Below are 72,089 nucleotides of genomic sequence, written 5' to 3'. Positions count from 1 at the left end.
AGGTAAGGAAAGTAGAGGGTAGAATAATTTCACAGAGGATAATTATGTCTGCTTTCATGGAGAGCGGGGGGGGGGGGGGGGGGCGGGGGGGGGGCGGGGGGGGCGGGGGGGGTGAGAAGAGGATAAACTAAGAGGAGTCTGCCATCTATCTACTTAATGATTCTTTGTGTCTGAGTAGCAGTAGGTGACAATGGTTGCCAGCTACATTGTTCAAATGTGGTAATTATCACAATTATAAACACCAGGGAGTAATATTTGCCTGTCAGACGACTGAATGAGTAATAGGTGTCTCCTAAACCCGTAACTGAATAAAAGCAACTGCAATTCCTGGAGAATCATCTTTGATTACTAAACTTGTGAGCTTTATTATTTACTTCTAGTTTCCAAGTTGTGGTTTAAAAATAATAAGATAATATCTTCATGATTCACCTGAGAGAAGATTCATCTAGAAGTCAAATTTTCCTCTGAGCCTCTATAGTCTTCAGTAAGAAAGAAGGAGATTGTGAGTTATGAAATCCAATTTAACGAATCCTTTTTTTGTGTGTGCCAGTACCAGGGCAGTGAACTCAGGGACTCATGCTCTTTATTGGCTCTTTTGTTTTTTCCTCAAAGCCGCCTTTTGGTGGTTAATTGGAGATAAGAGTTCCTGGGAACTGGCATCAAACCAAGATCCTCAGATCTCAGCCTCCTGAGTAGCTAGGATTACAGGCGTGAGCCATCAGCACCCAGCAATTTAAGGAATCTTTGAAAGAAACCTATCCAAAAAAGACCTCCCCCAAACCTGGCCATGATCTGAAATTACATCATTATAGATCTTACAACTGTATCCCATTCCCTATTGAGAAATGCATGAAACACATGAAAATCTGGAAGCTTTGGGTTGAATGTGATTTGCCTGTCTTTAAGTGGAGGACAGGTCCTGACACAGGCAAGGTGGGGGACAAAATACCCAACACCCTGCCTGGTCTCAAGAGAAATCCCTTTGTCTCAAGACTGGTTCCTCTGCTCCTTGCAGGGGCCTGCAGCCTGTGGCAAGCCAGCCCGGGGAGCCAGCAGGCAGCCCACCCTGGGACGTGCAGAGCAGCAGGCCTGACCGTCCCCTGGAGGGGTGGCACATGGGCAGGCAGCTGACCATGCTCAGATCTTAGTGGCAGCGGATGCAGTTATGTAAGATCTTACAAAACGGGCAGGATGGGCCCTGGAGCTGTGAAGAGACTCATACCCATGTGGGATATGGCTAAGACCATGCTCACAAGGGCTCTGGCATAGCTTGGCACAGACTGGGTGAGGGATGCTGTGCTAGCCCTGCCCTAGGGTTTGCCTTGTGCTGCAGGTCTCCAGTGTCCATGGGGCCTGCTCTGGCAGAATTTCTGGCTAAGCTTGAATGGAGGGGGTTAAATAAATGAGCTCTTCCATGTGAAATAAAGGTCACATAGGTCTTATTTTAGTATCTTACAAGTCCTCATCTTCAATGCCTGAGTTCCTCCATTCTCTCAAAGCTCTAAGCTCTGATGGGAGATTTCACGAGAACAAGGCACTTAGGTCACAAGACCATCACTTGGACACAATGCTTTGTGTCCATGTGACACGTGTCTTTTGGTCATCAACACATAGACATGGCACTTTGGTCACGACTGCCATGTAGACACAACATTTTGGTCATGTGACCATCATGTGGACACAGCGCTTTTATAACATGATTATCCCCTGGATATGGCACTTTTGTCACATTTTCATCACATGATCACCACCTATATATGGCACTTTGGCCATGTAATGTAGACACAGCATTTCGTCATGTGATGATCACATGGACATAGCATTTCAGTACATGGCCATGTAGTGTGGGCTTGACATTTGGTCATGGGACAGTCATGTGGACATGGCATTTCATCATGTGACCATCATGGGAGTGGCTTTTTGGTCACATGATCACCACATGGACATAGTACTTTTGTCACAAAGCTACCATGTAGACATGGCATGTTTGTCATGTGCTCGCTGCATAGGCATGGTAGTTTGGTCATGTGATCATCACAAAGACATGGTACTTTTGTCATGTAGCCATCATGTAGACATAGAACTTTTGTCATATGACCATCACATGGACATAGCATTTTGCTCACGTGATTACCACATGGACATGGTATTTTGGTCATGTGATCAACATGTGCACACAACAGCTTGGCTATATGATATAGACATGGCAAATGGTCACATGACATCCCTGTAGACACAGCAAATTGGGCATGTAATCATCACTTGAATGTGGTGTTTGGTTATGATATGGACATGATATTTTGGTAATATGACCATCATGTGGACATGTCTTTTTGTCGCATGATCTTCACATTTGCTGGGGAGGTAGCTCAGTGGTAGAGCACTTGCCTTGCATGCATGAGGCCTTGGGTTCGATTCCTCAGCACCACATAAGCAAAAAGAAAAAACCCAGAAGTGGTGTTGTGGCTCAAGTGGTAGAGTGCTAGCCTTGAGCTGAAGAGCTGAGGGACAGTGCCCAGGCCCAGAGTTCAGGCCTCACGACTGGACCCAAGAAAGAAAAAACAAAAAGAGATTGCTTATGCAATCATTACATGGATAGGATACAGAACTTTAGTGACATGGTCACCAAATAGACACAACACTTTGGTCATGTGTTCTGAACAAGGGATTTTAGTCACGTGATCACTAAGTGTGTTTAGCATTTTGTCGCATGACCACCATGTAGGTACAGCATTTAGTCACATGATCACCACATGGGCATGGTACTTTGGTCATACAATTACCACATGGACACAACACTTTGGTCATGTGATATGGACATGGCACCTGGTCATGTGATAGTCATGTGGACACAACATTTTGGTCACATGACCATCACATGAACATGGTACTTCAGTCCCATGAATGCCACATGGATATCATGTTTCATCATGTGACCATCACTTGGAGACAACTGTTTGGTCATGAGACCATCACATAGACACAACACTTTGGTCACATGATCACCATGTGGACACAACACTTTGCTAATATGACCATTGTTAGTGAGCTATTGCCACTCCTACAAGACTCCCCTGGGTAGGGCACTATTTGTTGGCTGCACCCATGAACTTTGGCCCATCACTCAGACAGCTCTGGAAACTCTGGTTTCCAGAATGGAAACCATGTGACAACTGCAAAAAAGAAAAATGTCATGGTAAACATCTCTATTTTCTGAGACTGGCTAGAAAACTTGGCCCTAGAGATAAACTTTTTATAATTTATTCATGAGAAAATAGCACCCATTTTACAAACTATATTTATATTGTAGACTTGATTAAAGAGGAGCTTGTGTAAGTCAACATGAAAGACTGAGTATGTGTTTATTGTTTCCCGTCCAGATCCCCACTGTAATAACAGTAAAGAAATAAAAAGACCACAATAAACTCATAAGGTCAAACAGAAGGGAGAAATAAACACAAGTAAAGAGTTCAATACAGTTTATGAGGAGTGAGTGATGAGCCCTTCAAGAGAGGCTCAACCCTCAGGGAGTTATAGGGAAGGTGCTGCAGGTACAAGGGGTACATCTGCCCAAGCTGACCACAGGAAAGGATCAGGATCAGAAGGCACTATATTTCTGATAGTACTGGTGCATTCTTTGTTCCTCAGTGTGTATGTGTCTGTGTGTCTGTGTATCTGTCTGTCCATCTGTCTGTCTTTCCTGGGGCTTAGATTCAGGACCTAGGTGGTATCTCTGAGCTTCTTTTGCTCCAGGCTAGCATTTTACTATGAGAACACAGCTCTACCACTGACTTTGTTTTTGTTTTTGCAGTTTTTTGGAGATAAGAGTCTCATAGAGTTACCTGTCTAGGCTAGTTCTGAACTGCGAACTTCAGAGCTTAGCCCTCTGAGTTAGGATTACCAGGCATGAGCCACCAGTGCCTGACTCTGTTTCTTTCTTTTTCCCTTTTCCAGAACAAGTTTGAAGACTACAGTCTAAGTGTTCACATAGAGCAATGCATTTGAGTCAATTCTGTGTTGCGATGGCAGCCATTTTTCCTTTTAATTGCTGGCTAGTGTTCTGATGTTCAGTCAATGTATTGGACTGTTTCCAAGTTTTAGCTATTACAAAGATACATAATAAAAATTGTGTACTAGTTTTTCTGTAAACATATTTATTATTTGCACTTGATTTTGAACTTATTAGGCAAGAGCTCTACCACTGGAGTTACTTTTGGGGGGGGGGGCGGGGGGGGTGGTCATGGGCTTGAACTCAGGACCTGGGCACTGTCCCTGAGCTCTTTCACTCAAGGCTAGTGCTCTACTACTTTGAGCCACTTCTGGCCTTTTCTGTTTATGTAGTACTGAGGAACTGAACCCAGGGCTTTGTGCGTGCTACCACTAAGCCACATTCCCAGCCCGTCTAATCCTTTTGCTTTAGTTATTTTTCAGGTAGTCTTATATTTCCACTTGGGCAGGCCAGGACTGCAGTCCTGTTTGTCCTCCTCCACAGCTGGGATGACAGGTATGCAACCCTAGGCCCAGGGTATTTGTTGAGATGGGGAAATCTCACTCATTAACTTTATACCCAGGATGGGTAGAGTGCTATCCTTGAGCAGAAAGAGCCTCAGGGACAACACCCAGGCCCTGAGTTCAAGCCCCAGGGCCAGCAAAAATAAATAAATAGCTTTATGCCCAGGATGGCCTTAAACTATGATCTTCTAGATCTCCAAATGCCAAGTACCTGGGAATATAGACATGAGCCACTGTGCTGAGATAACCATAGATTTTTATTTCACTTAAGTATTAGGACTGATATTCCTAGGTCATGTGACAAGTATGTTTTCTATAGCCATAGAAAACTTCCAAACTAGAGTGCTAGCCTTGAGCTGAAGAGCTGAGGGACAGCGCCCAGGCCCAGAGTTCAGGCCCCACGACTGGATCCAAAAAATAAATAAATAAATAAATAATAAAATAAATCCTTTTAAAAAAAAAAAGGAAAACTTCCAAACTGATTTTCTGAGTGATTGTACAATCTTGCACAAGGCCTCTCATTCTTGCTTGGCATTTTTGCTCAAGGCTAATGTTCTACCACTTAAACCATACCTCCACTTCCAGCTTTTTGCTGATTAATTGGAGATAAGAGATCCAGGGATATATATGCCCATAGCTGGCTTCAAACCAGGATCCTAGCCGGGTGCCGGTGGCTCATACCTGTAATCCAAACTACTCAGGAGGCTGAGACCTGAGGATCACAGTTCAAAGCCAGCCCGGGGAAGGAAAGTCCAAGAGACTCTTATCTCCAATAAACCACTCAAAAACCTGAAGCTCAAGCGGTAGAGCCCTTGCCTTGAGCTGAAGAGCGCAGGGACAGAGCCCAAGCCCAGAGTTCAAGCCCCATGACTGACAAAAAGTTAAAAAAATAAAAACCAGGATTCTCAAATCTCAGCCTCCTGAGTAGCTAGAATTACAGGCTTGCGCCACCAGCACCCAGCAATTTAAGGAATCTTTGAAAGAAATCTATCCAAAAAAGACCTCCCCCAAACCTGACCCATGATCTGAAATTTCATCATTATAGATCCTACAGCTGTATCCCATTCCCTACTGAAAAATGCATGAGACACATGAAAATCTGGAAGCTTTGGGTTGAATGTGATTTGCCTGTCTTTAAGCGGAGGACAGGTCCTGACACAGGCAAGGTAGGGGACAAAATACCCAACACCCTGCCTGGTCTCAAGAGAAATCCCTTTGTCTCAAGACTGGTTCCTCTGCTTCTTGCAGGGGCCTGCAGTCTGTGGCAAGCCAGCTCGGGGAGCCAGCAGGCAGCCCACCCTGGGACGTGCAGAGCAGCAGGCCTGACCGTCCCCTGGAGGGGTGGCACATGGGCAGGCAGCTGACCATGCTCAGATCTCAGTGGCAGCGGATGCAGTTATGTAAGATCTTACAAAACGGGCAGGATGGGCCCTGGAGCTGTGAAGGGACTCATACCCATGTGGGATATGGCTAAGACCATGCTCACAAGGGCTCTGGCATAGCTTGGCACAGACTGGGTGAGGGATGCTGTGCTAGCCCTGCCCTAGGGTTTGCCTTGTGCTGCAGGTCTCCAGTGTCCATGGGGCCTGCTCTGGTAAGGTTTCCAACTGTGTTAGACTGGAAGGGGTTAAATGAATGGCATGTTCTATGCAAAGTAGAAGGTCACAGGATCATATTTCTAGTATCTAATCAGGTCCTTATCATCAATGCTTAAATTCCTGCCTTTCCCTCACAGTGCTGAGGGAATGGACAGCAATGGACACTGGCTCTGCCCCCTGCAGGTAAGAGGAGAAACTGAGACCCGTACTGCTAGACCATGACTGAAGGAGGACTTCAGGATTTCAATGCAGCAAATATTCCATGTGACTTGAGCTACTGGGACTACTGATGTTTAGATATATTAATTTCAAAGAGCATAACAGTTGACAAAAGACTTGATCTAGCCTCCACATCCTCTGCTGGGTTCCGTGGGTTTACTTTTTATTACTGATGATAAATATTTGCACAAATGCAATTCAATGTTGTAAAACAGATGTTCACAGGCCAAGCATGTAATTGATGGATATCAGTCAGGGGTGATTGGTGCCAGTGCCATCACCATGAAGTCACTGGGATTTACATCATTCTGCCCTGCCTGTGTTGCTCAGTGACCCATGAGACATCACCAGGGGTCATTCATTATCTGGGTCATTCCCACCACCCTTCCTGTGCCCCAAGGCAGATCTCTTTGGGAATTCCAATGTGATGATTTCGAAAATGAATGAATCTTGCAGAAACAACTTTAGAACAATTCCACTAGCATAATGGTTAAGGGCATGGCCCTGAGTTAGACTCCTTACCACAATCTATTAACTTATAGTCAGATTATTTACTCTCTCTATGCCTCAGTTTCTTCATCTGCTGCATGATGATGATAATATGCAGAATAATGATTGTAGAGTCTCTATATGATTTTTGTTGTTTTAAATTACATAGTATAAGCACTTGCAGCACCTATTCGCTCTAAACTCAAGACATCTGGGTGTGTGTTCAGGCTTTCACCTTGGTGGCTTGGAGGTTCAGGATGAATTGTTATCCTATGCCTAATGTTTCTCACTTATAAAAGTATCCCTTCCAGGGTAGGCATAGTGGCTTACACCTGTAATCATAACCATTCTGAGATGAAGAACAGGAGGATCAATGTTTAAGACTGGCCTAAGCAAAAAGTTAGTGGAACCCCAGCTCAACCAATAGCTGAGTTTGGTGGTATGTGCCTGTCATCCCAGTCATATAAGAGGCATAAATAAGAAGATTGGGGTCCATGTTTGGTTTAGGTAATAATGTGAGGCTCTATCAAAAAGAGAAGGAAAGAAAGAAAGGAAGGAAAGAAAGAAAGAGGGAGAGGGGGAGGGAGGGAGAGATGGAGGAAAAGAGAGAAGGAAGGAAGGAAGGAAGGAAGGAAGGAAGGAAGGAAGGAAGGAAGGAAGGAAGGAAAGGAAGGAAGGAAGAAAAGAAATACAGAAAGCTACAGCAAAAAGGGCTGAGAAATGGTTCAAGTAGTAGAGGATGATCCCAGCAAATGTGAGGCTCTGAGTTCAAATTTCAGCATTACTGAAAATGAAGGAAAAATACACACACACACACACACACACACATACACACACATCTTTAGACATGGTCTTTTAAACTTTAGTCCTTACTACTTTTTTTTTTACCATTTTGTTTTGTTTTATTTTGTTTTATTTTTTTTGGGGGGGGGGTCCAGTCGTGGGGACTGAACTCTGGGCCTGGGCGCTCAGCTCTTCAGCTCAAGGCTAGCTCTCTACCACTTGAGCCACAGCGCCACTTCCGGCTTTTTTCTTTTTGCTTATGTGGTACTTGAGGAATCGAACCCAGGGCCTCATGCATGCAAGGCAAGTGCTCTACCACTGAGCCACTTTTTATTGTGAACATACTGTACAGAGAGGTTACAATTACATGGGCAAGATAATGAGTACATTTCCTATCAAGCATTGTAGCCTCCTCCTTTGTTTACCCTTCACATCCCTTCCCAGGCTCCCCCCCCCCCCCCCGCCCCGCCGCTCCAATTCCCCCCCCCCCCCCCCCCCCCAGTCCTTACTACTTTAACCATCCTGTTGTGTGGAAGATTCTGAGTTTCAGACTTGAAGATGATTGTTCTTCATTGTTTTGTTTATTTAACATTCATCTCTAGTACAATCTTATGTGATCCTGCCACTGCCTTGGGAGATAGGTATTCTTATTCCCAGTTTATAGGTGAAGAAAACAAAGCTGAGTGGTTTAATAACCTTCCAAATGTCAGCAGCAAGGAAACCACACACATACACACAGACACAGACACAGACACACAGACACAGACACACACACACAGCTCCTCTCTCCAAGAAGCCAGCATCTAAGGTGCCACAGGTATATTGAGCCTCATTCCTTTCCCCACCACCACCACAGACCCACTTCCCCTTTCAAAATGCTCCTTCACTGTAGTGAAATCATTGACTTTCATCCACTTCTTCCTGGACACACTGCAAGCTCTTTGAAGCTCAAGGCCGTGTGCAACTTATCTTCTCTAGTTCTACCACTTTTCTTTCTTTAAAGAGAGAGCTGGTTCCCAGTGGCTCATCTCCTAAAATCCTAGCTACTCAGGAGACTGAGAGCTGAGGATTGTACTTTGAAGCCAGCAGGAAAGCCCATGAGACTCTTATCTCCAATTAACTACCAAAAAAAAGCCAGAAGTGAGACTGTGGTTCAATGGGTAGAGCACCAACCTTGAGAGGAAAAAAAAGCTGAAGGACAATACTTGGGCCTTGAGTTCAAACCCCAGGACCAACACAAATAAATAAATAAAAGAATGCAAATAAATAAATAAAAGCTGTGGTTGTGGCTCAAATGGTAGTGCATCTGCCTAGCAAGCTAGAAGCCTTTAGTGTAATCCAAGTACCACCATAAATAATGAGTAAATAATGCATGATTCCATTTTGAATAATTCTATTAATAGAAAATGTCTAAAATCAATAAACCCATCTTATCACATCAAAAGTACATTGGAGCTGGGAGCAGGTGACTCACACCTATAATACTAGTTACTCAGGAGGCTGAGGACTGATGATCATGGTTCAAAGCCAGCCCAGACAGGTAAGTCTGTGAGATTTTTATTTCCAATTAACCACCAGAAAACTAGAAGTAGAGGTAGAGTACTATCCTTGAGCAAAAAGGAGCCCAGAGACAGAGCCCAGGCTCTGAGTTCAAGCCCCATGAGTGACAAAAACAACAACAACAAAGATGCTTGGGTTTACCGACATCCCCCAGCAAGTAAGGAAAGAAGCAGGACTGAGACTTGAACCTAGGTTTGCCTAACACTGAGAGAAAAGATGTTCATCTCTGTCCTATTCTGCCTTTCAAGAGGGCCAGAACCACTGAAAAAGTGGCAGCCAGCTCAGGGGAGGTCCCTGATGTGGAGAAATGGAAGGGCTAAATGTGTGCGTGCTTCCAACATGAACCATTTCATTCTTTCTTTTTATCCTCCACCCCAGTGGCTGGGATTTGTATCAGAGTCATCTTTGGCTCACTCCTCAGCAGTGCCTGGCATTCCTGGCACTGACTCAAGCCCCAAGTGTTCTCTGCCCTAATCGCTGGCACCAAAAGAAGGGGGAATATCCAGTGTCAGCGAAGCCTCTCATGAGACCACCCGACAGTCTGGCCCTTGGCTTCCCAGAAAGCTGCACCCACGCCTCCAGTGAGTGCTTTGGATAGTGGTCAGCCAGGCCACATCATCACCTCACAAATGCTCCAGTCACAAGGAGCAGCTGCTCTCTGCATGCTTCTGCCCCCAAAGGACAAATGTTTCCACTTGGTTCGCGTGCTCCTAATGTCCCCATTCCTTTACCCATGTCCCAGTTTGTCCCTTCTCCTAGAGCCTTCTGGAGCCCATCCTCTTATCACGGGTTGACACCGCCAATTTGCTTCTGGAGTGGGATCTCCAAATATTCCACAGCCTCAGTAATTTCAGCAGTAACTGTTCAGGTTGTTCTGGACCATTCAATTTATTTGTTTGCTTGGCTATTTGTTTCTTAAGAGCTGTTTAGAATCTCAGACTCATTTTTTTCTATTAGAATTGGTTCTAAATAATCATCAGGCCTCATAGCAGATCCTAAAAACCACTAGTCATGCACTGGACAGTTGCAGAAGACAGTGAAGCGCCAAGGCTCAATGCCAAAGCAGTGCTTGAGAACATCACAACTGACAAAGGCCAAGGAAAGAGGGACTCAGAAGTATTATGATTTTCTTTGGAAGTATTATGATTTGGACTGAGGGCCTCATGCTTGCTAGGCAGATACTCTGCTACTTGAGCCATATCCCCAGTCCCCTTTGTGCTTGTTATTTTGGGAACAGGGTCTTACGTTCTCACCAAGCCAGCCCGGACTACCACCTTCCTATTTGTGCTTTCTGCATAGCTGGGATGACCACACTCAGCTATTGCTTGAAATGAGATCTTTGTGCTAAGCTGGCCTCCAAACACAACACCCCCAATCTCTTCCCCTTAAGTAGGTAGGATTATAAGCATGAGTCATGGTGCCTGGCTCAGGACAACTTCTGAGGCCAAAGAACATGATGCTTATCAACTATCAGTTGCAGAGAAACCATAGGGAATGTTCATTAACATGTAGTTTCTAAGCCAAGCACTAGAAGCTCATGCCTGTAATACTAGCCTCTTGGGAGACTGAGAATGAGAGAATCATGGTTGAAGGACAGCCTGAGCAGAAAGGTGAGTGAGATTCCTTATCAACCTATAGCTGTGTTCAGTGGTGTGTGCCTGTTATCCCAAACTACAATCTCGAATAGATTGTGAGGACTGTAGTACCAGATCAGCCTAGGCAGAAAAGTCGACAAGATTCTGCATCCACAGAAGGGAAGCTGTACACATATCACACTCCTGTGACCCTAGGGATATATGGTAGGTGAATGGCAGCTCAGACACCGGCCAGGGAACAAGGGGGGAGTCCCATTACATCAGCAAAGCAAGGCCAAGGTGGAGTTCATACTCGTACTGCCAAAACGTGCATTCAAGGACTCTCCCAGAGGGATTCTGATTCCTTGGGTCTGAGGTTGACTCAAAACCTACGAGAAGAAATGAACCCCTTCCAAAGCAAGAGATTCACAGATAACACTCAGAGAAAGGTCGTTCAAAAAGTCCAGATGAGAGACCCAGAGAATGAGAATGAGGAGGGGAAAAGCAAGAAGGAGAAAAGGCATATAGGAGGGAAGGCAAGAAAGAGGAAAGGAAAACTCCTACAAAATGAGCAAAAGATCCCCAAAACTTCCTGCCCAGAATCCTACCTCCAGAACACATTAATAAGTTAAGCTTTATAAACAACACATAAACCTCACTTCCTCTTATAGTTTGTAGGGTGGGCAATACAACCGTAGGTCATCCTCCTTTTCATTCTCCTCATTAGAATTATATTTATTGACTGAATTATATTTCAGTCAATTATATTAATTGACTGAAAACATACCTCTCGTTATTTTTATCTGATCCCTGCAGAATAAACAAGTTTTGAAAACTAATAAATGCTCATTAATGTGTGGCTGACTTGTAGCCTATAATCTTCCTCAAGATAACATGTCTTAACTTTATAGAGGTATAATTGATATAATAAAATTCCCACATTTGAAGTGTACAATTTGGTAAGTTTTCATATATGGATGTGAAAACCAGATAATAAATATGTTTCTTTTTAATAATATTTTTTCTTGGGTCCGGTCGTGGGGCCTGAACTCTGGGCCTGGGTGCTGTCCCTCAACTTTTCAGCTCAAGGTTAGCGCTGTACCACTTGAGCCACAGCACCACTTCCAGCTTTTTTCTTATGTGGTGCTGAGGAATCGAACCCAGGGCCTCGAGCATGCAAGGCACACGCTCTACCACTGAGCCACCTTCCCAGCCCAATAAACATGTTTCTTATACCCAAGAGTTTTCTCATGCCCTTTTATAATCCCTCCCCTTTTCATCCCGCTGGCCACCCGTGATCCCGTTAGAATAGATTACTTTGCATTTTGTAAACTTTTATATAAACAGGAACTTAGAATATGTACTCTTTTTGTCTGGCTTTTCCCACTCTGCAGTGCTGTGTATCAAACCCACGGCCTTGTACATACTAGGCAAGCAGCTACCGCCTTAGTCTCTCCTTCCTTGTTAGACAAGGTCTCACTATGTAACTAGGCTGGCCTCAAACTTGGCAATCCCTCCAAAGTACATGGATTACAGGTGTGTGTACCACCACACCTGGCATTGTGTTTATCCATCCACCTGTTGACACATTCGCAGGTTTTCAGGTTTTGTGGGGCTTTTTTGTTTATTTGTTTGTGTTTGGTTTTGTGATTATCAATAAAGTTTATATCGGAATTCATCTGAATTATTCATATGGATAAATATTAGAAGTATGTTTAAGTTTTTAGAAAATTACCCAGTAGTTTTTTTTTTTTTTTGGGGGGGGGGTCCGGTCCTGGGGCCTGAACTCTAGGCCTGGGCGCTGTCCCTCAGCTCTTCAGCTCAAGGCTACCACTTGAGCCACAGTGCCACTTCTGGCTTTTTTCTTTTTGCTTATGTGGTGCTGAGGAATCGAACCCAGGGCCTCAGGCATGCAAGGCAAGCACTCTACCACTGAGCCACCTTCCCAGCCCCTTGCCCAGTAGTTTTTTAAAGTGACCGTACCATTTTACTCCAAATGATGTCTGAAAATTCTAGTTGTTCTAGACTTGCTAGCACTTGCTGTGGTTAGAATTCTTAATTTTAGTAAATCTCATGGGTAACCAGCAACATATCCTTAAAATTTTTGTTTATTTATTAGCTTTGCTTTGTTTTGTGCAGGCCTGGGATTTGAACTCAGGGCCTGAGTGCTGCTCATGAGCTTTGTTACTCAGGGCTAACACTCTACCACTTGAGACACTCAAGACAAGCACTGTACCACTTGGTGGTTAATTAGAACTAGAAGTCTCAAGGGCTTTCCTGTCCAGACTGGCTTCAAACCTTGATCCTCAGATCTCATCTTCCTGAGTAGCTGACAGGCACAAGCCTGTGCACACCACCTTATAGTTTTAATTTGTATTCCCTTACAGTGAGTGATGTTGAGCTTCTTTTCATGTACTTATTTTCCATCCATAGCATATCTTTGATGAAGTGGTTCCTCACATCTTTGGCCTATTTGGGGGAGGCAATGGTTGTCTTATCAAAATTGACTTTTCCCACTTTTAAATCAAGAGCAGTGATGCCCTTCACCCCATTGATAAAGAAAATACACATAAATAAAACTCAAAAGTTTCCATGAAGTAGCATTACATGTGTGTAAAGTGATAAAACAGCGCAATGTGGTCTAAAATTACAAATGTTTGGACTTAAAAGATTGCTGCTTATGGGCTGGGAAGGTGGCTCAGTGGTAGAGTGCTTGCCTTGCATGCCTGAGGCCCTGGGTTCGATTCCTCAGCACCACATAAGCAAAAAGAAAAATCCGGAAGTGGTGCTGTGGCTCAAGGGGTAGAGTGCTAGCCTTGAGCTGAAGAGCTGAGGGACAGCGCCTAGGCCTAGAGTTCAGGCCCCACGACTGGACCAAAAAAAAAAAAAAATAGATTGCTGCTTTTCTCCTTGTGTCACATAGGACAGAAAATCCCAAATCCTGAAGCCCCTTCCCACTTCAGGCCTCAACTGTGGCTACTCTGTGATTCCAACTGATGAAACTTTTTATTTCTAAAATAGAAAACAATCTTTCATAAAAGTCTCAAGAATAATACAGAGAACAAGAGTACAGTGAACACTTAATACTTAGTCTTATTTGTTTAACCCCTCTCTGGCTAGACAGTTAAATGTAGATGTGTACTTGCATTCACATTCTTGTTCTTGATAAACAATTTGACAAACAGGAGCCAACATAAAACCCCTAATAACCTTTACAAACTGCCTTGTACAAATACTGTCTAACATATTCAGAAAAGTTGAGCACTGAACACAAACCATATAATCTACACTGAAATTTTGACAAGGGAGTTTATAACAACTTGCTTTCAATCCATAATACAATCTAGAATGAAATGTGTTCATTTAAGATGGAAACTTAAAGCCAGGTGCCAGTGGCTCACGCCTGTAATCCTAGCTACTCAGGAGGCTGAGATCTGAGGATCACGGTTCGCTTTGAGCTGAAGAGCACAGGGACAGCACCCAAGCTCAGAGTTCAAGCCCCACAACCGACCAAAAAAAAAAAAGATAGAAACTTAAGCATTTGAATCTTAAATGGCCAAATTCCAGGCAGTATAATGAGATGTCAGTCTGCTGAGATTCTACCTCCAGTTTCTACTTGTGTCCTCTCTCTCTCCCCCCCCCCCCCTCTCCATCTTCCTCTCCAATGTCCCTGATATTCTGGAGGCTTCCATGTGGAAAGGAAGAACATCTGTGTGGTCATTACCCTTGGGACCCTCTTTGTGGTCACTGCAGACAGGGTGTTTCTCCTTTTCCTTTGGCTCTTTGATGAATGTGAAGTAGAAATGCTCTGAAGTATTTGGTGGAGCCCAAAGGCTAATAGAAATGAAAGGAGGAGATTTCAAATAAATAGACAAACTCAGAAGTGAAAAATCAATGAGACAAAGTTCTCTTGCTGGAAACCAAATGAGGTGTAAAGTGGTCAACCATGAAATAAAAAAGCAATAAACACCATTTAGGACTGCTATGCCAGAAACCTCCTCTCTACTCCAGACTTTCCCATCTGTTTGCACCCCTCCTCCCTCCCTGTCATTGCATGTGCATGTTTTGGTCTTCTCAAAAAACCCAGTACCAACTGCTGATTCGTGAGATTGTGTGTATGTGTGTGTGCTCACACACGCCAGTCCTGGGTTTGAACTCAGAGCCTGGGTATGGACCCTGAGCTTTCTTCTCAAGAAGCCACAGCTCCACTTCTGGCTTTTTTTTTAAAGTTAATTGGAGATAAGAGTCTCACAGGCTTTCCTGCCCAGGATGGCTTGGGACTACAATCCTCAGATCCCAACCTTCTAAATAGTAGGATTAAGGGGTGAGCCATCAGCCCTCGATGATTCCGGATATTTGGCATCGATCTGCAGCAATTCTCCCTCCCTGATTACTTTAGCCAGAAGGGCTCCCTTTCTATGACTCCACAGCCTTCTATTAGTGCCACTGGCATGCCACTTACCTGGGCCTGCCTAGGCTTTGAAGTCTGTATCTGAACCTTCTGAGCCACTTCCAGACTGCTCTAGACTGCAAAACTTTTGGCTGTGCAATAAGTGCCTCAAATCAGATCTGGCTTCAAATCCCAACTAATATGTTGCCTTGGGCTAGTTCCTAAGCCTTCCTGGATCTCAGTTTCTGCATAAATTGGAAACATAATATCCCATGAATTTATGGTGAAAATGAAATGAAAAAAAATATGCAAAAAAAAAACCAGCCCTGTGATCCTCAGACCTCAGCCTCCTGAGTAGCTAGAATTACAGGCATGAGCCACTGGGGCCTAGAGCCCCAGAGGAATTTTTTTTAATAATAATTTTTTATTGTGAAAAAAACGTACAGGGGTTACAATTACATGAACAAGGTAATGAGTACATTTCTTATCAAGCATTGTAGCCTGCTCCTTTGTTTCCCCTTCCCATCCCTGCCCTCCCATCTCACCCCCCCTTTCCCCCCAGAGGAATTTTATGTAAATGTCTCACTCAGTTTGATTTTCTATTTGAACATTTAGATCATTTGCAATTTTTCTGCTGTTTGTAGGCAATGACTGTGATGAGCAAGATTATAAATCTTCATTCTTATTCTTAAATTCCTGGGAGTGGAATTAATTACTAAGATAGAGAATGTGAAAATGTTAACACTGATCATACACATTGCTGACTTGTTCTCCAGAAAGATAGTGTTATTTTATTTTCCTAGCCAGAGTATATAGTCATTGCTTTCTTGCCTCTGCTGTGAAAAACTATATTTGTTGTTTTATCTTATTTTATTTCATATTTTGTTTTGTTTTGTTTTTGAGTCAGAGCCTTCACTGTGCAGCCCAGCCTGGCCTCGATTTTACAACCCTCCTGCCTCAGTATCCTGAGTGCTGGGAATTGCAGATATGAGCCATCATTTATGGCAATATTCTTTATCTTCATTTCCATTTTTTAAAATGTCACTTGCATACCCAACACCAGAAGCTACCAGCAGTAATCATAGCTACTTAGGAGGCTGAGACCTGGAGGATCAAGTTTCAAAGCCAGCCCAGGAAGGAAAGCCTTTCAGACTCATCTCACCAGCAAATGCCAGACTGAAGCTGTGGCTCAAGTAGCTCAGCCTCTGAGTAGAAAAAAGTGAAAGCAAAATAAAGAAAGAGAAAAAAAAGAAAAGAAAAAGTAAGAGCAAAAGGTCCTGAGTTCAAGCTCCAGCATTGGTCCACCTACCCCCAAAAAATGTCACTTGCATTTAGTAAATGTCACGCTGTACAAAGGCACCTCTATGTCCATCTGGACCCTCTAAGTTAATCCATGTACACAATTGCAAATTTGACCTGAGCATAGTTTGCTTGAAGCTGACTGACTCTTCCTGGCCATGGGAAAGAAGTGAATAGAGGAACAAAGATATCTCCAGTGGCAAACTGGAGGAGTTGGGGTATCCAGGAGTGGCAGGAATGGAAGTAAGTTTATAGGATCAGGTTTGGAACTGAGAGTGGCTAGGAAGAGATAAATTTAGTGACCATTCTGAAGGTATTCAGAGCTCTGCCAGGGAGAATATGTAATCATTCATCTTCATTTGCAATTGTCCAAATGAAAATAATAGTTAAAAAGGAGTATTTATTGAGCACTTTCCACATGCCAGGTGTTATACTCTATGTGCATTTCCCCATCTTACAGGAAAGGTAACTGAGGCTCAAATATATGTAGCAGTCTGCTTAAGGCCAGGTAGAAATTGAGGAAGCAAAGATAACAGCTAAGATATGGAACCAACCCAGATGCCCCTCAGTAGATGAATGGATCAAGAAAATGTGGTGTGTGTGTGTGTGTGTACATATATATAATGGAATTCTATGCCTCCACCAGAAAGAATGACTCTGCCCCATTTGTTAGATAATAGAAAGAGTTGGAAAAAAATATACTAAGTGAAGTAAGGCATAGCCAAAGAAACATAGGTTCCATGGTTTCCCTTATTTGCAATAACTAGTATTAATCTAGGATAATCTTACCAGACAAGCAGAAAAGGTCAAATGTATAGTATCTTTTCAATAAAAAATATATATTAAAAAAAAGCTGGACTGGGAAGGTGGCTCAGTGGTAGAGCGCTTGCCTTGCATGCATGAGGCCTTGGGTTCTATTTCTCAGCACCACATAAACAGAAAAAGCCAGAAGTGGCGCTGTGGCTCAAGTGGTAAAGCACTAGCCTTGAGCTGAAGAGCTGAGGGACAGTGCCCAGGCCCAGAGTTCAGGCCCCACAACTGACCAAAAAAGAGAGAGAGAAAAAAAAAAAGCTATGCACATATGACCATATAAGATGATGCTAATCGAAATGAACCCCAAGATACAAATACAAGAGGTTTTATTTTTGTCACTGTTGTTTTTAATGCACTATGTGATTACTTGTTTCTTTTGTATGTTCTTCCCCCATGGTATAACCCCTGTTTTCACTGTATTTGATTCCAGTGCCCTGCATCTTGTTTATACATTTTTCTAATTTGGGGTGGGGAAGGGAAATAACAAAATGCTGACACAAGGATACAGGTTGACCCATTGTAACAATGAGATGTACAAGACACTATGGTGAAAAAGAACTTTACAATGTGGGGGGGAGGAGTGGGGAGGGAAGGGATGGTAGGGGAAAAACAAAGGAGGGGGGTAACAAAGCTTGATAGGAAACATACTCATGTAACTGTAACCCCTCTGTACAGTACCTTTACAATAAAAAAAAATTTTTTTTTGAGCCAAGAGCTGGTGGTTCATGCCCATAATCTTAGCTACTCAGGAGGCTGAGACCCGAGGATCACGATTCAAAGCCAGCCAGGGCAAGAAAGTTTGTGAGACTCTGATCTCCAATCATGAGCCAGAAAAATGGAAGTGAGGCTGTGGCTCAATGTGGCAGAATGCTAGTCTTGAGCAAAAAAGCTCAGGGATAGTACCCATGCCCAGAGTTCAAACCCCATGACCAGCACACACACACACACACACACACACACACACACACACACACACACACACACACACACAATCTGTGGGGGAGAGGGGGTTTCTGATTCACACATCCTGGTTGCTTACCCTCGTATGGAGTCCAATCTAGAATGGATAGAGGTAGCAGGTGCTTGCCTAGCACAAGATCCTGGGTTCAATTCTCAGCATGAGAAAAAATTAAACTATCAAATAAATAAAATAGGAACCAGAAATGCACCCTGCTCTGGCCACACTTGCATGTGGCTCACATGTGTGTTTATGAGGGCTCCTCCAGCACAGACCACAGATGGTCCACATCTCTCAGAGAACTGGTACAAAATCTGGCCTTTAGGTAACTGCAGAAGATTATTCACGTGACAGTTCCTGGTGGTTAGCCCAAGTCAGTCCATGGCACGCTCCATTCTCATGCTGTAACATTTGGAGGCAAAGGCTATTACTGAGTTTCCAGGGTTTGGGCTCATTTTTGCACTGTTGTTGTTTGTTTATTTGTTTTGGGGGGTATTGTTTTTGAGGGAGTTGCACTCATGTGCTCTGGTACTGAAGCTTAAACTCAGGGCCTGAGCCCTGTCCCTTAGCTTTTTCACTCAAGGCTGATGCTCTACCCTTTTCCGTTTTTACTGGTTAATTGGAGGTAAGAGTCTTGCCAACTTTTTTGCCTGGGCTGGCTTCAACTTCAATCTTCAGATCTCAGCCTCCTGAGTAGATAGGATTACAGGTGTGCGCCACTGCCCCTGTTAGGACTTTGGTTCCTATAAAGTTCAAAGGTTGGACTCAAACTGAAAGACTTGTATCCTCTCCAGCCAATTATAACCAGACCATGGAAAGAACTATGGACAGTCTCTGTTCCTGCTACATACAGTATTTCCTCATGACAGCATCTTCCTGGAAAAGGCTAGCCTTTCATTCCGGCTCTTGCAACACAAACTGCTTCCAGGCAGCTGGTAGATGGGGAGGGGAAGTTGTTTTACTCTTTCCCGGCTGAGGTTCACTTCTTTCATGAGACTTTTCTTTCCAGACTACTTCTACCAACAAGTGCTTAACCTACATCCCTTCTGTATCCTGCAGCTTATCTGGCCTTCTAGAACGTTGCTCATCAAATTCATAATGCTTCATTCGTTCCATCAACAACTGCCATGAGAATTCTGCCTTGTTTCCTTAACCAAATTGGACATTTCTGGAGGGCTGAGATCTTTTTGTATTTTTCCTTTTCAGCACCCAGCTCTATGTGTCTTCCTTGATGAACATGGTGTTATATGCTTTCCTTGGTCACCATATTTAAAACTCAAACAAAGACAAGCACTTATGGCTCACTCCTGTAATTCTAGCTACTCAGGAGGCTGAAATCTGAGGCTTGTATTTCAAAGCCGTCCCAGGCAGGAAAATCCATGAGACTCTTATCTCCAATTAACTACCAAAAAAAGCCAGAAGTAGAGGTATGGCTCAAGTGGTAAAATGCTAACCTCAAGCACAAAAGCTTCAAGGACAGTACCCAGGCTCTGAGTTCAAGCCCCAGTACTGGCACAAAAATAAATTAATAAAATTCATACAAATCATCTCCTTCTCTCTATCCTGAAGTATAATTTACTTTGTTTAATACATCACCCCCATTAAATTGGCTTCAGGACACAGATTTCTGTCTATTTTGTTCACACTGATTTTTTCCCCAATATTTAGAACAGTGCTTGACATACAGTACTTGCTCATTTAGTACATGTTGAATTAATGGATGAATTAAATAAGAATTAGGAAGTGTAAACTGGAGACTGGTGGCTCATGCCTGTAATCCTAGCTATGTAGGAGGAGTTAAGATCGGAAGATCATGGTTCAAAACCAGCCCGGGCAGGAAAAGTCATGAGACTCATCTCTAATTAACCATCAGAAAACCAGAAGTGTTTTTGAGCTATGGCTCAAAATGATCAAGTACTAGCTATGAGCAAAAAAAATCTCAGAGACAGCACCCATTCCCTGAGTTCAAACCCCATAATCAGAAAAAAATTAAAAGAATTAGGAAGTATAGCACCAGTTTATGAGACTGACCATTTTCTATTTCATCTCGTCAATGTATATTTTATATACTTCTCTTTGTGAATTTCAGAATTTATTTGGCCAAATCAATTTTATATTTTACTTTATCTATCTCTGTTTATTTGGCAATATTGGGGTTCAGAGCCTCAAACTCACTTAGCTTGCTTGCTTGCTTGGTGCTCTAGCACCAGCACTTGAGCCATGTTTCTGGTCCCTTTTTTTTATTTTTTTTTTTGTGCTTTATTTCTAACTCAGAAAATCCAGAGATAAAGAGTAATGGTGAGGAATAATTAAATTATTACTCTATACCAATGACTACATCTATTATGATTTAATCAACATGTTCCTCTTCTTAGGTTGATATTATGAACATCACTGTTGTTGTTTTTTCTGATACAGACCTGAATCTTCTAGAAAGCAAATAACTGGCTTAGTCTCATAGCTTGTGAGTGGTGGAACTGGAACTCAAACCCAGGCCATTTCAGTTTATCAACAATCTGTTTTGCTTTCCTGACCAAACAAAACCTAAGTTTCCAGGACCCCTCTTGCGCTTCCTTCTCCTGGGAGATAATCAGGAAAGGTTGCAAGTTGGCTATTTACAGATTACCTAACAGAGGGGTCGCAAGTGGCAGAAAAAGAAACAAACAACAGCTCCTAAACCGGAAGTGTTTTCAATATGTACTGATGGGCAATTTTAGTGGCACCATAAACATGAACTGGATGGCGATGACTACAGAGAGAGTAGGTATCAGGGCAAAATGGGGTCATATGTTTTAGTTATCTTGATTAGAGAGATTAGTTCAGTTCTCAAAAGCAGACCTGGATACACAAGCCTGAAGTCCAAGCAAAAGGACAAGAGATCAATTTGGGAGTTGACATCATGACAGAACTTTGTCTACAGCAGATGCCTTGTGGCTGCCAAATTTTCTTTTTAGGTATCAGAACCTCAGTCCCAAAGACTATCGGATGTCCGAGGCTGATTAGTGAGGGCCGTGTAAATATTTCAGAGTCCCCTGAATGTTTGCAGCTGCTGCAGAAGGAAGCTTGAGTTTCCCTTCTCACCTGAGTTATATTGGGAAATCATGAGTGAACCTCGTCTATTGTAATTTTTCGATGGTTGGCATGATTAACCCCAAAGATTGATTTTAAGCTTCCAGCCCACCTCTGACGCTTCCCTACCGAGCTTACATGGCTGAATAAAGCATTTGTAAATGAATGTATGCTGTTTAGCTATGTTGAAACCACAGTTCAGGCCTGAGATCTAACTTGTTTCCTTCCAGTGGCTTCCTCTGATCTACCTTTGTGATAACATTCTTGGATCTGAATCAGGTGATGCTGATCTTCTTTCTTTTTCTATTCTGGGCACAGAATGTACCACACTACTCAGGCAATGTTCAGCTCCTCCTTTCCCCAAGCCATGGTGGAGATTTCAGAAAATGGGGGCCCTGAGGAGATTGGAGGCTAAAGGAGCATGCCCAGAGGTCCCAACAGTTGAGGGGGTGGTGGGAGTATCTGAAAATGACTGCCTGTGGGAGGAATGAAAAGATCTTTTAGCAGCATTGAAAATCCAGCTGAGGGCAGAAATCATAAGTGTGTTCTAGAACCATCCAGCCTGGCTACAGAATTTTCTCCCTAAGACATTAAAAAATGGTAGGGAGGACATGATGTTAGGAAAAAGCCTGACATCAGTGCATCAGGAGAGCAAGATACAAGTCACTGATGACAATCTAAGGGAAACAACTGCCAACAGGTCCCAGGCTGGACAAAAAACGAAGGGAAAGCCAATAAACTACTCCACAGTGGCCCGTCCCAGCTGGGCTGTGTGTGAACCAGCCAGGACCTTGAGAGCATGGGGGAAATCCCAGAAAGCCAAGACCAGGACAAAGGAGTTTAACGCAGGTCATACCCCAAGGCCAGGTTGAGTTCAATCCCCTAAACACCCCCATCTTCAACCACAAGCCAGGTAGCAAGAGACCTACACAATCTCCACTGAACTATGCTAACAACCCCACTCACCAGATTCCCGGGTATCAGGATGTAATGAGGCCTGAATTTTCCAGGAATAATTCAGTGCCACTAGCTAAGTCTCTACAATTCCTTTCTTTCTTTCTCTCTTCCTTTTTGTGTCAATACTGGGGCTTGAACTCAGGGCCTTCTCCTCTCTAGAGCTCTGGCTGGCACTCTACCACTGGAGCCACACCCCCACATCCAATGTTTTAGTTGATTAGCTGAAGATAAGACAGTGTTTTTTCTGTCCAGGCTGGCTTTGGGTCTTGATTCTGAGATCTCAACCTCCTTAGTAGCTAGGATTACAGGCTCTACTGCCAGGATACAGTTCACATTTTCTTTTCTTTTTTTTTTTTTTTGGGTCCGGTCATGGGGCCTGAACTCTGGTCCTGGGCGCTGTCCCTCAGCTTTTCAGCTCAAGGCTAGTGCTCTACCACTTGAGCCACAGCGCCACTTCCGGCTTTTTTCTTTTTGCTTATGTGGTGCTGGGGAATCGAACCCAGGGCCTCATGCATTGCAAGGCAAGCGCTCTACCACTGAGCCACCTTCCCAGCCCCACATTTTCTTTTCTTTCTCTTCTTTTTCCTCTTTTTCCTCTTTCTCTTCATCCTTGGTGTCTTCTCATCTTCCTTCACCTCTTGCTCCTCCTTCTCTTCTTGCCCTTCCTTCCTCCTCCTCCTTTTTTTTTTAAATTTGAAATAAATACATCACATAGCTCAGGCTGACTTCCGCCTCAGTTGCAAATAATGGTGGAGACAATAATACTCTTTTCACGGGGTTATGTGAAGAATAAATGTTTTGTTTTGTTTTGTTTTGCACTCGTCCTGGAGATTAAATTCAGAACCTATGCACTGTCCCTGAGCTTTTGTGCTCAAGGGACAGTTCCATTTGTAGTTTTTTGTTGGTTTATTGGATCTAAGAGTCTCATGGACGTTCCTGCCTGGGCTAGCTTGAACCAAGATCCTCAGATCTGAACCTCCTAAGTAGCTAAGAATATAGGCATAAGCCACCAGTGTCTGGCCAGATAAATAATTTAATACATCAAAAGCACTCCGAAGACTACTTTCCTTGCCCCTGAGTATGAAGAAAGAGCCTGGACATCACAGCTGTTAAAAAGCTAGTTAACTACCAAGATTAAAGTAGTAAAGTAATAACCTCCTGAATAATGTCCCTTTCAAGGTATCAGACCCCATTTGAGTTCACTGATGTCCGAAGATGAGGAAGAGCAGGAGCTGTGAAACTACTCAGGTAGATATATTATTTTGTTAAGAGTGTAAGAATCTGTTCCAAAATGTGGGATTAACTCTCTGGTCCCTAGTCTACCATTGCTCCCCTCATTCTCAGCAGAACACATCCATGTCCAGAGAAAGGCTAGTCTCCTTGCTCTTCTCCATATCCTCACATTCAGATCTGCCTGCTAAAAACCCCAGCTACAGGGCTGGGAAGGTGGCTCAGTGGTAGAGCGCTTGCCTTGCATGCTCGAGGCCCTGGGTTCGATTCCTCAGCACCACATAAGCAAAAAGAAAAAAGCCGGAAGTGGCGCTGTGGCTCAAGTGGTAGAGCGCTAGCCTTGAGCTGAAGAACTGAGGGACAGCGCCCAGGCCCAGAGTTCAGGCCCCACGACCGGACCCAAAAAAAAAAAAAAAAAACCCAGCTACATTGTCTTTTCTCCAGCTCAGTGAATGAGAGAAGTCCTTTCTTATTTAAGAATAAAGCAAGCTCGGGCACCAGTGGCTCACACCTGTAATCCTAGCTACTCAGGAGGCTGAGATCTGAGGATTGTGATTTGAAGCCAGCCTGGGCAGGAAAGTTCATGAGACTCTGAGCCCCAATTAACCACCACCCCCAAAAAAGAGCTAGATTTGAAACTGTATCTCGAATGATAAAATAGCTAGCCTTGAGCACAAAAGCTCAGAGAAAGCTCCCAGACCCCCCGAGTTCAAGTTCTAGGACTGGTATCAAAAAAAAAAAAAAAAAGAAAGAAAAAAAAGAAAAGAAAAAGAAGAATGCAGACTGTTTCTTTCTTCTGTCTTCAGCCTGAAACCTGGGACTAGCCTTCACTATATTATTACTCTCTGCTTCCTTTTACTAACCTATATCTTTGCAGCCAGAGCAACTTTGCACATCAATGTGTTCCCCTCTCAAAATGCTCTCCAACCCAATCTTACCCACCCCAAAGAGAGGGGACTGTAAGAGAAAACTAGCTCACCACTCTGTGCCTCTGTCCCTTCATCTGTCACATGGAAATAATATTCACAACCCACAGGATCACTTTGTGGATAAATTTAGAACTGGCCACCTGATTGCCCAACATCTAAGGCTATTTGAGGGAATGGCCTCTGGAAGAGAGTTGCAAAGAAGAGCTAATTTGGGGTGAGAGACACTGATCCTCTGGCCTGTATTGTATCTTGGCTGTGCCAAGTTTTTAAGCCTGAGCTGATTTCCTATGATACCTAGCTTACTTCTAGCTACCTAGCTACTGCCCTTAACTGATGCCGATTAGGATGGGCTCAAGAAATAAAACAAAACTTAATGCTATTCCAAGCAGAATATAGCTTGAGAAGATAAATCTCAAATGAGGACTAAACCTTGGCTGTGGAGAGATAGGTGTTTTCCCTATTCTGCAAAGGAAAATGCAAAGTGGCATGTGAACAAATCTATTGAAATTACAAGGCAGTTATCTTTGGGTCTTGCAAATTTGCTTTTGAGAATTTGCCTCAGGGATATACCTTATCCCTAAAAGATGATGCCGTACAAATTAGTTTTAAGTCAGCCCAGATTACAACAAGAAAAAATTAGAACTCCAGAATCCATTAAGGAGACTAGTTAAATATTATATGATACTTCCTTACAACACCTTAAAACAGAACAAGGAAGTTTTCTATGTAGATAATATGGAAAGGTCTCCTTGATATAACAATTGAATAAGAAATACCCTAAACCAACACTGGTGGCTCATGTGTGTAATCCTAGCTATTCAGGAATCTGAGATCTGAGGATAGAGATTTGAAGTCAGCCTGGGCTGGCTGTGAGACTCTTATCTCCAATTAACCACCAAAAAAAAAAAAGAAGAAGAAGAAGTAGAGCTGTGGCCCAGGTTTACAGCACTAACCTTAAGTAAAAAAATATATATATATTAGGGTCTCAGGTCCTGAATTCAAACCCCATGACAGACAACAACAATAACAAAAAACAAAAACAACAACAAAAGAAAAGCTGCAAGTGAGCTAGAGCCAGGCACTGGTAACTCACACTTACAATCCTAACTACTCAGGAGGCTGAGATCTAAGGATGGTTGTTTCCCAGACAGGATAATCTGTGAGACTCTTTTCTCCCATTAACCACCAAGAAACTAAAATGGAGCTGTGACTCAAGTGGTAGAGCACTAGACTTGAGCAAAAGAGCTCAGGGATAGCAACCAGGTCCTAAATTCAAGCCCCATGACTGACAAAAAAAAAAAAATGAAAAAGCTGCAGGTGGAGCTCAAGTGGTAGAACTCCAGCCCAGAGCAAAAAAAGCTAAGAGACAGTGCCCAGGCCATGAGTTCATGCCCCATACCAACATACACACATATACATACACGTGCACACATCCATAAACACATACACACATATACATACACATAAAACTCTGAAATAGAAATGCATTTTAACTCTTGTTTGTTCAATGTATTTCTGTGTATATTATTTTTTATTTTTAAGTGATGTGAATATTTTAACTTTGTAAAAACTACATTGATTAGAAAGAAAATCTCCCCAGACTGCATTTCAGAAAGGCTGGTTGACAAAGAATATATATGACTTGATGCTGGCTGGGCTCCTAGATACCCTGTATTTCCTCAGCTGGAAGGTAGGAGGATGCTTCTGTCTACTTTCAGTTCCTTCCAACCCTCTATAAATAAGATTCTTTCCTGGATCATGCCCTGTTTTATATCATTGCTACCCTTTGTGACATTTCATCTGTGCAAGGGTAAACTGACTGAGCAAGTTTGGCACCAGTTTCCAGAGAATTCCCAGCATTTTACACTCCATATTTTGTTACTTCTTACTCTTAGATTATATTTGTCAATTGTCTGTGTTTGTGTGCTTTTCTTTTAGGCTTAATGTAGAAGCTTTTACTTTTGCACTTTAACTTGCATTAATCTTTTAGAATGCAATTTGATTATACAAAGTGTGTTTTATAAGAATTTAGTAGAGCATCCTGTTTCTTGAGGCATTATCCATACATGGCATGTTCTCGTTCTAGTTTGTTCATTCATTTGGGCTTCTTTCAGTTAAGGGTTGTGAGGATGAGGAGTGGGGGTAAAAGAAATTCATGGGTTTAAGATGGAAGTGAACCAGATTACCCTATTACTTATTGGGGGAAGAAAGACAATGTCTGAAGCTGGTCACTGGTAACTCATGCCTGCAATCCTAGCTACTCAGGAGGCTAAGATCTGAGAATGAAAGTTCAAAGCCCTACAGTCAGGAAAATCCATGAGACTTTCACCTCCAATTAACTAGCTAAAAGCTGAAAGTATAGCTGTGGCTCAAGTGGTAAAGTTGCCCTTGAGTTAAAAAAAAAAAAAAAAAAAAGCCAAGCAAGATCACAAGGTTCTGACTTCAAACCCCAGTTTCTCTCTGTTTCTGTCTCTCTTATGTGAGTTCAGACATTTAAATTTTTTACTGAAAATTGTTCCTTAGTCCAACAATTGTACTCCTTGGTATTCACCCAAAGGAGATGAAAATTTATATCTTCACAAAGCCCTGCATATAAATATGTATAACATTATTTGTGATTACTAAAACTTAGATATTTACGAAAACCAAAAATATTTACCAAAACCAAGATATTTCAGGAGGTGAGTGGATATATAAAATGTGGCAAATCCAGGCAACAATATAAAAGAAACATAACAAAGCCACCAAAAGACATGAAGAAGGCACCAGCACATATTATTACGTAATAGAAGCCAGTCTGAAAAGGCTACGGACTATTATAAATAGAAAGACAAAATATGGAGGAAATAAAAAGATCAGTGGTTGCCAGATCTAGTTTGGAAGGAGGGATAATGGGGAAAGCCCAGAAGACTTTTAATACTGTGAAACTGTTCTACAAAACTCTATACTGGTGGATATATTTTATTATATATTTATCCATACCCATACCATGGCCATCACCAAATGTGAACCTGACATAAACTAGATTTGGGGTGATGATGCTATAAGTCAGTGTATGTTTATCAACTGTCAATATCATAATGAATAATGGATGCTGGTGACAGGGGAAAGTAGGTGTTGGGGAACGGAGGGTATAAGAGATTTCTCTCTTCCTTCTCAATTTTGCTGGAAACCTGAAACTCCTCTAAAAATAATCTTTTTTTAAAAGAAATTCATAATTACCCTTACTCAAACACAGCTTTTTTTCTTTTGTTCATATTTATGTCTGGGCTCTGATCATAAGAACTTGCTTTCTGAGAAACCAGAATTTCAATCATTGTGAAGGTTTATTTCCACTGTTTTTACCTAGAATTGCTTTATGTAAGCCAGTGAACTCAAAGTCTTTGTAATGATTATTTTACTGACTTAATGATATCTTATTGCATAGATACACTGCAATTTAGTTAACTTTTTCCTGATATGCTGAAGTTCCTGTACATTTTTTTGAAATTTTTTCTTTAAAATAAATGTTTAGGTAAAAGATATAAATATGTTAGATGTTCTTATCACCTTCTTACTTTTTTCCTTTCTCAACTTTATCCTATCTCCTTCTATGAAATTTATTAATAAAATTAGACAAATTATCTGTTGTGTTTATTGACCACTGAGGTCAAGATTTTACTTCCTTGTATACTTGAATAAGCTTTTTGAAACCCAAATTTAAATTACTATAACTATTATTTTATTTTAAAAATGATGCTATCAATCTGTTGCATAGAATCTATTCTAAAATTCTTTTTTGAAATATGTTATTGTTATCTATCAATTCTTTTATCATTTTTCTGCGTCCTCACTTCAAATAGAAATAATCTCAATCTTTGCTAAGTTTTCTATAACTTGATTTAAATAGTCATAAGTTTATAGACTTGGAGTATACTTTGGTGTGTGGAAGAAGCAGGAATCAGTCTTGATTGACTGTATTTTCTTCTAACATATACAATCCCTCTCCTAGGAAGTTAGTTGGGCAACATCAAGTAACCAGTAGAGTATTCAGCAGTTAACCAGTGAAATTTCACATTGCTCTGGAAGATTTGGCTTCATTTTATCCAGCATGTGTCTTGACTTTTTGTCAGGTAAAGAGAAATGTGGAAGGTAGTACCAGCTTGAACTCACAACTCTGACTCCCACTTGCCTTTCTTAGCATTTTTCTGGTTAACTGGAAATAAAGTCTCTCAGTCATTTCTGCTTTCTAGAATGAGGTCTTCAGCAATCTGAACTCTGGATTCTTCATTTTTTTAAGAAAGAACCTAAAACTAGTGCTTGCCATGGCGGAAACTCAGAGACCACAGCAGAGTCCTTGTCCCTGCAAATTTACTCATTGACAGTAATGATCATCACCTTCCTCGCTTCCATTGTCCTCTTAGAGTTTCTAAGATCTATGTGAGAGGATGGAAGGTATTACAGCTAGGAGAAGGCATGGACATTAAGAAAGGACATGTAAAAGTTTTGGAAAAGCCATTTACACACATACATGCACACACATAAACCTACATGACAGTTCCAGGCTCTGCTATTTTTGATGAGGATTTTTATCACACATAGACATAGATCATGGCCAAGTCAACTAAATTTTGTTTGGATGAGTCTACCAGAGTTGTCTGTTTAATTGTCAATATCTGACCATCTAAACTTCCCAAGTTAGCACTCATAGCCATCCCATTTCAAAGAATTTTTATGTGAAATAATGTATTTATGACCTTGCTAGCGCAGCCAAAGCCTGGAAACTCATCAGTTTTCTATCACTAGGGCACTGCTTAAATAAACTAGGACACAACCACACAAAGGAACATTCTGTGGCTATAAAATAAGAATGAGGAACTATCCTGTGCACTGATAAGGGACAATTTCCTAGATTTATGAGTAAGTAAAAGCAGGTGCAGCAGATTATAAAACATGCTGCCCTTTCTACAAGACCCACAAAAGTATCAACTCCCCACCCCTAAGCTAAAAAAAAAAAACACTTAGATGGGGTTCATCCTAGGAAACAAGGCAGGGTCTGCATCAGTGTATAAACAGCTGAGGGTGAAAAGTGACACCATCATTTTAATAATTTAAATTCACTATCCCTCGTGATTCTCTTAAAAGGAAAATATAAAACCTTGCTTTGTTAGAGAAAACACTAAGATATCCCTTTAATACTAGATACCTATGAGGAACCAAGAGAGAATATGAGAAACAACAGTGGACTACAAAGGCATTGCTATAAAATTAGAGAGAGTTTTATCTTTCTGGGACATTCTAGGTATCAGGTGAAAATAAGAAAAGGAGGAGTCATCTACCAGGCGCTGGTGGCTCATATCTGTGACCCCAGCTACTTAGGAAGCTGAGATCTGAGGATCATGGTTTGAAGCCAGCCCAGGCAGGAAAGTCTGTGAGACTTTTATCTCCAATGAACTACTCAGAAAACACTGTAAGTGGCATTGTGGCTCAAGTGGTAGAGCACTAGACTTGAGCAAAAAAAGCTCAGGGACAGTGCCCAGACCCTGAATTCAAGCCCCAGGATTGATGAAAGAAAGAAAAAGAGAGAAAGGAAGGAAGGAAGGAAGGAAGGAAAATATTATTTATTATGTTGAAATGGTGAAATGTTAACCAATACAAGTCTAGCTAATATAACAAATATCAGGCAACAGAATCCTATGAAGCTATCAAACATGATGATACAGAACTAAATTTATTTTTATAGAAAATTGCCTAAGAGACAGTAGCAACTGGAAGAAGCAGGTTACAAAATGGTTTCATAGTATGATTTAATTTAAAATATATGTTCATAAAGGACTGGGCATGGTGGTAAAAAAAAAAAAATCTGTAATCCTAGCAATGCAGGAGATACAGGCAGGGAATATCATGCTCTTAGACTGGCCCTGATCAAAGAGCATGAGACCCTATTGTTAAAATAACTAACACAAAAAAAGAAATAGGGGTGTGGCTCAAGAGTTTGAGTGCCTGCCTGTCTAGCAAGCATGAAACACTGAGTTTAAACCCCAGTACCGTAAATAAATAAATAATAAATGTCTATATTTTATGTTGACTATATAATATAGAGAAAGACCTGAAAGGAAATTCACCAAAACATATTTAAAATTATATCTCTGAATTATGAGGTTATTCTCTATACCTTTTAGTATTTCCTGAATGCTTTAATACAGCATATTTATCTAATAAATGTTATTTATAATAACATTAGTTGAACCGGGTGCCAATGGCTCACACCTGTAATCCTAGCTACTCAGGATGCTGAGATCTGAGGATCGAGGTTCAAAGCCAGCCCTGGCAGGAAGGTCCGTGAAACTCTTATCTCCAATAAACCACCAGAAAACCAGAAGTGGCGCTGTGGCTCAAGTGGTAGAGGGCTCTCCTTGAGCTGAAGAGCACAGGGACAGCGCCCAGGCCCAGAGTTCAAGCGCCACGACCGACCAAAAAAACTAAAAATAAATAAAAATAAATAAATAAGTAAATAGCATTAGATGTTCGAAAAGGATTTCATTGTGACATTTTCACACATGTATACAATGTATCTTGATCAACTTCACCCCCTCTATCACTCTCCTTTACTCTTTCTTCCTAAAACAGTTTCAGCAGGTTTCACTGTTCTATTTTCACACATGCAAATAAACTATGTGGTTTATTAGCCCTCCTCCCTCCTGCCGGTACCCTCCCCCTTCTCCAACAGAACCTGTACTACTTCCCTGTCATTCTTTTTTTAGTGTATATGTTCATTACACCAAGGCGTTCACTAGGGTGTTTCAGCTATGCATAGATTAAGCATATTTATATAATAGTCTTAAACAATAAAATTCTTTTACATGCTTCTGAAACATTAGATTGATCTGATTTTCCTGGTCACTGTCCCTCAACCTCTTCAAAAGGAAACCACAGATCATTGGCTTCTGAATCAGCCTAGCCTAGGCTCAATGCCCCAGGCAACCCCAGGCCTGGTGTTAGTATGAACTCAGAGTTCTAGCCTTCTCCTAGCCATTTGCATAAAGCTCCCAGCCTTCTTGAGATTGTTCTTCATACCTTGCCTAAAGTAGATAGGCCCTGGCTTGTCTCTACCAAAAGCTTTTGACTCCCCAGTGAGTACGTTTGGAAGTCACTTTAACCGTCACAAGCCTCAGAAGACCAGGCTTTTCAGTCCCATTCCTGAGCTGAAGGTAGTGGACAGAGCATACCAAGTCTAAGTACTTCCTCCCATGCTACTTTAAAACCTTAACTGTCTCTCATCTGTGCCTCTTCATTTGACCCCCAGCTTATAACCTCAGACACTGGTCCATTTTGCTACCTTATTCCTCTAGACCAGGTTTCATGAACTCTGGGACTTTGAAAAATATTAGCGTAGTCATTTCTTATCTAGAACAAGCTCATCAATCACCCCTTTCCATGATTTAGTTATGATCTAGGATGCAGCATACCAGTACAAATGCCTTCAAATAAGGGTTGCTTCAAGCCTGGTACACTTTACACTCATTTCTATCTGCCCTCATTATTCCATCTCTAATTCTAAAGCATTTGAGCAAACCAGAAAAAGGCAGCAGCTACAAGGCAGGCAACAAAAGTGACTGCCTGGCTTATACTTGTCATGCTAGCTACTCAGGAGGTTGAGATCTGAAGATCACAGTTCAAAGCCAGCCTGGGTACACTGTGAGACTCTGTAATTTACCTCCAAAAACTTGAAGTGGAGCTATGGCTCCAGTGGCAATGCACTAACCTTGAGCAAAAAAGCTAAGGGACAGCACCCAAGCCCTGAGTTCAAGCCCCAGTACTGGACCACACACACACACACACACACACACACACACACACACACACACACACACACACACACACACACACACACACACGCAATAGACTGCAATGATTGGGAAAATATGAAACCTCTGAGAAAGGAATCAAATAGCCATATGCCTAGGATATATCTCACAGTGTGGTAACTCATAATAGGGGCCGGAGTTCATACATGCACATGCATGGGTCACCTTCAGCATGCTTGCTGAGGACACCTGGATTTTCCAAACAACTCCCAGAGCTCTCAGGACTGCCTACTATGCTCAAAGTTGACTGGGCTCCTCTTTGGAATGCCTCCCCCCAGAAGATTTGCACAATCACCTCAACAGACAACAGGGCTCTGTAGGGCAGTGCTCAGTGATCTGAATGTGTTTCTATTTGGGGCATATTTTTATATTGATATATTTAAAGCACACGTAGTGTTTGCTGCATAGGTACTTATTCCTAGACCTGGATAATGGAAAGGAAAGAAAAATGGACCAAGTAACTGTAATGGTCTAAGTTTTCTGATTAACATCACCTTCCTCTTCTGTAAAATAGTTCTAATAATACCTACATGAAGCAATAAAAAGATTGCTATAAAGATCTAGTGGGACAGTGAATGTAATACTTCTAAAGCAGACATAAAGAATGTGTTTTACTATAGTAATTCCCTTTATCTAGATTAGATCATGGATTTAAAATTATAGGAGGAAAGAAAACTACAAATGTCTATGACTCAAATAGGAAGCAATTGTCAGCCCAGGTGCCAGTGGCTCATGCCTATAATCCTAGCTATTCAGGAGGCTGAGATCTGAGGATCACAATCAGCCTGGGCAAGAAAGTCTGTGAGACTCTTAACTCCAACAAACTATTCAGAAAAAGCCAGAAGTGGCTCAAGTAGTAGAGCATTATCCTTGAGCAAAACGAAGCTCAGGGATAGTGCCTAGGCCCTGAGTTCAAGCAGAAGGAAGGAAGGAAGGAAGGAAAGAAGGAAGGAAGGAAGGAAGGAAGGAAGGAAGGAAGGAAGGAAGGAAGGAAGGAAGGAAGGAAGGAAGGAAGGAAGGAAGGAAGGAAGGGAAAGGAGGGAGGAAGGAAGGGAAATGAGGGAGGGAGAAAAGGAGGGAGGGAGGGAGGAAAGGAGGGAACAATTTGTCTTGCATTTCTCAGGGAGGACTTCCTACCAGCACTGCATTAGCAATAGGCCATTGTTGGATGAAATGCGACACCTACTGCATATAACTTGGAACTGCAGTTGGGACTGTCGTCCTGGAAGCCAGAAGCCTTCATACTTTGACCATGATGGTTATGCAAGTGTAGTCAGGCACAAAATCCTTACTTTACCATTGTTAACTTATTTTTTAAAATTTCCAGTTAGTATCTTCTCTGGAAAAATCACAATATTCTTTTTTTAAAATATCATTTTTCATACTCTAATGTAATATATTATCAAATTTAAAGAAAAATTAAAGATCCTTCAATAGCACTACTGTCTATTATAACTAAGTGTTTTTAGTTAAAAACTGCTACAACCACAATTAGCATCTTTTTCTTCATTCTTCCATCCCTTTCTCTCCTCCCCCTCCTTCTCTCTCTCTCTCTCTCCCTCCCTCCTTCTCTCTCTCTCTTTGCACATTTTAAAAAGGAAAAACTAACTCAGGAGTGAAATCCCTCACCTGGGTTAAGTACTTCTAACAGTTTTATTTGTGTTAACTCCCATTACTCTGTGATACTACAAATGAGTGTCATCACAAACAATAAGGAAAGCAAATTGCTTGCCATAGTTTCTAGGAACATACCTGTAGTCAAGCAAGCTGGGTTAATTACTCTGTGTTGAAGGAGAATGGAAGTCATAGGGAATCTTAGGCCATTTAAATAAGAGTATTAAGCTCAGAGAACTTGGGCTTGTGCTAGGCAGTTTGACAGGAAGGAGAGTTATTCTGTGGTTGGGTATATGAGAAGATCTCATTTAGAAGGAGGGAAGACTTGTGGGCAGAGAAAAGAAAATAAACTGTATTGTTCCTATTAGCCAGAAGACATGGATGAATGCTTGGTCATTTTGTGGTTTCAACAATGTTCTTATTTGTACTGTGTCTGAATTCAGAAATAGTTGTGAAATGGTCTCATTTTCATCTTGATCTGTCATTGGCACTGAATGTCCTATCTGGTATTAATGTCGGTCGTGGGGGCTGAACTCTGGGCCTGGGTGCTGTCCCTCAGCTCTTCAGCTCAAGGCTAGCTCCTTAACCACTTGAGCCACAGCACCACTTCCAGCTTTTTTCTGCTTATGTGGTGCTGAGGAATAGAACCCAGGGCCTCATGCATGTGAGGCAAGCACTCTACTACTGAGCCAATTTCCCAGCCCTTTTTATTCTTTAAAGGAGAAAAGGACCCATAAGACCCCTAAACGCTATCAATTTCCTTGGACATAGTCATTGGTTCAATGTGGTCATGTGATCTGAGTGGGACCAGAGTCCCTCCCTGAGGTTCTTGCTTTGGAACTAAAGAAGTAGCTTTGATTCTTGGATGTACAGAAAATTAGGGCAGCTATCTTCCCTTGCAGCCTTGATTCCAGTGGTGGAAACCTTAGTTTCTGAAGCCATTCCTGCAACCCTGAGCACTAACTGCTCCTTATCTTCTCTACTTAGTGATTCATTAATTCTACTTAGTGATGTCACATACCTGTTATCCAAGCACTCGGGAAGTTGAGGCAGGAAGAACACTAGTCAAAATTCAGCTGGGCTATGTAAGACCCCAATCTTAAAAAGAAAAAAAGAGGGGGTGCTTTCTAATTCAGCATCTTTTTTCTGTCAGGACGTGGATGAGGAGGGTACTGAGGTTTGAACTTCAGCAGCCTCAGTTTCTGGGTGACTACCCACAATATACGTATGAGTAAAAATAAACATGTTGCCTTAATTTCTAGGACTTTGGGGTTGTTTTTACCACAACAAAAACCAGTTCTACCCAGAATAGAAATAAATACCCAGAGTAATGTTATTTAGCAAAGTTCTTACTGATAGCTTTATCATAAACCTGTGGAGGCAGCTGCTATGCTACCTTATTTGTACACTGAGTCTCTGTAAGTTCACATTGCCCTTTTTGATGAGGAAGTGTGAGTAGGCATTACAAGACAATCACAATCTATATTGAGCTAAATGCTATGATGGAACCACAGGTACACTGCATAAATCCAATCAGTTTGAGAGGTAAAGTTTTTTTTTTCAGTCTGGCAAGACATTAATTTTGTGTACATGTAGGGGGAAAAACTATTTTATGGGAGAATGGCTCTTGCAAAAATTGGAGGGAAGTGCTCTTCATTTTGGGTACCTAGTGTTCAATCAGCTTAGTTTTTCTTTTGTTATTATTTTGTTTGCTTATTTTTGTTTTTGTAGAAGCAAAGTTGTTCTGTGCAGCCCAGGCTGGCCTGGAAATTGAGATGTTCATATCTGAGCTCTGAAGTACTGAGATTACAGGCATGCACCACCACATCTGGTTTATAGGCAGGTTCTCAATTTACATCCTCTTCTCAGATAATTTTAGAAAAACATTAGTATAATTGGCAGGACTTTTTTCCTCCCCACAAACTCATGGTTGCAGATAGATTTTATTTCTATCAATGAAATCAATCAGGTTCCCAAACTCCCATACACATAAGAAATAAGATACTTTATCTCAATCATCTTAGAGGTAGTCATCTCTCTACCTAGATTTGCACAGAGCCAGGCTTTTATTGCTTTGGAGCAGCTCATCATCCACAAAAAGAAAGGGTTTCTGTTCTTACAAGTGAGTTCCTTTATCCATACCAAAGCATGGGAACACCGCCCCCTGCCCCCCCCCCCCCAACACTCCTGCAGGACATAACTGTCTACAGCATGCAAACATTCCCATTCCACCAGAAGTCTGTCACTACTGGAGAAGCTGCATGGAGTCCAGTCCACGTAGCTCAAAGAAAAAAGCACCCATCATCCCCTCTCAACATATATGTCTTGAGAGGGCCGAGAAAGAATGCCAAGTTTTCTGGAGTATGTAGAGGAGAGTTCAGATGGATCCATGTGAGATTATTCCAAGCCCATGCTCACAGACAAATTTTCATTGTAAAATATCTCTGCCTCAGCATCCCTGGAACAGACTAGCTCACTAAGGCTCCTCAACCTCTAAACTTCAAGGCATCTCTGATAGTGTTAAATGTACAGAGAGAGATGGAAAAGTCTGTCATCAAGGAAGAAGTTTTATACTCACAGATCCCCCAGAACAGAAGGCATGGCGTGCCATGAAGTGAACCACATGAGGAAGCATCTGGGTTGATCAAGAGAGCCAGGGAGATCAGAAAAATATCAGCTAGGGTCTTCATTGTGGTTTCCAAGGGAAGAACAGGTGAGGCAAGGTAAGCAGACATAGGATTGGTTCATTTGAATAATTCCAGCAAGCTGTCTCTATTCACCAGTACCTGGCCTTGAAGTGATTAGAGCAAAGGAATGTTGTCCCAGAGGTAAGCATCAGGAGAGATCTCAAGGAAGGAGACATTGGTATAGCTTTGGATTAGCTGGGTTCATATCAAGGCTTACTCTCAGGTAAATTCTTTACTATCTCTGGGAATTGACTGCCTCTTAACTTGTCTTTTCAAAGTCAGCAAGGCTCCAGAGTAAAAGCATCAGAAATACAAAAAAAAATAAAGAGGAGCAAGGAATACACCTGGGGTAGATCTAAAATCTGGAAGGAATTTTTTCCCCTAATCTGTTCAACTCAACAGACTTGCTGGAACCTGGAAGAGAAATGTGGGTCCTTTGATCCAGCATCAGTTGCCAACTCCTCCAGCCTTCAACATGCCTCCTCCAACTTGCACGTGTTGAAAGCCTTTAGCTTACAGTTCAGCATAGCCATGTCTGGAGATCAGTGCCAGCTGGGACACAGATAAGACGTACCATACTTACCAGGGATGGGTCTATAATTCATCTACAGCCCTGGTGTACCTTGGGGAAATTCCAGTCCCATGAGTTGGCAGTCTTTGAAATCAAGAGTTTATGACTTACACTGATTTCTCCATAGAGCCTAGAGCAGCCCTAGGAGCTTGACCTCTTTATCTCTTCCAACTACTTTTGCCCCAAGCTAACATGCCAAAGGACTTAGATCATTCTCTCCACTGCTTTCCCTCTCCAATCACAATCAAAACCTAGTAATTCACAACAATTCAGGTGGACATTTCTGAACCACAGCTGATAGCTACTGTCCCTACACTTACCATGTCACTGGGACACAAGAATGGTTTCTCTTGATTATCAACTTAAATAGAAAGACATCTAGGAGATCAGTAAAACACAACTCTGGGTCAGTCTGTGATAATATTTCTAGGCACAATTAGATCATGTGGGCTTTGACTTAAATAGTTTAATCCATTGATGGATTAAAATTGAATAGACTATTAGGCAGTGGTAGAGCTATGGAAGGGGTACTGAAGGAAATTCTATAAGAGTGCCTTTGAAGGGTGTATCTTGGCTCCAGGCTCATCCTGTAACTTTGTTTCTTGGTTCCCATGAGATGAGCCACTTTCCCTTCTCTGCCCTTCCTTCAAGATGTTTCTGCCTTGTCCCAGGCTTAAAAGCAATGGAGCCAGTCAACTGTGAACTGAAACCAGCCATGAGTTTAAAGACTCATGGTTTCTCCTTCACCTTGCTTCTCTCAGTATTTGGTAACAGAGATGAAAAAAATTAACACAGAGGTCTATACCTGGGAGACTCAGAATACTGCACAAAGATTTCTTTTTTGTTGCTTTTTGTAAGGTCTGCTCCTGGATGGCAAGCAGACTCCACCCTCCTCACAGCAAAATCTCCACCCAGTACCTGCCTTACCTAGGCAACTGGCACACCTGGAAGAGGTCACATCTGCATCCACTGAGGTCACATCTGAATTTGATGTGGCCACACTTTTCTCCGTCCGTACCCTAGATAAGGCCTAGCCTAGGCCCAGATGCTCTCTTTCTCAGCTCTCTCTTCCCCAGCTCTCTCTCTTTCCCAGCTCTCTCTCTTTCCCAGCTCTCCCAGCTCTCTTTCCCAGGCCTTTCCCTACTACATGGAGGGCCAAGATGGCCTGGTGCCAGCCAGAACGATGAATAAACCTATCCCTTACCTGAAAACCACGTGCTTGGTGCTGTTCTTACTCGGCTATCTGTTTTTAAAAACCTAACACTTTTATTGCTAGTTTTCTCTTCACTGGGGAAAAACGATCTTTAAAAATCATTTTAGGTGCAAAGCGCCAGTGACTAACGCCTGTAATCTTAGCTACTCAGGAGGCTGAGATCTGACGATCACGGTTCAAAGCCAGCCCTGGCAGGAAAGTCTGTGAGACTCTTATCTCCAATTAACCACTAGAAAACTGGAAGTAGCGCTGTGGCTCAAGCAGTAGAGCGTTCGCCTTGAGCTGAAGAGCACAGGGACAGCGCCCAAGCCCAGAGTTCAAGTCCCACGACCGACAAAAAAAAAAAAAAAAATCATTTTAGGCCTGGGAAAGTGGCTCAGTGGTAGAGTGCTTGCCTCTCATGCATGAGGCCCTAGGTTAGATTCCTCAGCACCACATAAACAGAAAAAGCCAGAAGTGGCACTGTGGCTCAGGTGGTAGAGTGCTAGCCTTGAGCTGAAGAGCTGAGGGACATTACCCAGGCCCAGAGTTCAAGCCCCACAATTGACAAGAAAAAAAAATCATTTCAAAGACCAACTTTGCCTCTGTCACTATTAAAAAGGTCAGATTTTATCCACCATACGCATAAGAAAAGATTTATGCTTTACTAACCAAGAATCATGACCGATTCTGGCAGGACAGAAAACCTAGGTAGGTCCTGGTCCAGCAGGTATTGAAAGGTATTCTTTCCTTTCATCCCTGAAGACACCAGTCAACTTGCAGGGCTTCTGGGGAAAGTGGGGAATGGGGGAGTTGGAGGCTCCTGAGGAGGGAAGTTGATCTAACTCCTGTTGGAGTGAGGACCAGAGGTATTCTAGAGCTGTCCAGGTTCCTAAGAGCCAAGAGTGAGTCTCTCTAACTCCACATTAGAAAAGTCACATTGGCATCAGCAAACTAGTGATGCTGTGTGACAAGCTGAGAATCAGTTTATGGACCAAGGAACCCAGGAAACAGCACAAGGGTAGCTAAGAGTGAGGCGATGTTAGGAATTAAGAATAACACAAACACAAGCTATAACAAGCCCTCACCACAACTGGTATAACGTGTATAGATCAGGCGCAGGCCTCTGGCTGCCAGAGCCCTAACAATCCTCCCTTAGAGACCTTGGTCAGACCCAGCCCTGCACCTTTTGTTCATAAACACCATCCCTACCCACAGCTCCACAGTCCAATGAAGCAATCAAGTTATTCATCCTATTTCTTCAGAAGTTGGTTTTGCACTCCCATGCTATCCCTCACCTTTAAATTTTCCACTAAGATATGGCTCCCCTGCCCCTTCGTACCTATGTCCCCCTTTCCTCATTTTTCCATATCCCTTACTCCTTATTCCTCCAACCAGAGCCACAGAATCCACTGTGATCTAGTGTCCCTCATCTTAAAATCTTTTCTCCACTCCCTCCCCATAGAGGCTATAGTCCCCTCAAACATCCTCCTACTTTCTCCCCAAAGTGGAACCAATCTATAACTTCAAGCAATTAGGGCTGCAGTGAAGGTAAACCAAGAACACACTTCCATATAGAGGGACCAGCAGGTCACAAAGGTCAGTCACATCTGATGTGCATAAGTCTTATATCTGCCTAAAATCTCAATACTAGCTGCTAAGATCTGGCCAGAGAAGACCCAGGGCAGGATAGATGAGGCATTGGCCCACTTTCCACTATGTGGGCCTTAAAATGATTGCATGTGTCATGATTATTATATGGTTAAGCTATAAGATTATGGTATAATAAGCCAATGTTTATAATAACAACATTTACTGATATAGTACTTTATTGTTTACATGTTTTCTCATTTATTCCTTGCAGCAACCCTGAGGTAGGTATTATTATCCCCACTTTACCCAGATGAGTAAACTGATATCCCTAGGTTAGATGACATGCTGAAGATCATATGCTTATTAGTAGCAAAGTCACTGAAAATCCCAAACCCAAGGGGACTCATGAGTAGTTCACAGGCTGCTGTCAAGGCAGAACAGAAAACTTCAGCTAGAAAGGGCTGGACCATTCGCTGAGCTTGAGGGCGTTCTCTGGGGATGAACGAGGCACATTCATTCACAGGCCAACACCAAGACTAAGCAGGAGAAGCTTAGAGCATGTGGGAGTTAGGAAGCAGGAAGAGGCCCGGGACTTTGGTGAGAGTTGACAGTATCTTCAAATAAACACAGAGCTCCGCTTCTAAGGACTAGAGAAACAGCATCCAGCAGCTACAAGTCCAGGGTCTGGCCACAGGCAGCAGGCTGAGTCTAGGACAAGTTGCCACATAATGGCACTCACTTGGACGTGGCCCACGTGTAGTAAATCTCAGGCAGTGGTCCTTTCTGTTAAGGCCTTGAGCATCTGAAGAAAGCCACAAAAGCTTTCCCCCCAGAAAAATACAGACTCACATGTACAGACATTTTTTTACATACAATTACAAGGAGTTCATGGGCCCCAGCTAGGGAACCTCTGCTTTAGGTATCACCCTGAGTAGAGTCATTGATACAAACCCATCAATAAGTAATTCCTATGACTGATCCCCTTCTGTTGCCCCTTAATATTTAGAATGTTATGAAGTTTGGGTATGTGTGTGTGTGTTTGTTTTTATGGGAGCCAAGGAAAAGAGGCTCAACCTACCTCTAGCTAAGGAAAGAGCAGCTGAGGCTGGCAGTGGTGACAGCCAAGGAGCAAAAACAGAGGGAAAGATGGGGTCACAGGTACCGCTGCGCTTTCTACCCAGAAGGTCACTTTGGGAGCTTTTCTCTATTCAAATTTAGAGAAGCAATGTGGGATAATGGGGAGAGGGGTGGTATTTTGTTTCCCTCACTGGCAATATGGTGAAAAGTTCAGCAGGCATTGCCCTCCATTCTAGCCTTCCCCTCTCCACCCCTCTAAAGCACCTAAGCATCAGGCCCAAGTCATTCATGCATATGAACACCAATTATTTACACACTTCCTTTCAGGGAAAAAGAGAAGTTGGGATGGGAGAGGTCTCAGGACAGACTCCAGGTTATGCCTGGGGATCATGCACTCCCCATGGAGAATCAGCTAAACAGGAGAATCAGTACGACCACCCAAGGACTCAGTGCACAACAGCCCCTAACCACCTTCCATCCAGGGCTCATTGGAAAACCAAATCAGAGCTATGCCCTGTATCCCAGCTCCAAAACTGGTGGGCCCAAGATAGAAAACCAAGTCTGAAGGGCCAGAGGGGCTGAGGGGTGGGAGGCAATCCCAACTTATTGCAGAGAGTAATTCTGATCTCTCATGGGAATCAGCAATCAGGCAAAGGCCTGGTTGTAAACCCAGCCAGGCCTGGAGAGGGCACACACTGAAGTCTAGGTGACTACTTACACTCACAGAACTGATAGGCCATGATGATCTTCTACACCCAGCAGCCCTGGTCTCTCTTAATTCCTGTGATCACTCATATACTAGCGGTCATTTGCTCAGCTCTAGATGGATGTCTCATCACACGTGGCTAGAGGAGCCCCTGTTAGCCGAATGTGAGCTGGACTAGTGTAAGGATCAAGCAGGAAGGGTGGAGGGAAACCACCAAAGCCACTGCCCCTCTTGGCCAGAGCGAGGGGCAGCCGTTCATCCTCAGGAGAAGGGGAAGGAGGGTCTTGGCTATAGCTTGTAGTCCCAGATGGTGGAGCCCCCAGGTCTAAGCCCACCTTGTCTCTAGCTAGAAGTTCCCTCTGTCTGCGTCTCTGCTGGCTTCGACCAATGAGGAGGAGAGTCAGGGATGCTGCAAGAACCCCGAGGATAAAACCAGCCAGTCCAGCCCCCACCGTGTGAGCCTGGCTCGGAGGATCTCGCTGACTGCCCGACACCAAGCTGTAAGCCGCCACCACACGGGCTGCCCCACCTTCCTGACATTCACAGGCATAAGCACCCATAGCTCCTGGGGTCACTACCACCTCTAGCCCATCCCGCCGAGGGGTGAGTGAGGTCACTCCACTGGGCTGGTGCCACACACAGGATGCCCAGGCTGAGCTGGGGGAGCATGGTAAGACGACATGTGCAGCGGTGGCCACAGGAACTTCAAACACTACTGGATGTTCTGCGGAGAGACAGCAGAGACACAAAGGTGATAAGGCTTTCGCTGATGAAGCACAAAGGGCATGAGGCTAGAGAGGGAGGGTGATATAATGGGAGGGTGATAGAGAGAAGCACAGGGTGATGTCAAACATGAGACAGGGCCAGAGGGAAAAATGCCAATAAAGGAGATTCCCAAACAGGGTCAGGCCCTGAGTCACTAGCCACCCTGACTTTCAGGACCCAAGTAAGTGTGTATAAAATGGACAACTTTCTAATCCCTTCCTATCTACCCCACCCATACTTATCTAAACCGTACAAACCTCCAGGTTCTCTGGGACACAAAGAAGAGACATCTGCTGACTCGATGTCTTGCACCAGCCTGCAAAGAAGAGAATATTTGGTAAATCCAATGTCAACATTCACTTCAACCTCCTCAGTACCTACGAAACACCCACTCATTCATTATACCCTCGGTCATCTCAGTCTACATTCTCCTCATCAGCAAATATTTCCCCAGGACTCCTATATTCCTCATGTCATCTGTCATGTGAAATTCTACACAGAGGGCTGGGAATGTGGCTTAGTGGTAGAGTGCCTGCCTAGCATGGATAAAGCCCTGGGTTCAATTCCTCAGTACTACATTAACAGAAAAAGCCAGAAGTAGTGCTGTGTCTCAAGTGGTAGAGTACTAGCCTTGAGCAAAAGAAGCTCAGGGACAGTGTCCAGGCCCTGAGTTCAAGCCCCGGGACTAGCAAAAAAAAAATAATTCTACACATGGCAGGCGCCGGTGGCCTGTAATCCTAGCTACCCAGGAGGCTGAGATCTGAGGATCATAGTTCAAAGCCAGCCCAGGCAGGAAAGTCCATGAGACTCTTATCTCCAATAAACCAATAGAAAACCAGAAGTGGCGCTGTGGCTCAAATGGTAGAGTGCTCGCCTTCAGCTGAAGAGCGCAGGGACAGTGCCCAAGCCCAGAGTTCAAGACCCATGACTGACAAAAAAAAAAATCTACACATATATTTCTAGCAGACCATGGACTATTAGGAAGATGTTTGGTAGTTGTACTTTAAAAGAAAAAGGAAGCCAAGTATGGTGGTCCATGCCTGTAATACCAGCATGCAAGAGACAGAGGCAGAAAGATGAGTTTGCATCCAGCCTGGGCTACATAGTGACTTCAGCTACTTGGAAGGCAGAGATCAGCAGGATCACAGCTTGAAGCCAGACTAGACAATATGTTCACTTCAGAAGAAAAATGAGACCTCCATCTCAGGAGAAAAAGTTGGATATGATGGTACACATCTGTCATCTCAGCTATGCAGGAGGTATACATCAGAGGATCGTGGTTGAGGCTGGCCTAGGGAAAAATACGAGATGCTACTCAAAAAATAACAAGTGGTAGAATGCTTGCCTGGCTTCAGGTCCTGAGTTCAAACCCCAAAAAACAAAAACAGGAAAGGAAAGAGAATCACCTAAAAATGGACCTGGTTGTCCAGAGCCACAAGAATTCTCTGGGGAAAAATTATAAAACTATAGAATATATAAGAACTACAGAACAATTGATATCCCTGAAATGAGCTCCAAGACTGGTATGAGAAGGTGAAAAGTTCTTATAAAACCAAGATTAGAAGTGAATACCAGTAGTTCAAACCTGTAATCCTAGCCTAATTGAGAGGCTGACATACAGAGGATCATAGTTTGAAGCTAATCAAGGTAGAATAGTTTACAAGACCCCTTCTTTTTTTAATTTTTTTTAAAATTGTGACAAGACCCCTTCTTATCCCATAGCTGGGTATGGTGGTATACACCTGTCATTCTAGCTACATAGGTAGCTGAGATCAGGAAGATCACACTTTAAGGCCAGTTCAGGCTGGCTTCAAGTCTCTATCCAAAAGTTGGGCACAGTGGCATGTGCCTGTCATCCTAGCTACAACAGGAAGTAAAAAGTAGGAAGACTGAAATCCAAGCACACACCTAGGCAAGAAGTAAGACCTTATTTCAAAAATGATCATATAAAAAATATTAGAGTTAAGAGTACCTCCTAGCAAGCACAAGGCCCTGAGTTCAAACCTCAGTACCATACACAAAACAAATCCACAAGCCTCGTTTGTCCAGTGGACATGGTGAGTGTGGGACATATATATAGCTATAGTCACAGAAACTTTGTACTCTATACGTTTATCTGTGAATTGATATATGGAGGGTAGAATATACAGATGTATCAACCTAGTGCACTGGCATATATATGCCCCCCAACCACCACCACCACCTTGTTCTTCCTCTCTTCTCTCCTTCCTCTGTAAGTTCATACATATATCTTAAGGACCCTGGGAGCTAAGACTAATGAAAATTATATTTTAAAAATACTAAAACAATAAAGAAAAAATAAAGTATTTGTTTCTGTTTTAGAGAATTAAAACTTCTTTCTCCAAAAACCAAAAGATGGGACCAAAATTCTTAACCTAAAATGCACTGCTTCGAAGCCTGCCACTCAAGTTATTTATATCCCTGGTTGGCAAAATGCCAAGACCAATCAAGAGCTAGCACAAAATTTTACACTTTCAATTCAAAATGAACATCTGAAAACAAAATTAAATTTTATGACTAGTGTACTTACATGTTTGTTATCATTTTAAACATTTTATTTCTGTGTTAGTATGTAAATTAATCTATTTTATTTCCCAAAGAAAGAATATATGCATCTAAAGGATTTGTAACCTTGTAGTTCTGTAATTCATGAGGGTTACATATACATTTACAGGTTCTATATATTGTAAATGACTGTGCTTTAAAATAGGGAACCTCAAGGATAGTTTGAAAACACTTTCCAAACAATTGATCTAAGTTCTTCATTATATCAGGCATCAGTGGCGCATACCTGTAATCCTAGCTACTCAAAAAGCTGAGGTTTGAGGATTGTAGTTCAAAGCCACCCCAGGCATAAAATCTAAGAGATTCTTATCTCCAATTAACCAGTAAAAAATGGGAAGTGGAGGTGTAGCTTCAAATGGTTGAGTGCCAGCCTTGAACTATAAAGCCAAGCAAGAGATAAGGCCTCAGTTCAAACCCCAGTACACACATACACACACACACACACACACACACACACACACACACACACACACACACACACACACACACAAATACTTCATTAATGGATCTCAATTCAAGATTGAAGAGGGATTTCATCTTTAAAAACACATAAACCCATTAGAGTTAATAGATGTTATTTGGATCCTAACTTAGAGTATTTTTTAAGTATATCCAACTGGGAAAATTGGATTTTAAAATAAGATTTTAATATGATAATGACATTTTACCCATTATTAATAATAGCTTATCTATTACATAACATAATGGATATATCTGAAAGAAGCTTTCTGTGTTGGAAATAGACAAAGAAAGACTCATGGATAAAGTGATCTGATATCTAAGATTTGCTTCAAAATAATTGGGAGTATTGATGAACAAGACTGGCCAGGAATTGGTGATTATAAAACTGAGTGGTAGACATTTAAAATTCATTATATCAATCTCTCTACTTTTGATTATGTTTGAAATTTCCTACAATAAAATATTTTAAGAGATAAGGACTAGATTAAAGTATTTAGGATAAATACAATGTCAAGGGTTGGCTTCCACATGATATATATTATCTTCTGAGTAGCAAGTGAATTGTAGGAGCCCAAATGGATAAGAGGAGATCAATTGGGAAATTGGAGTAGTCCAGTTAAAAAGTGATGATGGCTTGGACTTGAGTGATAGCAGTGGAAGTGGAAAGAAAGGGAGAAACTGAAAAACATTTTTGAGCTAGAATCAGTATGAATTGCAATGCAATGTAGGCAATATCTCGCCTAAGCATAGATCCCTTTGCTGAAATGAAGAGAACCAAAAGAGAAGCATGCAAGGAAAAGAGGAAGAAACATCAGGGCACTTAGACTTGCTACGTTTGAAGCAGAACTTGCTAATGTAAGTTGGACTTGCTAAGTTTGTTTGCTCTTGAACGTTCAAAGAGCAGATGAAGTATGTTAGAAAATTCTGTATCTCAGCTAGAAATACACATTGTGGCTATCATCAGCACTTGGATGAAAATAATAAAAATGAAATCACTTAGAGAGTGTGCAGAAGTATAAAATAAGTGGTCTAGAACTAAACTCATTAACTTTCAGTAGTTGAATGAGAAAGAAATCAGTAAGGTAAGAGGAGAATGTGGAGTCACGGAAGGCAAAAGGAAAAGAAGTTATCAAGGAAGGAGGGTGTGATTAACCATGCAAACACTGCCCAGAGCTCTTAGAAGATCCAAGAAGTGTCTATCAGAGATAGAATCAGTACCACTGTCTGTCTGTCAGCGACTGACAAGGACTCAGTCTCTGATATGGACTCAGTCTTACTGTCAGGACAGCTCTAGCTGTCTTGCAGAGAGCTGAAGACATTCAGATAGACAAATGAGTTAGCATGGGCTGACAGATGAGACAAGTAATGTAGATACTAACAGAAGAAGAAAATACACAGGGACTAGGTGGCATTTGTGGGTGAGAAACAGACATATAAACAGGGCAAGCGAGCAGTATAACATACTCACCCTCGGTGCTCACCAGCATGGGCCACACACGCATCTAGCCGGAAGCTCCAGGCACAGACAGGGTCCTGGGCCAGGATACACTCTGAACAACTCTGGAGGCGACCACAATTGGTCGTGTTTACTTGTGTCACCTCAGAACGGGAGCCAACCAGGAGCCATCCCTACAGAAGAGAAACAGAGAAGAGGAATGCATTGGATCTCCAGGAGCTCAGGATCATTAATTGGCTCAAGATTCAGATGCCACATGACTGGAAATCTATAACTCACGTGGTACAATTTCATGTTCTCAACCGGCTGTGGCTCTGGGAACAAGGCCAGATCCTCAAGGACACTGAGCTGTGCTCCGATGTGCACTGCTCGGTGGAGGTGTCCATCCTCTAGTAGACAGGGAAGAGGTAAAAAGAATGACACAACTAGCCCTGTGCCTGGGGCTCTTAGGCCTGTATGTAATGAATTAGGAATCCTCTCTGTAGGGAGATGATGAACTAACTGGGCAACTTGCTAAACTCTTAAGTATACCTGTTCCCAGATAGAGCACATCATATTCTTTCCCTGAGAGGCTGGTCACTCTGTGGGCCACGACTCTGAGATAAGCTGTATCTGTAGTAACCAGCAGGGGTTGGCCATCAACTGGCCTATCCATGAGCGGGTGGTCCCGAATGAAGGTGAGCACACGGTCAGGCAGGGAGAGCGATGAGCTAAACTGCTGCAGCTTCCTATTGTTGGTGATGCACTAGAGGAAACAAAGGGCTGAGTGACCACGCTTCCCTGGGAACAGGATGTGTCAGTAATATTCAGCATCGCATTTGACCACAAAACAGCTCTTTAATTCAGGCCTGGGATAAACACCTCACCTGTCCAGGTCTAGGCTGAGGTACTTCACTTTCTATGACAGGCATTGCCCTATTGCACTCATGTTTTAGCTCTCGGAAGGGACCATTCAGTGCTGTCCGAATGTCTTGGGGTAGGAAGGCACAGAGAGCAGAGACCACAGCCCCTTCCCTGTAAGAGACAAAGGTTGAGACCTGATATCTAGAGGGATAGCCTCCCACAGAAGGGAACAGCTCATCCCTTATCAAGTCACCTGACATACCCAAGAAATTCATGGGAGCTACCCAACCCAGGAAGTCCATCCACTCAGAAGGAGACAGCACCAACACCATTCCAAAGCCACGTATCTCCCACCCTGTCACTCTCCTCCACACCAAGACCCCTCACCACTGGGAGGAAAAGATGCCATAGAAGACTGGGGTCCCTGCTCCAGGTTCGGGTCGAAGCTCAGCCATGTCCTGTAGGACACTGAAGGCCCGGCCATGCTCAGGTCCTGGACATAGAAGGTCAGCCTTCAGAAATGTTGTCCACCTCTGCTTGAGGGTCTTCCGGCCCCCAAGGTCCCCCTGAAGCAACAAGCACATGGGAAATTCTTTTGAGAAGACCAACATTGGGCAGAGAGTGCAGAAACCAATGCAAAATTCCTCCCTGACTTCACACAGATATACACTGATGGAAAGATGGGCATAAAAATGCAAGGACAGAGGGGCTGGGAAGGTGGCTCAGTGGTAGAGTGCTTGCCTTGCATGCATGAGGCCCTGGGTTCGATTCCTCTGCACCACATAAACAGAAAAAGCCAGAAATGCCATTGTGGCTCAAGTGGTAGAGCACTAGCCTTGAGCTGAAGAGCTCAGGGACAGTGTCCAGGCCGAGTTTAGACCCACGACTGGGGGGTGGGGTGGGGGAAGCAAGGACAGACATACAGACTAACAAACTGTGAGGATAATGAGATACCCAAGTAGATGGGGTCACAGTAACATAGTGACTAAGCCAATTGTGCACTTACTTAGTACCACACTAAGGCATATTTTACAGAAGTTACTCTTTTAGTCCTCAAAACAACCCTTATAGGTCAATGTTATTATAATGGCCATTTGACAGATGATTTTCAAAGATGCTAAAGAATCTGTCCAGGGTCACAGAGGCAGTAAGTGGGTAGAACAGGACTTGAACCCAGGTCTGTCTATCACCATTTCCTACTTTTAATCTATACAAGTCCACCTCCCGTGGACAGTGTATTAATAAAAGGTAATTGGGGTCAGAGACCATTGCTCCTCCTCTCCACATTCCTTAAGCAACTGGGGAGGAAGTCAAGGCAGAGGAAAAAAAGCAGACATGACAACTGCAAAGTCAGACCAAGAGAGGAAAGGACAGGAGGACAGACCGCAGGAGACAGCAGACAGCAGGAGACACAACCAACAGGGGAGATAAGGATCTCACCGCACACACGCGGGCCACCCGTGGGACCTTAATGAGCTCGTATGAGTCAAACACTCTGGCGGTCTCCGTAAAGAAGAAGTAGACTTCATCATCTCCATCTTCATCCCCCCACTCGGCTGGGCTCAAGACCATGGCTGAGACAAAGGCTGGGGCTGGGGAGACCAGTGGTTTCAGATCTCCCCTGGACACAGCCTAGGACCACCCAGCTTCCCCTTAGTTTGTCTCCCAGAAGACCCCTCTCTCTCTCCCCACCATTAAGCCACGACAGCAAGGTCTCTGTACGAATCCAGTCCTCAGCAAGACCCACAGCCCGAGAGATAATCGGCAGCGTCCCCAGGTAGTTCTTCACTGTGGCAGCATAGAGGATCCCCCCTGTAGGGCGACAGGGAGAAAAGCATCTGTCAGAGACCCACTGAAGGAAGCAAAAGCAGTTATAGGCAGGGCAGGGGATAAAGCAGGGCAGCCACTTTCAGGACTGAGCATCCAGCAAGTGCCAGGCACCACTAAGCACATCACAGGCCTCATATGACTTACAGTAAGCAGAGAAACACTGCTCAGAAATAGTAAGGAGATCAACGATAAAGTAAAAACTGTGCCAGAATGTCAATCAGTGTGAAAGAACAGTAAAGGCCTCTTGAGTGGAAATCAGGTTATCTGGGGGGGGGGGGGGGTTGATCTTAAAGTAACCCTGTAATATGCTCATTGTATTCTAACTCCCCAAGAAAAGCACTGTTTTGTGTCCATCCCAAATCTTACTCAAGTTCTCCACTGTGATAAAGTCTGAGGAAACTAGTGTGCTTTCTGAATATCCCTTGGTGTTACTATACACACAACTCTACAGAATACTAGAATCATGGGAAGACTTGATCGAATGCAGATTTCTAGGCCCAGCAATTCCCATTCAGTAGAGTTAGGGGTGTTCCAACAACCTGCACTTCAAATAGCAGTTACAGTTATTCTGATGCAAGTGGTCAGGGCCTTATTTGAGAATTATCAACTGACAGAATGAATGGGTAGAGGTTTCACAGACGCTGGGGAAAACAACAGTGGAACCAAGTTCTCCCTTCCTGTCAGGGGAGGGGCAGAGGCACTCTAGGAGTGGTAGATAATGGAGAAGAGAGAATCACAAACACTCTAGGATGGAAAGGAGGGGCTGTTCTGTGGGCTGAATGGGAGAGAAATATGGCTGCCCTGAACAACACTGCTAAGAGCTCAGACACAAACAGGAAAAAATTGAATCAAAACAGTAGATAGTCATAGACACGTGGAGGAGTTCTAAGTGCTAGGTTCCCACTGGAATCAAGAATATAAGCACCGAGTCAGATACCAGGAAGCTAGAAGAACCAGAAAATAAGGGTGGGTAAGGACACAGCTACATCTACCTAGGCAAGCAAAATCTTTAAAGAATAAGAAACTTGCCAGGCGCCAGTGGCTCACACCTATAATCCTAGCTACTCAGGAGGCTGAGATCTGAGGATCGAGGTTCAAAGCCAGCCTAGGCAGGAAAGACCGTGAGACTCTTATCTCTAATTAACCACCAGAAAACCAGAAGTGGCGCTGTGGCTCAAGTGGTAGAGCACTTGCCTTGAGCTAAAGAGCGCAGTGACAGCACCCAGGCCCAGAGTTCAAGCCCCACGACAGACCCCCCCCCCCAAAAAAAAAAAAAAAGAATAAGAAACTTAGCCAGGCTTTGGTGGCTCACACCTGTAATACTAGCTACTTGGGAGGTTGAGACCTGATGATCACATTCAAAGCCAACATGGGCAGGAAAGTCTGTGAAGTTCTTATCTTTAATTAACCAGCAAAAAGTTGGAAGTGGAGCTGTGGCTCAAGTGGTAGAGTGCCAGCCTTGAGCAAAAATCTAAAGAATGGCACCCAAGCTCTGCATTCAAGCCCCAGTACCTGTACACATAAAGAAGGAAGGAAGGGAGGGAGGGAGGAAGAGAGAGAGGGAGGGAAGGAACAAAGAACAAAGGAAGGAAATTTGCCAGATAAGAGAATTTCAGGAAGAAAGTCAAGCAGACAGCAAAAAGGGGAGCCATGTTCAAGCAGGTGGGACACTTGTGGCTGAAGCCCAGAAAGGCAAAAGAACTTCCAGGCAGAGCAAGTAAGCAGAAGTAAAGCTGAAGGTATAGAGAAAGGCACTCAACTGTGAAGAGTCTGTACTTCATCTTATAAAAAGTAAAACTGCAGAAACTTTAAGGAGAGTGACATCTTCAGTTAATAAGATAATACTAGATGGGGTATGATGGGTCACATTTATATTGTGTCAGACACAAACAGGAAAAAATTGAATCAAAACAGTAGATAGTCATAGACACGTGGAGGAGTTCTAAGTGCAGTTGGGAGGCTAAGACAGGGAGTTATAAGCTCAGGGGCAACTAAGACTACATAGTGAAACCCTGCCATAAAAATAGAATCACTTCAATGCTTGATAAGAAATGTACTTCTTCCCTTGCTCGTGTAACTGTAACCCCTCTGTACAGCATTTTCATAATTAAAAATGTATTTAAAAAATAGTATCACTAATAGTAATAATAATGATAATGAGGCTAGTTAAAGTCATCCATATAGTCCAGGAAAGAGTGGAAGGCCTGAGCTAAAGCAGGGCAGACAGAATAAAAAGCATAGGCTTCTAAGGGAGGGGGGTGGATGAGTGAGAGTATGTGCATGAGATACTAAGGTTTGAATGCAGGGCCTAGTACTTCCTATGCAGGCATTCTACCATTTGAGCCACACCTCCAGCCCTTGGAAAGGTATGTCTGAGGTAGAATCTATCAGGAAGACCTAAAAATCAATTAAATATTAGATGTGAGAGAATGAAGTATGATAATGTCTCTTACGTTTTCTAGATTGTGAGCTTGATGGTAGCACACAGCAATATTATTAATCAAGGCAGGAAATGACAGCAGAAGGCCCATGAAGGAGCAAGCAGAGATGAAGTAAATTCCACTATTGGGCCTGCCAAGGTTGAAGTAACTACAAGGCATAAATTAAAGATACAAGGAGGCAATTAAAAAGAATATTCCAGAGTCAGCAACCAGGGAGTCATCATACATCCTGCTCAAAAGTCACAACATGAACACCATGATAGTATAGGCAGTGCACAGGGAGTAGTAAGTAAGAAGTAAGGGAAGAAAAGATCCTTGGTGAACAATGATGGTGAGAAGGGAAGAAACTACCATGGGCAACTGAGACATCAGGCCAGAGAGTCTGGAAAAGTATGATGGAGGCTGTGTTGGAAGCCGGTGCACAGATACCTTATGAAGGGCCATGGAGGCTCATAGACACATAGAGAAGTTTTAAGTGCTAGGTTCCCACTGGAATCAAGAATACAAGCACAGAGTCAGATACCAGGAAGCTAGAAGAACCAGAAAATGAGGGTGGGTAGAGAGACAGAGCTACACCTACCTAGGGGGGCAAAATCATTGAAGAATAAGAAACTTAGTCAGGCTTTGGTGGCTCACACCTGTAATACTAGCTACTTAGGAGGGAAGCAGGAGGAAGCAGAGTCATGCAGAAAGAAATACAGTCATCCTGGGATTGTGGATGTTCCAGAGAAGCTGTGTGTCATAAACACAAATAACTAGCCAGGAAGGGGAGGCGAGGGGAAGGGAAGCAGGGGAAAGGGGGTGAGGAGGAAGGAGAGGGAGAGAGAGGGGGAGGGAAAGGGAGAGGAGGGAGCAAGGGAAGGAGGACAGGGATATAGCTCAAGTGACAGAGCACTTGCCTAGTTTGCTTAGTATGTACAGGACAAGACCCTGGGCTGAATCCTCAGTACAGGTGGTTGGGACAGAAAAGAGGTACACTTTTAGGCAAAGTGTACCTAAACCTTTTAGGCAAACTTTTAGGCAAAGTGTTTCCTCAGCCTCAGGTCCCTGGAATGTAAAACAAAAATAATTTAGAGTAAACGGTGAGGGTTTGATGCTATAGCAACTGCAGAGAACCAGCCAGGGTCTGGTACATGGTGGGCGTGCAATACATGTTCATCACAATTCCTTGTGTAACTTCAAAGAGCCATATGTTTGACATGCTACCAGAAGGAGAGGAGATTTCATTCCCTTCCAGAATTTTTTAGGAAAGCAAAACCAAATATTGGTCATTCATTGGTCCCAGTAGTAAATGCATCAGCAAATGAGCCAACCCTCGGTACTTTGGTAGACAAGAACAGGAGCTGATACAGAAGAGCTGGGTTGAATGTGTTCCCAAAACACACTCTAAAACCAAACCTCTGACAAAAGCTGCATCATGGATTCCCTGAGAACAGAAGGCAATGTAGTAGAGGAGGCAGTCATAAATATTTTAAGAGCCTGGCTCAGAGTACAGGGCTGGGGGAATTCGTATTCTGGAAACAATAAAAGACCACAGATATGCAAAGACCAACAAGGAATGGAAAGTAAAGGGTCTTCAGTTTTTCTAATGGATCAGTGGGGAAAAGGAATGCTGTTAAGAAGAGCAGAGGGTCACTGACACTAAGGTTAGCAGGAGAACCAGACACTTAGGAGGAAGTAGGATTCTGAATGGTCCAGGAGCAGCAAGGAACTTGACATATAGTCTTACACACTCACACAGTCACAAGGACAAGAGGACATAGGACTGGAGGAAGACACAGGAACCAGGAACCAATGGCTCATGCCTGTAATCCTAGCAATAAGACTAGAAGTAATGAATAAAAAGGCACAGCGCTGGGCACCAGTGGCTCATGCCTGTAATCCTAGCTACTCAGAAGGCTGAAATCTGAGGATTGAGGCTCAAAGCCAGCCGGAACAGGAAAGTCTGTGACACTCTCCAGTTAACCACCAGAAAACCAGAACTGGCACTATGCCCTTGAGCTGAAAATCTCAGGGACAGTGCCCAGGCTGAGTTCAAGCCCCATGACCAACAAAAAAAAAAGACACAGAAGCAGTTCCCCAAAAGAAGGCAAAAGTATCTGCTCATCTTCATAAAAGCCTGATTATTATGGGACAAGATAGGAAAGACCAAGGAAAACCAACTGCTGCCTCTAACTAACTTAAGTACCTGGATGAGCAATGGCACCATACACTCAGAAGAGAAAAAGCTCGTAGTGAAGCAGGTTTGGAGAAAGTGAATGAGATGATGAGCTCAGTTTGGGAGATGATGCTTTTGAGATGTCCTCTCCAACATCCAAGCAGAGATGTCTGAAAGGCAGTTGGATGTGTGGCCTATATCCCCAGGCAATGTCTAGAGGCAGATACAGACTGAAGAGATATCTCAAGAAAGTGTAGAAAGAAGGAAGTGGCGCTGTAGCTCAAGTGGTAGAGCGCTCACCTTGAGCTGAAGAGCTGAGGGACAGCGCCCAGGCCCAGAGTTCAAGCCCCACAACCGACAAAAAAAAAAAAAAAAAAAGAAAGTGTAGAAAGAAGCTATGGAGCTGGTTGAGGTCACACTACATAGAGTGAAAAGAGGCTCTTGTATGGAACCTTAAGGAAGCCCAACCTTTAAAGACTGAGCAGAAGACAAAGAATCTACCAAGGAGATTGAGAAGGACTTACTGGCGATTTTACACTAATGTGAATGGTATTGTCACATTTTTCCAGATTTGAGTAGCACCAGTAAAGACTTAGCTGCTAAGTACAGTGCAGATAAATGTCACATTTTAAGTAGATTTATGAGGCACTTCCCAAAATATATATGTGTCAATAAACATATGAAAAATTGTTTCACCTAACTAGTAGAAGTACCAATCAAAATACATATCAAATAAGACATAGAAAAAGCACTGCTTATGTGTTTGTTAACTAAGTTACTTGAATCTGACAAGCGGAAAATGAGACAGATTTTCTCATCACTACTGGTGGGACTAACTGGAAAACAATTTATGCAAATCCATCAAGCACCGTCAAAAAACCATTATATCCTTCTACCTAGAAATTCTACTGTTTGGATTAGCTCATACACAGTTAATTAGATTCACGTGATTTACATAAAATTACATAAAAGAATTTCTGGTTTAGTGTTTATAAAAGCAATATTTGGTTTTTAAAGTTAAATGTGCAATCATATGAAAATAATTAAACTGCTTTACATTCACAGAAGAGTATGCAATAACTAAATATCATGTTTTGATTCTGGGCATGGTATCTGTATTCTACAATTTCTATGGTGACAAAATGCTCAGTATATCAACACTAAAGGAAATATGCATGATAATTCTAATTTACTTATAAAAGCACATGTACATGGACAGACACAATAGAAAAAAATCCTCATATGCTCCAAAATACCTAGTGATAATAAATTACAAATAAAATCTTCACTTTCTTTTTTTTTGGGGGGGGGGGGAGGGGGTCCGGTCGTGGGGCCTGAACTCTGGGCTTGGGCACTGTCCCTCAGCTCTTCAGCTCAAGGCTAGCACTCTACCACTTGTGACACAGCACCACTTCCAGTGTTTTTCTTTTTGCTTCTGTGGAGCTGAGGAATCGAACCCAGGGCCTCAGGCATGCACGGCAAATGCTCTACCACTGAGCCACCTTCCCAGCCCCAAAATTTTCACTTTCTTCTTTATACATGTGTATATTTTCTAATTTCCTAAAATATACTTCATAATTTGTATAATTCAAAGTGAGGAAATTCTAGTGATAGTTTCATTACTAAAAGGTTAGGGGTTTTTTGTTTTTGTTTTGCCAGTCCTGGGGCTTGAACTCAGGGCCTGAGCACTGTCCCAGAAAGTTTTTTGCTCATGGCTAGTACCACTTCTGGCATTTTCTGTTTATGTGGTACTGAGGAATAGAGCCCAGGGCTTCATGCATGCTAGGCAACTCTACAACTCTACCAACTCTACCACTAAACCACATTCCCAGCCCAAGTTCTTTTTTTTTGGTCCGGTCGTGGGGCCTGAACTCTGGGCTGGGCGCTGTCCCTCAGCTCTTCAGCTCAAGGCTAGCGTTCTACCACTTGAGCCACAGCGCCACTTCCGGCTTTTTTCTTATGTGGTGCTGAGGAATCGAACCCAGGGCCTCAGGCATGCAAGGCAAGTGCCCTACCACTGAGCCACCTTCCCAGCCCCCTTTTTTTTTTTTTTTTAAGACTGGGACTTGAACTCAGTATCTGACGCTTTCACTTATGAGCTGGAACTCTACCATCTGACCCATGCCTCCAACCCCTAAAAGTTCTTTTTATTTCAGAATACCTCTATTGAGGGCTGGGAAGGTGGCTCAGTGGTAGAGCACTTGCCTTGCATGCATGAGGCCCTGGGTTCAATTCCTCAGCACCACATAAGCAAAAAGAAAACAAAGCCGGAAGTGGCGCTGTGACTCAAGTGGTAAAGTGCTAGCGCCCAGGCCCAGAGTTCAGGCCCCATGACTGGACCAAAAAAAAAAGATATTAAGGACTGAGAATTTCAGTCCCAGTTCTTATGTACTGTTTATACTATTTTCTGTACTGCCCTTTTCAAAACACAAAAGCAATAGGACCTAATACACCAATAGTAAAAGCACCAAGTAAATGCTGGCACTTTTTTTTTTTTTTTTGGTCAGTCATGGGGCTTGGAACTCTAGGCCTGGGCACTGTCCCTCAGCTCTTCAGATCGAGGGAGCACTCAACCACTTGAGACATCCAGCCACTTCCAGTTTTCTGGTAGTTAATTGGAGATAGAGTCTCACAGACTTTCCAGCCCAGGCTGGCTTTGAACCGAAATCCTCCTATCTCAGCCTTCTGAGTAGCTAGGATTATAGGCGTGAGCCATCGGCACCTGGCAAAGCTGGCACTTTTATAGACCAAAAAAATAATAATAATAAAAGATAGCCCTATTAGAGCTACAGATGAAAATTTACATTAGTATTGTCTATGATTTGGATATGAGTCAGCTGAAAACACAAGTTCTGAGTTAACTGGATTGCCACTTTAAATTAGACAGTGAATTTTTAGGGAGGGGGAAGAGGGAGAGGTGGGGAGATGGGAAGGGATGGGAAGGGAAACAGGAGGAGGCAACAACGCTTGGTAAGAAATGTACTCATTACCTTGCTCATGTAATTGTAACCCCTCTGTACGGTAGAAAGTGAATTTTTACCACTTGAGCCAATTATCAACTAAAAGACAACCTTGAATTTTTTCCTTATCTTTTATTCTCTTTTTTTCTCCGTTAGACAACCCTGAATTTAATCATCTGAAGTCATAAGACTTGAAATTCTTTTGAAAATGCTCTTTTCACCAGGCACTGGTGGCTCATACCTATAAACCTAGCTACTCAGGAAACTGATATCTGAGGACTACAGTTCAAAGCCAGTATGTACAGAAGTCTGTGAGACTCTTATTTCCAATTAAGCACCAAAAAAACCAGAAGTGGAGCTGTGGCTGAAGTGATAGAGTACTTAAGGAAAAAAATTTAAGAGACAGCGCTAAATTCAAGCCCCAGTACAGAGAGAGAGAGACAGACAGAAAGAAAAGAAAGAAAGAAAGAAAGAAAGAAAAAAAGAAAGAAAGAAAGAAAGAAAGAGAAAGAGAGAGAGAGGAGGGGAGGAGAGAGGGAGCAAGGAGGGCGGAGGAAGAGGGAGGGAGTTCCAAATATGCCCAAAGAATTAAATGTGGGGGAAATTTTTCAAGGAGAAAAATTATTTATCTGCTCACTAAATGAAAAAAGACTGAGGTTAAAATTACAATTACAAGGGAAAAGATGCACAGATTAGAACACTAACATCTTAAAAACTTGTACACAGGATTTGCCAAAGAAGAAATAAAAGACTAAAACAAGAAAAATGTTCGATTTCATTCATAGTCAAAGAAATACAAATTAAAACAAAGTGCCACTTTAAATTAGCAAATAATATATTATGGTGAAATTTATGTTAGAAAACAACACTCTCATACATTGCTGGCTTAAGGTGTAAATTGGCTCACCCTATCTGAAAAACTCAATTAGCAATAGATAATGAGTCATAAAACATTCACACCCTTTAGTGTAGTAATCCATTTCTAGGAATCTTAAAGAAACGATCCAAAATGAAGACAAAGTCACTACAGCAGTATGGTAATAGCAAATTTTAAAAAATAACCTATAGGGGCTGGGAAGGTGGCTCAGTGGTAGAGCACTTGCCTTATATGCATGAGGCCCTGGGTTCGATTCCTCAGCACCACATAAGCAAAAAGAAAAAAGCCGAAGTGGTGCTGTGGTTCAAGTGTAGAGTGCTAGCCTTGAGCTGAAGAGCTGAGGGACAGTGCCCCAGGCCCAGAGTTCAGCCCCACAAGTGGACCAAAAAAAAATAACCTATAAACAATTTGGAATTATTTAATGTATGGTATACTTAGAAATATAGTATCATTTAAAAAATTGTTTTCTTTCCTTTTTTTTTTTGGTCGGTTGTAGGGCTTGACCTCAGGGCCTGGGTACTCTCCCTGAGCTCTTTCACTCAAGGCTAGCACTCTACCACTTTAAGCCACAGCTTCACTTCTGATTTTCTGGTGGTTAATTGGAGACCAGAGTCTCATGGACTTTCTTGCCCAGGCTGGCTTTGAATTGCAGTCCTCAGATCTCACCCTCCTGAGTAGCTAGGATAACAGGCATGAGCAACTAGCACCTAGCCTAAAAATTCTCTTTATCAAGTATTTTAAATTATGTTAAAGCCTGGCATGGTGATGTCTGTTTATAATCCCAACACTTGGGAAGCTAAGGCAATATGTCAAGTTTGAGGCCAGCCTAGGCTGTTACAGAGAAAAGTCTTTCCTCAACTTCTCTTCTGTTACCCAAAACTATAGAAACTCCTATAAGAAGTTAAATGACAAAATTCAAAATTATATCCATGTAGTATTAACACTGAAAAGCATTATAGCCAGGCACTGGTGGTACATGCTTGTAATCCCATCTACTCAGGAGGCTGAGATGTGAGGATCACAGTTCAAAGCCAGCTGGGGCAGGAAAGTCTGTGAGACTCTTATCTCTAATAAACCACTAGAAAACCAGAAGTGGCACCGTGGCTCAAGTGGTAGAGCACTCACCTTGAGCTTAAGAGCTGAGGGACAGTGCCCAGACCAAAGTTCAAGCCCCACAGTCGACCAAAAAAAAGAAAAAAGAAAAGAAAAGAAGAGAAAAGAAAGAAGGAAAGAAAGAAAGGAAGGAAGGAAGGAAGGAAGGAAGAAAGAAAGACATTATAATATACACATAAAACTTCCATTAACCTGCTTATTTATGCTTATCACAAGAAAACAACTAGCTGGATTTGGAAGGTTTTATGTGGGTTGGTCTGACCTAAAATGCAGGTTTTAGGGTACAAAATAATTTTTTTGACTGCTATAGAATTAGCCAATAAGCCATGCACCGGTGGCTCATACCTGTAATGCTAGCTACTCAGGAGGTTGAGATCTGAGAATCGAAGTTCAAAGTCAGCCCAGGCAGAAAAGTCCTTGAGAATCTTACTTCCAATAAAAAGTCAGAAGTGGTACTGTGGCTTAAAGTGGTAGAGCACTAGCCTTGAGCACAAAGAGGCTCAGGGACAGCACCCAGGCACCCAGAGCCCAGTTCAAGCCCCACAACTGGCAAAAAAAAAAAAAAAAAGGAAGGGGGCCCTACAAGGAAACATCCTAAAATGCTGGCAGTGGCTTTCTAAGGAGAGTTATCCTAAAACTGTATTAATATGGTAGTCACTGGACATATGAAGCTGTTTACATTTAATTACATTTTAAATTCTTTCCTTTGATTATACTAGTTACATTTCAGGGTCTCAGCAACAATAGCAAGTAGCTACCAAATTGGACAATAAAGATCTATAACACTTCCATCACAATATAAAGTTATTTGGGACATAGCTATTCTAGACATACATTTTTCTGGAAGGTTTGGTTTTTTGGGTTTTTTTGGCATGGGGTGGGAGGGAGTTATTGTTGTCGTTGAAACTTGAACTCAGAGCTTGGGCCCTGTCCCTTAGTTTCTCCATTCAAGGCTGGTGCTCTACTACTTGAGCCCAGCTTCATTTCTGGCTTTTTGCTATTTAATTGGAGATAAGAGCATCAGGGACAGTCTTTTAAATCATGATTCTCAGCCTCCTGAGTAGTAGGATTACAGATGTGAGCCACTGGCACCCAGCTTAGACTTACATTTTTTTTTTCTTCAGGCTTTTCCTAAATTTATTACAATATTCATTGTAGTAGATTTCTCTTATAAACAAAAAAATAAACATGACCAAAAAAAAAGAAAGAAAGAAAATGAGGTTAACAGAAGAAATATTCACACTAGGGGTACAAAGACCACATTCTCTAGAGAGATCTTTGGGGGAAATAATATGGGGAAAAGCAAGCATCACAGGCACTCAGGGAAGAACAGGAAAGGCCAAAAAGACACGGGAATAATAGACATTCCAAGAAAAAAAAAAAAAAGGACACAGAAATTCCAATAGCAGGGTTGAGGAAGGAGGTAATTAGAGCAAGAAATCACACATTCTTGTCTCTCCCCACTCACCAACCATTACAGCTGCTGACCGCTGAGCTGGCTCAAAAGGACATTTCCCCCGGCCACTCTCAAGTCTTTCAACCTGCTGGAAACTGGACACATCCTACAGACCAGAAGGGGCAGTTGATTTAGGGGTTACGGGGAAGGAGCATGGGGAGAAGTATATAGATAATCAGATGAAGGAAAACTCACTTTCCACTCATCGCCCATCCCCCTACCATCCCCTTATCATTCAGTCACCTTCTTTTGATACCCCCCCCACCCACTTCTCTTTTCCAGCTCTGCTATCCCTTTCTCATAAGCTTATTCCTTTTTCCTCAATCACCCTAATACCTATCATGAAAGAACATGTAGGGTGGCCCTAGAAAACACTAAGAGATGAAATATAGATCTTTCCTCTGTAATTCTGCTGAATTGTAGTTTGTAACTAGCTACAGAATGTACTATGTGAAAAGAGGACTAGAGGAGAAAGCAGTCTCCTGAGGACTGGAGTACTTTAGAAGGACAAAGAAAAGTGCAGGCCAATAGTGACCAGCTGGAAGCCCCCTGGGGCCTCCTTGTAGACCAACCCCAAGGATGAAAGACATGAGCAAAGACATTCATCCAAGAGAGAAGAGACTCTGCAAGGTCAGTGAAGAATGCCTGAAGCTCAAATGAGAATATAAGTTTAATAGGTAAGTATCTTTCTCTTCCAGAGGCTCTAGAGGGGTGGAGTGACCTGAGTGGGAGGAGAAATATGTAAGAATTCCACTAGAACTATCCAGAAGATACTATAGTCTAGAATCTATCATGAGAGGCCTCAAGGTATTATCTAAAAATAGAAATCAAGGATGATTTCTGCTTAAGATTGAGAGGATCGGGAGATGGGAAGGGATGGGAAGGAGAAACAAAGGAGGAGGCAACAATGCTTGATAAGCAATGTACTCATTGCTCATGTAATTGTAACCCCTCTGTATGGTATTTTTACAATTAAAAAAAAAAAAGATTGAGAGGATCTAGGTTCTAGCCACTAGTCTATGACCAGTTGGAAATCAAAGATATGGTATGGAAATGCCAGGCATGCTATCTCTAGCTCAAAAATTGGAATAGACATATTACTTTAATGAGAGGTGGATAAAAAACATAGATTCATATCCCCTGAGCTGAAGTATACTATTTGCTCTGTTATTTTACTGAGATACTCTTAAAGACGGTCATTAAAATTAGATGTAATCTCACCAAAAAAGGACACAGGGTCAAAAGAGCCTCCTGGAATTGAATATCTCACAGGGCATAAGAATTCTAATTACATGACTGTGGGAGCAACCCTACCGGAAGAGAAAGATGATTCGATTATTACAGTAGCAAGGGAGTTGGACACTCTGAAAACCCAGTTAATAGTTGCTGTGGTCGCCTTTCTTCTTATTCTTATCTATGGCAATTACCTCCTGGGGGTGGGGAACCTTTCATCTTTATTTTTCCAAGGTCCATTTGGATATTTATAACATCATTCAGAAGCCATACAAAATTATCAATATAAGCAGATGGGCCAGGCATAGGCAACCAACAAGAGCTTACAAGAAGCCCAGTGTCTGTCTCATCACATACCTAATGATTAGTCTTATATAGCCCGAGGGGCTGGATGTTCCCCACCTTGCATGCTGTCTAGCAATTTATTCCCCCACTGACTAGATCATAGACTTTTGAACAAAACTGAACAAATGAACAAAAGTGAGCAAATGAACAAAAGGCCCACTATTGCGTAGAGTATAAAATTCTAACCCAAATGACTTACTTTCCACTACTTTTCAAAAAGACCTTCTTTCTGCCCCAACTCAATCATCTATTTATTGTTCTTGGAATACAAATTACATTTTCCCATCTCTATGCTGAAAACTGCTCCCTTGTCTTTCACCGAACACGACAAAGCCATGCCTTTTCTAAGTTCATTCTCTTCACTCTTGATGCACCATTTGACCTTTCTGACTCACTATCTCAAAATGGTCTTCTATTCATTGTCTCTTGAAACTCCATCTTCCTTGTAGTCTCCCCCATCTCCTTCTTCTCCTTTCTAGCCCTAATATATGTATCCTATCTATCCATTGTCCTATTTCAAATATCTTATTCGTTCTTATATTTCCAACCCTTCTATAAATCATTATCTAAACTCTCTGAGTCTGTTTTCTTCTGCTATATAGCTACATTTTTATTCAACAGCTGGAATTTTTCACAGAGATCAATTATCTACCTGTCTCTTAAAATTCCACATGCCAACTCCCCCCACCAAAGGGATTACTGTGTCATTTTGCCTCCTGACCTTCAAAAGAGTGAACTTCCTATTAATTAAATGTGATTACTGTGGGATCAAAATGACCTTGAAGTGGGGTCTGTAAGGGGCAAGACTTTGCCACTATATTCTCGCTGTGTGTTGAGATTTTTCATTGAATTATGATCATGTTGGGGTGTTAATTGGCAGTCTCTCAGAATAAGTTGTGGTGAAGAAAAGTCCCTCAAGCTCGAAGTCAGATCAGAAGGCTCTCACTGAACAGTGAGGCTGGAAATGGTCATTGGTCAAGAAAAATAGAATGCATATACAAGACTTCTCCCAGATAATAAAGAAAAAGGAAAAGAAAGGTGGTCTCTGACTTAAACCAAACAGCCATAAAATATAAGGTCAGACAAACCTAGGCTGAAATTTTGGCTCTGCCTCTGTCTCTGCCTCTGCTGGCTACATAATCTTAAACAATGTTATCTAATTACTCTCTCTTTTTTTTTTTTTTTTTTTTTGTCATGGGGCTTGAACTCTGGGCTTGGGCACAGCCCTGCATTCTTCAGCTCAAGGCGAGCGCTCTACTGCTTGAGCTACAGCACCACTTCCAGTTTTCTAGTGGTTTATTGGAGGTAAGAGTCTCACAGACTTTCCTGCCCAGGCTGGCTTTGAACCATGATCCTCAGATCTTAGCCTCCTGAGTAGCTAGGATTACAGGCGTGAGTCACTAGCACCCAGCTTCTAATTTCTCTTAACTTCCCTTTTCTTACTTATAAAATAGAAACAAATAATATTTAAATTATCATGATGTAAATGATAACAACTAAATTTAATCATGAATATAAAATACCTAGTATTAAGAGTGCCACAAACAGGTTATTCCAGCTGAATGGTCATCAATTGTTGTGATCATGGTGGTAGCTAGAAGCCTAACATTTTTCTGTAATTCCCTCAACAAATTAAATGAAAACAATTTCCTCCAATGTCTCACAAGCTGACACTAAAAAATAGGACTCCATTGTTGCAGCTGGTAAATCCAGTGCTTGAATTTCCTTTTCTGTAAGAATCTCCACATTTTACTCCGAACAAGCCATCGTGTCTGTAGAGCCAAATAAAACAGGTAAGGACAGAAAAGAACATCCAAAAATCTATAAGCAGGCTCTGAATGTAGCTTGAAGAGCCAACACGGCCAACTTTTTTCTCCTAAAAAAAGAGCTTTGGCCCAAGAATGGTCCTTCATTTTATGAGCCTGCAAGATAGGAAAATCCAGAGAAGAAGCTTAGACTAGTAGGTATATAGGACACAGAACCTCTTCACTCCAGATGTCCCTCAAGAATGGATAGGGATCTAATGAATAGGTCCAAAATGTTTTCTGTCCAGAAGCACTATCTAACAACCACTAGGTCCCATATCAGTGGACTAAGGAAGGAGATAAAGCCCTAGGAAACTAAGTACGAATATTCACATTAAAGTCATAGTTCTGATATTCAAATCTAACTGAATCCTTACACCTATGAAGCCTGGATAAATATCACCATTAGCTTGGTGATAACAGGGAAACTAGTCCCTCAACATTACCTTATGGGATATATCTGTTTTCAATACTACCCTGAACTGGGAAACTTCCTAGGAGCCATTCAAATTCTTGTAAGGAGCTCCTCACCCACATTATGGAAAGATTTAACATGAGTCCACCTAACCCTAAGGCAGTCTGGAGAGATTGATTGAAGTAATTCAGTGTATACAATTAGAGAATCTTAAATTAAAGATGGGAAGATGGTCTATAACAAAGAGACATTTGGAGATCCACACTACTAGATCCAGGTAGATGGCTGGCTTACTGCAGATTGCCAAGGGGTCCAATCTATAGCTAAGGATTAGAATCAACAGAAGAATTGTCATCAGGTGCTGATGGCTCACATCTGTAATATTAGCTGCTCAGGAGGCTGGGATCTGAGGATAATGGTTCAAAATCAGCCTGGGCAGGAAAGTACATGAGACTCTTACCTCTAAATAAGCACCAAAAAGGCCAGAAATGGAGATAAGTAGTAGAGCACTAGCCTTGAGCAATAAAGCTCAAGGATAGTGCCCAGGCACTTAGTTAAAACCCCAGGACTGGCACAAAATGAAGGGGAGGAACTGTCTTTCCACTGAACACAGGATGGGAGAAGATTTTTTGCTCATCCCAGAGCCTAACGACAAATGTGTGCTGCCAGAGGACAATAATTGATGGGGAAAGCTGAAACTTCAAAAAAGGATTATCATCCCGGGGATTACATGGCAATGACTAGAATAGATGTTATTAGGGGAATAAACATCTCCCAAGACTATCTGGGTTTGAGAGTAGTGAAGCCTTGCCTTCAGCAGCAACAACAGCATTTTTTTTAACCTAGAGGAAAATATCGTTGACAGGATATCCACCCTGAAAACAAGGTCCAGAGCGTGGAGCAGCAATTATCACATTAGTGGGTAGTGACATCAGAAGCCATGAGAGCACAAAGTCACAGCCTATACAGAATGAGGTTAGCAGAGGAGGTGAGGAAAGATGGTAAGATGGTCACATGCTATAAGGAGGAAGAATCAGGCACGGACCCAGACTGTCTGGCCAAAGCATTCACAGGGTAATACGATTTTCTGTCTCTCTTGGATTTGTCCTCTCCTCAACCCAACCAGCATACCTAACTTCCTTTTACCACCCTACTACAATAGGCTCTATACATATCTCACCTTCTATAGTCCCCTCACCATTCTACTCTCCACTGGGGCAGGCAAAGGCTCTTCCTTATGACGACATCCCCTAACCCCAATGCTTATCATGCACAATGGTTGTCTTAACCATGCCCAACATGGTAACTCACAGAAAACCCTTCCATCCTCCTACCCACCACCCCCAATTAATTCACACTGATGCAGGTCCCCTCTCCCCCTCCTCCTACCCCCTGTCACTCACAATAACCCCGCACTTCGGATCAAAAGCGAAGGTGCCACAAGTGAAGAGGTGAGAGGCATTGGCAATGGCGAGAATCTGGACAAAATTGTGACATTCATCCTGGAGGTTAAAGATGATTAGAATCAGAACCAGCAGGTAGGTACAAGGAAAGGCAAGGTAGGGTCAAGACAGTTAGAGGCAGCACTGGGATCAAGTATGATGGGTGATAAGCATGGTGTTAAGAATCCCTACCTGGGCTCATTGGATAGGAGCATTACAGGGTACCAAGTCCCAGCTGGGGCAAGGGCTCAATTGGCATTTGGGACAGGGTCCAGGTTCACACCTACCTCTTTCTTGCCTTTCTTCATACAGTCCTGTCTGTGTGACTCAGGTACCATCCAGCCAATCTGGGGGGAGAAAAAAAGGAAACATGGAAGTTTTACCCACATTCCTTCTACCAAAATTCCCCTGAAGTCAGGGGAGATAAGACAATTTCACAACCCCCATCAAGCTGTGAATTTCTGAGATTGCCCTAGAAGCTCCCATTCACTAATGAATAATGAAATCAATTGTGTAATCATAATTGTTTTTTAATGAACTAGAATATATCAGAGTGTATTCCATACAGGAAAAGTCAATAGTATTTCAAGAAAAGTTTCTACTAGTACACACTTGTATACAGAATCTGAATAGACCTTTTACTAATGGGTGGTCAAAAACTTCAAAAGCTTGGGCCCTAGAGTATTACAATTCTAATGATACCTTCTGCCCAGTGTCACTTGAAACTGGTCATTGTGGCCTCTTCCCCATCATCATGAACCTCTCTTCTCAGAGGCTCCCCAGTCAAGACTCCCCCATCACAATCAGCTGACCCAAGGAAGGAGGTAATCTTCCCCTTCTACCATCATCATTGTTATATCTTTGGTTATTATGAAACTCCCCATCCACTGCCCTTAAAACAATAGACCTAATCACATGCCATGGGGTTTAGGATCTGCCACACTCTCATTGCTCACCCTGCGGGGTCTCTCCCCTGAGAAAGGTAGGGATAAAGCGAAGATGGTGTCCCGGGCGCCAATGTAAAGTGTGTGGGAAGCAGGATCCACAAGAAGAACAGTGTAATTGTATATGTGAGGGACAGCAAATCGAGTGAGATAGGAATCCACCTCTGGCAGGAAGACAGGGAGAAAAGGAGAAAATATTATCAGTCATCACTTCATAAAGGTTGCGTCTACCAGCTAAGCTTCTTTTTTTGGCCAAAAATTGGCTAGAGGGGCCAATTTTTGTGTGTTTTCTTCCAAATGCTACTTATGTGGCAACCATTAGGGGAAAAAGCAGAGCTTTCACGGTAACAATATATACATCCCCAGAGATAGACACTGAGAAAGCCAGAATATTTAGTGCAAAACCCAGGCAATTACACCTTTTCTATAAAAACAGAATGTTTTTTAATAACAGTATAAATATTAAATCTATAATTTCTTTTTTTTTTTTTTTTGGCCAGTCCTGGGCCTTGAACTCGACCTGGGCACTGTCCCTAAGCTCATGTTGCTCAATGCTAGCACTCTACCACTTGAGCTACAGCACCAATTCCAGCTTTTTCTGTGATTAATTGGAGATAAGGGTTTCATGGGCTTTCCTGCACAGGGTGGCTTCAAACCACCATCTTCAGATCTCAGCCCCCTGCATAACTAGAATTACAGGTGTGAGCCAACAGCACCCAGCAAGCCTGTAATTTCTATTCATAGCAATGTGGTACATAATTTGAAAATATCTTTAATTTATTTTTTAAGCACTGCTTAATAATAACTTCTTTTTATATAGGCCGTTTCACTGCTTTTTGCTGTTCTTTACTTGTTTTTGTTTGCTGGGGTTGATTTTGCTTTGTTTTGTTTATAAAAATACAGTTAGGCTAGCTTAGGACTTTTTTTTCCAGTTGTGGGGTTGGAACTCTAGGCCTGGGCACTATCCCTCAGCTTTTCAGCTCAAAGCTCTACCACTTGAACCACAGCTCTACTTCCAACTTTTTGCTGGTTCATTGGAGCTAAAGACTCTCACAGACTTTTCTGCCCAGGCTGGCTTTGAACCATGATCCTCAGATCTCAGCCTCCTGAGTAGCTAGGATTACAGGCATGAGCCACCAGCACCTGGCTGGCCTAGGACTTTTGATCTTCCTGCCTCAGCCTCCAGACTAAAATTACAGGTATTCTGCACTATGCCCAGCAATGTTCAATATGCCCAGCAATGTTCCATTCATTTACCAATACAATAAAGTCTACCTCTTCTCTTACCCAACACCCTCAACCTCCCTCGCCCTACATACACACACACACCTCATTCCTTTTAAATATATAGGGTATATAGTGGAAAGAGTTTTTATGTTCCAGAATTTGACCAGTCTGTGTTTAAATGTGGCTCTTCTACTTACCAGCTATGAGATTTTGCATAAGTCACTTCCCCTCTCTGTACATTACCTTCCTCATCTGTAAACACTGCCACTCAGGGTTGTTGGGAGAATTAAGTGAAATAACATACATGAAAGCACCTGACATCATATGTTTCACAAATGGTCCCTTTCTTCCTTCCATTTTTCCAAAAATCTTAAGTCACAGATCAGCATTCAAAATATGTCTATTTAAAGATTATAGCAAATAATTTGGCATTAATTCACTGTCTCTGGGGACCATACCCATGCAACCAATGCAATTCTGCTTTATTTCTTCTGCTCAGATACCCGGCCAGCCATCAGTCCATTTATGTAAGCCCCACCTACCCCAATCTACCATATCCACACTCAGCTCTGTGCTGCTACACCCTTCCATCCCTCTCATGACTAGAGAAGCCCTGGATTGCCCAAACTCCTTTCATATTTCCATCACAGCTTTACCTAGTTATCTAGATCTCTCTAAATTCCTGGACATTAACTCAGCCTGGCAACCTTAACTTACTTTGTGGCTATTTTCCCAGCACAAATTGAAACAGCTTTGCCTTTTGGATTCATAGCATCCCTATATGTCACTGGCTCTAAAATATTACCTAGTTAGGAGTTTTTGCCAACAAGTGTTCTCTTGCCTTCACTGTTGCTATCACGGGGTTTACACTCAGTACCCACCAAGAAGAAAACAAGGTCATGGCACACTCATATCCACATCAGCAAAGAGTCTAAAGGGTGAATGGCTACTTTTAACCTTTTGACATTTCCTGGCATCTTCCACATCTTTTCAAAAATCATTACAGCTGAACTTCTAATCAACTCATTGAACGGGTTGTCAGCATGCAATGTCCAGAGTGGGCAGAGGAAGCAAGAACTAGTGAGGAAGTTAAAGTTAATCTGAGAATGGGCAGATGGAAGCAGGTGCCTGAACTGTGAAGGAACTGGGAAATGGACAAGGAAGGTTAGGTCTGTGGGCAAGGTAACAGGGTTGGATAAGAGGTTGAAGGCTTGAACTGACCATAGATGACAGAAATTCTGGGTTCTGGGGAACCCAGGTGGGCAGAATAAGAAATAAATAAAAAATAAAAATGAGAGGTTTAGAAGTAAAATGGGCTTTAGTGAATTCCTGGATATGTGCAGAGGTGTAGGGAAATGAGGCAGAAAGGAGTTGGAAATAGACAATCTAGAAAGCCCCCATGCCTTTCCTGGGCTTCCGAATCCGAAAGATCTGAAGGCTCTGAAAATCAGGTGCTGCAGAAGCAATCTGGGTGTGCCGTGGATGCTGAGGATCGAGGCCCAGGGTGAGGATGGAATAAAGCAGCACGGAGTAGGGGGTCTCCTCCGGGTCCCGGCGGGGCGTGGGCACCGCAGCACACCCAGGGCGCTGCACAGAGGACCCCCGGGTTAGGAAGGTAGCGGCGGGAAGAACCTGGACCTGGCGCGAATCGCTGAGGGCAAGGGCTGCCAACCTTACCGGAGCTAGGAAGCGAAGTCCTGGGCACCGAGCGGGGTACGTGGCCGGACACCGGGCCTCTCAGCACCGCTGCAAGCAGCAGCAGCGGGAAGGGCCAGACCCGAGGCGGCCCGGGGCCCGGGCGGGGCCGCGCGTGACGGGCCAGCATCTTTGGCTCCGCCTGGCTGCCGGGTGGGGCGCGTCCAGCCACCTCGGCCCTGGGCCCAGGCGCCGCTGGCTACAACCCCACTCACATCCCCACGGTGGTGGCTCGGCCTGCAAAGCCTGGATGAAACCACCCAGGCTCCGCCCCCTAAAGAAAGGACCACTATGGACTAGCTTCTTCCCCTAGCCAATCGGGATTGAGGAGAGGCGGGACGAGAGAGGCCCGACCCATGCAGAGGCGGAGCTACATCCAGGTGTAGGGAGACATTTCTGCCCCGGAAGTGGGCGGCAAGAGAAGGGCAGGGAATTTGCTCTGCCCTCAAACTCAAATGTCTGTACCTGTATTCGTAGAGAAAAGGGGTATCTCCATTAGCGGATAAATGAGTATACACCAAATTTCTCAGAAACATTATGCCAGGCGAGCTCTGTCAGAAACAGGTGGAGTGGACACGCTTGTGCTGTTCCACAAGGTCAGAATTTATTGAGTAACAAGAAATTCCCAAGCTATGTCAATTTTGTTGGCTTTAATACGAGAAATACTACGAATTTCACCTGGCAGCAATTGGCAATCACAGGGTCTCTCAGTCCAATCTTAACTAATATGTTATTAATGTATGTGTTTGATACAGAAGGGCTAAGAAAGAAAGAAAGAGGATGCAGAGTTCAGAGAGCTATGGGAGAGGCACAGGCAGAGAGCTGATAGGAAGGCAAGGAAAAGTCCCTGTAGGAAATCATACAAGTTTGGCACTTAATGTACAGTTGACAAATGCAGAGCAGTTGAGTGTCATCAGTTCTAAGTGAGTTTTGTGCCATGGGTAGGAGAAATTGGGCTCTCCAACATGGAGAGCTGGAGGATGAACACAGAAACAGGTTCTTCACAGTGGCAATTTTCTCTTTTTTTTCCTTTTTTTTTTTTTTGTCAGTCATGGGGCTTGAACTTTGGGCCTGAACACTGTCTCTCAGCTCTTCAGCTCAAGGCTAGCGCTCTACCACTTGAGCCACTGCAAGTGGCCATTTTCTTCACTGTGGCTCATGGTGATACCATTAATGTACCTGTCACATACTCACTTAAGGAGAATGCTTTTGGTGTGATAAAGCTCGTGTGTCTGGTGTTTATGATATAACTTGATATATTTACAGGTAAAATTATTTGTTGACACAAATAAATGATCAGTTTGTGTCTCATGGTATGCTGGCAGATGGTGGTTGCTCACTCTTATAAGCAAAATGTAGTGTCATTCCATCTTGGCACTTATACTTAAAATTGAATGACTTAGTTCAAAACTATTGCTTAATAAAATGGAGCATTAGACAGGCACAGGTAACTCATGCCTGTAATCATAGCTACTCAAGAGGCTAAGATCTAAGGATTGTATTTCAAAGTCATCCAGAGCAGCAAAGTCCTTAAGACTTTACAATTAACTACTAAAAAGCCAGAGTGGTGCTGTGGTTCAAATAGTAGAGTCTAGCCTTAAACGAAAAAAGCTAAGGGTAAGTTCCCAAGTCCTGAGTTCAAGCTCCAGTGCTGTCACACACACACACACACACACACACACACAGTGTGTGTGTGTGTGTGTGTGTGTGTGACAGCACTGTGACATATAACAAAGTCTTCTGTCTGAGAGTGTTTTTTCTTACTAGCACAACATCTGGTTTGTTTATCTATCTGAGCTGGAGTATTGCTTGTAGTCCAGTCTGGCCTTGAACTCAGGATCCTCCTGCCTCCACATTCTGCGTTATAGTATTAAAAGTCTGCACCATTATACCTAGCTCAGAAAATAGGTTTTGAGTTTTTGGGGAGTTTTGTTTGTTTACTAGCTTGCTTGGTGTTTTCCAGTACTGGGGCATTTTGAATTCAGGGCCTAGGTACTGTCCCCCAACTGTCCCTGAGGCTAGTGCTCAACTACTTGAGCTACAGCTCCACTTCCAGCTTTTTTTCCCTCTTTAATAGGAGATAACTCTGTGTGTGTGTGTGTGTGTGTGTGTGTGTGTGTGTGTGTGTGTGTGTGTGTGTGAAGAAAAAAATCAAGGGAAGAAATGATTTTCTTGTTTTTATCAATATGTTTTAAGAACAGAAGGACCAAACACCATTCTTAATTTTTTAAGATTGACATCTTGAAACGCAGATGAGGCCAGCTAATTTCAGATCTTTATATATTCACTGCTTAAGAACAGTTATGTAAAAACAGCTTTCTTTTAATAGTACTTATTTTCCTTCTATTATGAACTATTTTGTGCTTAGA

At 42.7% G+C, this 72,089-nt stretch overlaps 1 protein-coding gene across 4 annotated transcripts; it reads right to left on the bottom strand.

Moving 5' to 3' along the window:
- Positions 1–40,102: 40,102 nt before the first annotated feature.
- Positions 40,103–69,939, bottom strand: Sema4f (ssemaphorin 4F). 4 transcript variants are annotated; one of them, XM_042699782.1, is made up of 14 exons: positions 69,703–69,939; positions 66,811–66,962; positions 66,142–66,201; positions 65,816–65,914; positions 60,627–60,720; positions 49,472–49,591; positions 49,220–49,371; positions 48,167–48,345; positions 47,803–47,950; positions 47,468–47,681; positions 47,216–47,325; positions 46,949–47,109; positions 42,690–42,748; positions 40,103–42,391 (listed from the first exon to the last, which is right to left on the bottom strand). In XM_042699782.1, exons 1-14 carry the CDS (start codon positions 69,848–69,850, stop codon positions 41,781–41,783), a joined length of 2,307 nt encoding a protein of 768 aa, XP_042555716.1. In that variant the 5' UTR covers positions 69,851–69,939; the 3' UTR covers positions 40,103–41,780. The 4 variants fall into 4 exon arrangements, with proteins under 4 accessions (XP_042555716.1, XP_042555718.1, XP_042555717.1 ...); XM_042699784.1 differs by lacking the exon at positions 49,472–49,591; XM_042699783.1 differs by lacking the exon at positions 65,816–65,914.
- Between the last annotated feature and the right edge of the window lie 2,150 nt (positions 69,940–72,089).

This window comes from Dipodomys spectabilis, unplaced genomic scaffold, assembly GCF_019054845.1.
Source record: "Dipodomys spectabilis isolate Male_0828 unplaced genomic scaffold, ASM1905484v1 ptg000262l, whole genome shotgun sequence".
NCBI lineage: Eukaryota > Metazoa > Chordata > Mammalia > Rodentia > Heteromyidae > Dipodomys > Dipodomys spectabilis.
The sequence above is the reverse complement of the archived record's forward strand: the minus strand, read 5'-3'. Positions and strand labels throughout refer to the sequence as shown.

Excerpts from the sequence above, each read along its gene's own strand:
- Sema4f (XM_042699782.1), bottom strand. The coding sequence starts at position 69,850 with ATGCTGGCCCGTCACGCGCGGCCCCGCCCGGGCCCCGGGCCGCCTCGG. Across the intron at positions 60,721-65,815 it reads ATCCGAAGTGCGGGGTTATT|GATGTGTCCAGTTTCCAGCA; the intron begins GTGAGTGACAGG and ends TCTGGTCTGTAG. Across the intron at positions 47,951-48,166 it reads GGCATCTTTTCCTCCCAGTG|GGAAGGGGCTGTGGTCTCTG; the intron begins GTGAGGGGTCTT and ends TGTCTCTTACAG.